We start from the raw sequence: 60,948 nt of genomic DNA, 5'->3' as shown, positions 1-60,948 counted from the left end.
GAATACTTGACATTTCAGCTTTTCATTTTTAATTAATTTGAATTTTTTTAAATCTAAAAACATAATTCCACTTTGACATTATGAGGTGTTGTGTAGGCCAGTGACACAATCTCAATTTAATAAATTTTAAATTCAGGCTGCAACATAACAAAATGTGTAAAAAGGGGTGTGAATACTTTCTGAAGGCACAGTATGTTGGCTAGATTGTGTTTGATACGTTTTCTATTGCGTTACTTCTATCAATAAACCAGATTTAATGTGCATATGTGTACATCAGTGACTACAATGGCCGAATTGTGCTTTTAATTTAAGGGCAAAAACAATTTGGAATAGCTTTTGAAATAGATATTTGGTAAAAAGATATGTACATGATACTTAGGCTACACATATTCAATATATTTACAGGCTTTTTATTTGGCAGGTTCGTTCATATTGGAAGACAGGTTAAACCAGATTGAACGCTGCACTCACCATTGTTTCACTGGTGACCCCACTATTTAGTCTGGTTCAACCATACTAATGGAAATACAGTATGGAAGCTTACAGTCCTGGAGCCAGGCCCCTAAATCTGGGCCGGCAGGCTCTCTTGTGGTGACGACGTCTCAAAAAAAAAAAGTGAAGGTCTGTCCCAAGAGTTAGAAAATGTGTGATAGTAGTACAGCAATGGTAGCTTTCTGTGTTCCATAAGAGACATTCTTAAAGTGTTCAGGACCATCACAGGATTCACGCATTAACCCCACAGAATTTTCCCCCAAACCTTGGCCGCCAAACAACTAAAAATGATCTTATTGGATAAATGTTGCATTACCATACCTGTATGAAATAATTATATTATGTCCAATAATATCTTGAAATGTTCTTAGTGATGTAGAATACACAACCAAATTAGCCAGGTGTGCCAGACATATAACAATGTTAAATTACTGACATAATTGTGGTTAGAATATGCCCAAGAAGCTGTTATGATCAGTAATTGCTATATTTAATCTTCAAACATGGAAAATGGATATGTGAATAGACATGGATGTGAGCTGATGACAATGACATTAACAGAGGACTGGAAACATTTTGCATACATTACAATGTAAAATTCCATAGGAATGCCAATATGTTTTAACCTAATATCTGGATGATGAGAGCAGCAAACCATTACACATAGTTAGTCTAAATCAAGATGTATTCTAATATAATTATATTCCATACAGGTATGGTAATGACAAATGTATCCGATAACACCCAATTGAGTTGTTTGGCGGCCATATTGGAAAAAGGCTTCAGTGGGGTTAATGCTGTAGTGGCCCTGTATCTACAAATATTTTTTAAACCCTGTTCTAGCCGAGCATGTGAAATGTGGTGTTCCTATCACCAAAGTTACAATCCAAAAGCGTAGCTGCCCCATTACATGTAATTTAATGGTTAAGCTTAAAACGTTCTAATGTCAATGGCACAATATGGGCGATTTTTTTTTTTTTTTTTTTTTTACAATAGTTGTAGCTAGCGCATTCAAAGTAGGTTATATTATATATAATTTGAAATGTAATTTCATGACCTGTCATGACTTGTTAAACAAAGTTTAAAATGTATCTGGATTTCCTTTTTAAAGCAATTTATACAGGTCCATCTAATATGTACCGTTGACCTGAACATTGCGAGAATGTATCTGATGGATAGCTGTGAATCTAAGCTTTCTAATGCTATATGATTACAGGGTATACGTGAGCAATAACTTGTTGTATACTGAGATTGTCTGTCATAGGGTAAAATCCCTATGGGAAAAATGAATGGGATGGAGGGATGAATGAAATTGATTGGGATGGAGGGATGAATGAAATTGATAACACAGAAAGCTGTCATTGCTGCACTGCTATCAAACATTTCCAACTCTAAGGACATAGACCTTCACATAATCACTATGAGACATTATTACCCCAAGTGAGCCCGACCGACCCCACTGACTCATGGATTATTACAAACAGGAATGTTTCTTAAGACTCCGGGCGGCTCCTGGTGGATTTAGGGATAAAGGTCTTCTGACCTAAATAGGACTTCCTGGTTAAATAAAGGTTAAGGGTCAAACTGGATGTCCTGCAGTCTGCTGAAGCGATGTCCGTTTAACTGAGATAGAGATGTAAACAAGTCCTTGCTGGTGATGTGATACTCTCGTATGGTCCCGTCGACGTGGACGACCACAGGCCGAGCGTTCAGGATGGTGTCGCCGTCCGGCCATCTCAGCCCCAGGTGATGACGATGGAGCTACAGCCAAACAAACAAACACTGGTTTTACCACTTAAATGTCAAAGCTCCTGACCTGGAGGAAACAAAATAACACACTTTTCATAATTTCATTATGATGTGATGAAAAAAAATCTGAAGACATACCACAGTCCAAGTCTCAATTTAATTGCATAATAGGAGCCTCTGGTGGGTTCTTGAGTGCTTACCTTGACCAGGGTCCCATCATTACAGTGCCAGACGATGCCCTCAACACGGCCCTCCTGGCTGTCCTGGAACCAGGAACACAACTGCTGGAAGTCCACCGGGGGAGGGTTCCTGATGTGTACACTCCCATGGGCAACCAGGACGTGGACAGGCTGCTTTTTACTTCCCAACCCTGTCAGAAACGACACAATATTTAGATGATTTGCTAAAAGGCCAGTTCAGAAGTGCATGTGTACATGTACAGTGGCGGACTTGGACTGTATGTCACATTTACCATATGGGTTCCCATTGACGTTGGTTCCAATAAGCTCCAGGGTTTGCTCCAGGAGATCAGCCAGTGGTACCATGGTGATCTCTAGCAGGTCTTCATTCTCAGCACTGGGCCTCAGAACCAGCGCTACACCAGCATCATAGTCCACAACAGACGAGTGCCAACAGTACTGCTTGTTGTCTTTCTCCACTGGAACCCAACCTGAACATACATTGAGAAAGTACAATCAGTATTTTAGTTCCCATATAAAGGACATACTGTTTGTAAATAGAAAATAGTGAAAAGCGAGTGAGTGACAGGCCTTTTAGTCCAGGACTAGGGTTAATCAGTGTCCGGGAAACCAGCTCGAGGAGTGTGTCCATATATAGTGTGTCCCACCTGGGATGTGTCCGTGGTCATCTGGTACAGGCTGTCCATTGTGGTGCTGAACTCTGTGTGCCGGGACCCAAGACTCTGGAACCGTCTTAAAGTCTTCTTTCACATTCCAGGTGAAACCTTTGCAACTTTTGTGGGAATACTGATGCTTCTTGAACCTCTTGTCTGCCTGCTTGGTGGGCTTCCGATCTAGTCGAGCCCAGAGGTATGATTGCCCTGGAAAAGAAAGAAACCATTTACAATGTAGACATTTCATTGACGGAACTTCATTTTTTCCATAACGAGGGCATAAAGGCCCAGGTGTGTGGACTGCAATGTTAATTTATGTTAATTTATGCAGTGTTCATTTATGCAGTTCAACACTCACCTTTATAAATTGAAACATAGCAGCAGGTGCCATCCAGCTTTTCTGTGGCAAGTGCACAGTCAATATTCGATTCCAGTGCTATAGGGTTCACATGTTTGGTGGCTACAACCTGAAATTGCTGTTAGAAAAAAGATAGCGAAAAGGGACATATCATTACACACGAGATCATTAAGGTGAAGATTTCCTGCATAGTAAGTGCAACTGACTGTCTTTTATAAGCAACTCCCGGTAAATCAAAGTTGCTAGAAATATATATATATCAATCATAACCTAAAAACTATGGTCATATTTTGTTGTATTGTGCCATATCAATTGAAATGTGTTTGTTGTCATAGAATATACATAAAGATATGTGCATCTTATGGTGTTCTCACATATATTCCTCTAACTCTGGGGTAAAAAAAAAAGCAAAATAACTGTTCTCTTTGTATTCACACTTCCCTTGCCTTTGAATGAGGACTCAACTCTTTTGCCAGTTCATTTCACCTATTTTGTGATTTGACTTCTCCTTGCCATCACATTGCTATGTTTAGAAAGTTACCAAGATCTTTTTCTAACATTCCACTCTGGGTGTTTACTTTGTGCAAGACAAGCCATTCTATCAGAATGTGTTTTCAGACAGCTAGATATACTAACTTACATTTTGGAGGCTAATAGATTGCATTTAGTAAAAAGATGAGAATAATTGTAATCAGAAGATACTATTAACATATAAATATAATAGGTAACAGAATAAATAGCAGTTTATTCTGTAACACCGTTTCCCCTGCCATAACCCCTCATATTGGTGCTACAAAAGAGAGAAGATGGTGAAATCACCCTTACAGTGGACACATTTCAAGAGCTCAACTGGGCCGTGTTCAACTGGACAAGGTTGAGATAGAAATGTATGATGTAGCTAGAGCAAACATCTCTTTGGTATATATAATATTAAATCACGTCAGCTTTAGTCATGGCATTTCTATCTGCAACGTTCCACGTTTTCGTACTGAACATGGCTCTGGTTTTCATTCAATGGGGTAACATCAGACTGCATCACTAACCAATAAACTGCTGCTGTGTTGACGTATTAGCTCGTTAGCATTAGCTTAGTATCCACCTAACTATGGTGCAGAGTAAGAATAATAACAAAACGTAGCTATTAGGAAAACAAATACAAAATTAATCTACAAAACCATTCATGTATACAGTAGTATTTAGGATATATTCTAACTGTTAATTTGAGTTATTTTACCTGGCGTACGCTAACTAGTTAGCAACGCACGTTAGCGATCTAACGTTAGCTGCTAACTGCAGTAACTCATACTCACTTGACATTCGCGTTTCCTGGATTGTTCCTCTTTCACCTCAGTCAAAAACACACAAGATATCTTTTGTTGCACAGAACCGAAACGTCGCATTATGGCAGACTGATAGTTCCGTAACGACTTTAATGCGGAATAATTAAGATCAAAGAGAGAAGTTATTTTCTGCCTCGAACTCGTTCATTCCCGGGTATAGTAACTGTTATAACACTAACACTAGATATTATTGGACATGCGCAAAGCGAAAACCGTCAGTACGAACACCGGGTTGTATTTATTATGGATCCCCATTAGCTGCTGCTACTCTTCCTGTGGTCCAGTAAAATTAAGGCAGTTTATACCATTTTAAAAACATTACAATACATTCACAAGGTCTCTTCTCCACCGGTACCACATATCTGTAGTACAAAATCCACGTGTACATGTGTGTATGTTATCGTGTGCGTATGCATGTGTCTGTGCTTATGTTTGTGTTGCTGCTTCACAGTCCCTGCTGTTCCATAAGGTGTATTTGTATCTGTTTTTTTAAATCTAATTTTACTGCTTGCATCAGTTACTTGATGTGGAATAGAGTTCCATCTAGTCATGGCTCTATGTAGTACTGTGTGCCTCCCATAGTCTGTTCTGGACTTGGGGACTGTGAAGAGACCTCTTGTTTTGTGGGGTATGCATGGGTGTCTGAGCTGTGTGCCAGTAGTTCAAACAGACAGCTACAACTCGGTGCATTCAACATGTCAATACCTCTCAAAAATACAAGTAGGGATGAAGTCAATCTCTCCTCCACTTTGAGCCAGGAGAGATTGACATCCATTTTATTAATATTAGCTCTCTGTGTACATCCAAGGGCCAGCCATGCTGCCCTGTTCTGAGCCAATTGCAATTTTCCTTAGTACCTTTTTGTGGCACCTGACCACATGACTGAACAATAGACCAGGTGTGACAAAACTAGTGCCTGTAGGATCTGCCTTGTTGATAGTGTTGTTAAGAAGGTAGAGTAGCACTTTATTATGGACAGACTTCTCCCCATCTTAGCTACTGTTGTATTAATATGTTTTGACCGTGACAGTTTACAATCCAGGGTTACTCCAAGCAGTTTGGTCACTTCAACTTGCTCAATTTCCACATGATTTATTACAATATGTAGTTGAGGTTTATGGTTTAGTGAATGGTTTTTCCCAAATACAATGCTTTTAGTTTTAGAAATATTTAGGCCTAACTTATTCCTTGCCACGCACTCTGAAACTAACTGCAGCTCTTAGTTAAGTGTTGCAGTCATTTCAGTCGCTGTTGTAGCTGACATGTATAGTGTTGAGTCATCCTCATACATAGACACACTGGCTTTACTCATTAAAGAAGCCTCTCCTGCCAGTAGATGGCAGTGAAACGCAACCCTTACAAAAAACGATTGCCCTTTTGAAACTGCAGTAAAAGTGCAGAATCTGCATTCAACTGTGGTATTTTGTACGCAGTAATTGTAGAATAACTGCAGTGTACTTACTTGCAAAATTACTGCAGTATTTTCAGCATACTGCAGTTACAGTATACTGCACTCTAACTGTAGTTATACTGCACTCTGACTGCAATATTTTTTTGTAAGGGAACAGTCTCCACCAACCCAAAACGTATTCTCTAGGCCAGTGGTTCCCAACCTTTTTAGGTTACTGTACCCAGAGGCATCATGCCCATAGGGGGCACAGGGAGACATGCCCCCTTAGATTTGTCCTGTAACAATAATAATTTACAATTATAATTTTTTGGTTTTGTTTCTCTGTAATACTACTAGTCACCTTGCAATTTTATGAAAGCCCATTTAGGTTCCCAATCTCCCAACCTCATAACTAATGTTAGCTACCAAGAAGCCATTTCAAGCTATCAATTAAGTTAGATTCACTAGCTTGTCTAACTATCTTCGCTGGCATGCTGGCATGCCTGATGGCAAGGTTGGTAGACTTTAGAAAAGCATGCAATAACTAAACATACTGAATAAGACTCATATTCCTTTCTGTTACCCAGAATTTAGCAGAGAACCATATGTAGTTTCTTTTAAAAAAGAACCACCAGTCAGGAGGATACAGAAAGCTCAAGATGTATGCTTAGTTATGCAGAAAAATGTAAAGATATATATTTTTTTACATAGAATTAAGCATAATCAGCGCAGGAGCTCACCGGCACCTCAAATGTTCTACTGCTTGAGCTCCTGTTCCTCTTATAGAATATTAGCTCAAAAGTACCTGCAACGAAAATTGGGGCGGCAGGTAGCCTAGTAGTTAGAGTGTTGGGCCAGTAACCAAAAGGTTGCTACATTTACATTTACATTTAAGTCATTTAGCAGACGCTCTTATCCAGAGCGACTTACAAATTGCTAGATTAAATCCCTGAGCTTACAAGGTAAAAATCTGTCATTCTGCCCCTGAACAAGGCCCACTGTTCCTAGGATGTCATTGTAAATAAGAATTTGTTCTTAACTGACTTGCCTAGTTAAATAAAGGTACATAAATAATGAGTACCAGAACCTATTTCAGTCCAAGTCAAGCACTGAGCATAATGATTATGGCTGTAGATTGCAGGAAAAAGTTGTTTCAGGTGTTTGAAAAATCTAAATTTATCTAACTAGGCCCCTGCGAACCAACTCCAGCCCCCCTCACGTACTTTGTGCCCCCTCAGATTTTTGGGGTGCATGATGCCCCTGACTGTACCACCAGCTGCATTTTTTTGACTGTACCACCAGCCCTGAGTTCCTCGGAAGTACCCCCTCATGTGCATTGTACCAGTAAGCCTATGGTCTCTTGAGTCCTCTCAAGAACACACTGTGGATAGGCCAAGTACCCCCAGGGGTCCTAGTACCCTTGGTCGGGAACTACTGGGGATAGGCCAAGTACCCCCAGGGGTCCTAGTACCCTTGGTCGGGAACTACTGGGGATAGGCCAAGTACCCCCAGGGGTCCTAGTACCCTTGGTTGGGAACTACTGGGGATAGGCCAAGTACCCCCAGGGGTCCTAGTACCCTTGGTTGGGAACTACTGGGGATAGGCCAAGTACCCCCAGGGGTCCTAGTACCCTTGGTTGGGAACTACTGGGGATAGGCCAAGTACTCCCAGGGGTCCTAGTACCCTTGGTTGGGAACTACTGGGGATAGGCTAAGTACCCCCAGGAGTCCTGGTTGGAAACCACCGCACTAGACCCTACCCAATAAATCAACATTTTAGTAGCATTCATTTTTTGCTGCAACTCATAAAACAAAATGTGACTTAAAACTGTAAAAAAAAAAATACAAGTTGGACAGACAAATCAAATGAATCAATAAAAAAACTGAAATAAATAGATGACAGTGAATCTAGGCAAAGGAAAATATTTTTGTTTGATTGTTTACAATCATTTATAAAACAAAAAAGACATTGAATTATCAGAAACATCTGAAAAAAACCTCTGCAGAGCTCTATTATTTGTACAGTTCCTAATACTTATTTCTGCTGTTCCTGTTAGTCAACAATATATTTTGCTAATGTCTTTTTAAGCACTGTAAATCCCCCTCAACATGGCTGTATATTGCTACTAAGGGCCATTTGTTGTGGTCTCTGGATTACTGACGATGATGTCACTGGTGGACTTCCTGTCTCCATTCTCCTCTCCTCCTTCTCTCTGTTGTGGGTCCTGCAGATCCATCTCACTGTCTGTGTGTCTCCACATCTCAGTCTCTATGTCATCCTTCAAGTTGTGCTGTCCTCTGCGCCAGAATTGGATTGGGAAAACACCCCTGGTCCTTTGAAGTAAATTTAAAGGAAACATGGAGAGAAGAAGAGCAAATGGTAACATGTTACGCCAACAGTTATAGTGCATTTTTACCACAGACACGTCAAAGGGGGTATAAAGCTGAAGCATCCGTTTAGTATATTTTCCCACCACCAAATTTGGTAGTGAGAAAAAAGTCCAGTCACGGATGGAACTAGGTGAAACTGAGCCGACATTCTGCCAGTTTTCTCATCGATGAAACATCTGATCTCAATACATTTTTCTTTTCCTAAAACTAAACTCTGGTACGAACACAATGCACTACGTTTTATAGAATACATTTTTCTTTTCCCAAAACTAAACTCTGGTACGAACACAATGCACTACGTTTTATAGACTTGACGCTTTGCCAAGGTTTTTTAAAATTGCATTGTTTAGAAGGAGTGCAAGGTTGAAATGAGTTTGTGCACATGCGCACTTCACAGAGGAGAGGTTCACTAACGGAAATATGCAAATACACGCTACAACGAGCCATTAGGATCTCGTGCTTGGCTTTGCCCACCTCTTTGCTTGTTCTGCCTACTATGCTTCATTTGCTTCCACTGTAAACGACACAGATGAACTATTTTGGGTTAGTTATAAATATCTTCACGTATAATCATGTATAAAATCCTAATAATCAACGTATAGTATAATATGTATAACATGCTTATGATCAAAGTAAGTACACAGCAATATAAACATAAGACCCACGTTTTGTAGTAACACACTGCTACTGCCGCAGCCAGCGAGAGTAGAATGATGAGGAGCACCGTAGATATTGCTGAAAGGATAAAGGTGTGTCAAATATATTATAACAATCTAAAATGGAATCTGATCATAAATGTAATTGACAATACAAAAAAAGCAATTTGAGGATGACCACCTACCTCCGACAGGGCTCTCGGTGTGGTTTGTGGAGGTGTTTTGAGAAGGAGAGGAAACGAGGGAGGAAGAGGTGAAAGACAAAAACGAGATGAGAGGTGGAGATGAGGGAGAGAAAGAGCTGGGGAGAGAGCGAGAGGATGTGGGAAGTAAGTGAGAGAGGGAAGTGGGACAAGGGAGGGACGAGGGGGATGGGGAGGGAGGAGGAGAGGTGGAGATGAAGCTGGTTGTTGACTGGACCAGGTAAGTGGTCGTTGTTGTGGTAGTGGGGGCCAATCTTGAGACTTGTGTTGTTGATTTAGGTGCTGGAACTTTAGGTGTTGTCTTGACCCTGATTTTCACAGTTTTGGTGGTAGTTGGTGCTGATGTTGAGACTGTTGTAGTGGTCATAGTTTTTGTTGTGGTCTGGACTTTAGGTGTTGTGATATCCAAAGGATTCTCTAAATCTGCATGGGGTGAGCGAAGGCATCAACAAGTAAATTTTCTAAAGTAAAGCACATTCAAACTATTTTTCAAATGCATTTTTCATTGCTACATGTTTATGATCAATGCTTTGCTTTAGTTAATTTAACATGCATGATAATTAAATATATACAAGTTATATGTACCTGTTAAATTGAAACAAAACACATGAAAGGGTTTGTTTATCGGTGCTCTCCATGTTATTAACCCAATGTTATTCCTGCCACATTTCATGCTCTGCACAATGCGAGGGATAACTGCAATCTGTTCATCTATCCAGCCATATCTGTTTGAAAGACCACACATGAGATATTATTTTGTAGTGGATATTTAACCCTGCTCTGAGATGTTTTATTTGTGCTGTGCTTTTTACAAATGTATTGGTCAAATGTATAATGTCTCTAGGAGATGTACGGTACAGATCTCCAACTTTAACACTACAGGAATTGTTACTTCTTGGAATTTATATAAATAAATGTTTTACTATTTTGGTTAAACATGTAGAACTATCGACGTAATTTAACAAGTCTATTACCTCCATCATCCTGTATATGCACACATACACAATTTGCACTCCCTTAAAAGGGGACGTACCCAGTGGGACATTTCTGCCACCCCCCCACCCTACAGTGTTCAGCATACCCGCATGTCTCCAGTCCATGTTGGTGAGCAGTATGGACCTGTTCCCTGGTCGCTATTGTGATGTTCAGGAAGAGGCACATGGCTCTAGCCTGAGAGGCGTTCAGGGCATATTGATTCCCGTAAGACACCATGGACACTCCAGAGATTCTGCCAACCTCAGGGAAAACTGCACAAGTCAAATCCATCAGACGGAATGTATTGCAATAAGAGTAGACTACACACAATAGTAGTGAAAACTGCAAAAAAAACATTATTACTATTATTTAAATAGATCTATGTGTAATGCATTATAAGACTTGTCATAAGTTGTTGACTTTGAATAACTTAATCACTTAATATGTTTCATCCATTAAAGAAATTCCACATAGAAATACATGACATATTATAAGCACATTAATAAGACATGGGTGCTCATGCATGCTGATAACAAGTAATAAAGCATTATTTCTGATTGCTTCAGGGAAGTGTAATCAAAATGGTTATAAATAAGTATTGCCTGGGCCCATAACAATACAACGAAACTCTAAACATTTGCAGCATCCCTTCTTTCATATTGATACATTTAAAAAAAAAAAAAATCCCATCAAACCAAAAAGGTGCCTTACCTTTAATGAGATTGAATTCAAAAGTCAGTGCATACACAGCCATGGTGAACAGAAGGCAAGAAAAGAGCCAGACCCTTGCCATGGTTTGTCTGGTAACATTTAATATCAGACTCTTAATGGTGCACTATAGTGAAGATGCTACCAGAATAAAGAGAGTGAGCGGGACAACTTTCACCAAACATAATGTCCACTTCCAGGGGTGACGACAGAGGCTTAGTCCAAAATGCCCCCCCCCCCCCCTACATGTATGGGCCCTGGTCAAAAGTAGTGCTCTTTAAAGGGAATAGGGTTCCATTTGGGACATAGTCAGAGAGGACACTGGGAAAGAGGAAACAGGAAGAGGGGCCAAATCTGTTTGGAGCCACCGAATCAAGGGCCACTGGGGGCCACACATATCTTTAAAAACCAAATGGGGGCAGCTCTGGAGCACAGCCTGTTCTGGATTCACCTCTCACACATATATGTTTTTATTATTACATAATAACATATGAATTGTGAAATAACATATTTTATTTATAGAATATATGATATAGCTATATTCTGGGTTCAGGAGGGCGAATGTGAGCATTTGACCCAGGATGAATTCATCATAAGATGTGATGAAATGTCATAACAAACAGCCAATGCATTGTCTACAAATGCACATAATATCATATTTAGCAGTTGATTTAGAACACAGTATCTGCCAGACAGGAAAACAACAATCAAGGACCCATTCCTCATTTCGACAGGACCGGTTTTCAACCACTTGTGTTTTTGTTTCACCAGCACTTAGGTCTAGCAGAGTTATGGTTGGTGTGACAGGCCAATCTATAAGTGGAGGAGGAGGCTCTTCTTCACAACATAGCACTGATTCTCAAGGGGTTTTCCCTCTGCTGCTCTTTGACCTGGTGATTGGACGCTCTTCCCATCTCTTTAGATCAACATGGAACTGTAGGCTACCTGCCAGACACTCACATCAAAGAATACAGGCTACAACGTGTTCACATAACCCAGTGAGGGTTAGTGGGTGCAACCAATTGATTTTTAAAGAGAGGCTTGGCTGAGGAAGATGTGGCTTCGTTGTCGGGTTACTGCTTGAGATCGGAAACTATGTTTTAAGAATGGGACACATTAACGAGTGATGTTCGGAATCAGAATTTTTTTCTCTCACACATAACATGAAAGAATTGCCAATTCCCCTTCCCATAATGACATCAAGAGAGTCATTAAGAAGAGTGGAGGAAAGCCATTGTTGAATGAAAACAACTCATCAAACTACTAAACGATGCCACACTGTTCCTCCATCTTCCTGATAAACAACAGAAACACACACAGAGGAAGTTATTTTTTTTTAAATCCAGTATTTTCTCTGCGTCACAGATTTTATGGTCTCATCTTCTGATCTGTAGATTTCCACGGCAAAACACCACATTTGATTGGTCCCATAGGAAACACAGGAAGCGGGTCGTAATGCAGGCGATATTAGAATTGAGTCTTGGGATGTAATGCACGGTTCATAAACTGAGGATTGGGGGGGGGGGGGGGGGGGGGGGGGGGGGGGATCCTATCCTTTAAAACAGTTGCCACACTGATACAGTTTTGTGTTGAAATCTACAGTGGATCGGTTTATAGCAATGGTTCCCAAACTTTTTTCAATTACTGTACCACCAACTGTATTTTGGCCTGGAGTACCCCTTTGGCTTTGTACCTGACTTGCATATCTTAGACCACCTTTTGCAAAACTTTAAATACGAATGTCATCAGTGAATACAAAATTCACTGTTAAGTGTTTTGTTCACAGAATAGTAAGACATTATTTTCATCAGAAGAGAAATTTGTGCACTTATGTTAACTGTTTCCGGCAGTCAGTAAATACTACTGCACAAAATTATAAATCATCCCATCAGTGTCATACCATGTACAATATAGGAAATATCTAGGCAATGGGACTGTCTAATGTTTATTATTTGTTACAATATCGTGGACATGCATAGATGCAGAGAATGAAGTTGGGTTAGTTCTAAGTAACTTTGGGTTAGTCGGAAGTCATCTCCAACATTGTGACCTTCCATCACAGAGCTTTGGTGTGGATTGAGGCCAATACATTCATATCAGTTGTGTTCCTCCACTGTATTCATCTTTCCTTATTTCTATTGTGGATTGTGTTTCTGTGCACCAATGGTCTAGAAAACTATGAGCAAACCAGCCTATGTATTGAATACATCGATTTGGATTGGGATGATACCGATTAATGAATCCAGCACACAATGTGCTTATTTTTTATTAAAATAATTATCAGGAATAATATTTGTTTTGATGTGTATGAAATCTTTTGGTAAAATATGCATGAAAGGAGAGTAATTCTGCACCTTTGAATATTAATACTTCCAATTTTGATCATAATGATTTAGTGACTGCAAAAGAAAATGTATCTATCTACATGGGAATTTTAAAAGACAGACTAACTTTCTGTTTTGTCTGCTTGGACTCGATAGATTAGTATAATTTCGTTGATCTTTTTTGCAGGCAGTCGTGTTCTTTTGATGAATGTATTTGCAATTTTCACATTATAATATAGTTTTGATTCATCTTTTGAAAATGCATTTACTGTTTTGAAAATTGACATTGTTCCAAAAAAACGCTTGTACGGTGTCACGCCCTGGCCTTAGTATTCTTTGTTTTCTTTATGTTTTTTAGTTAGGTCAGGGTGTGACATGGGGAATGTATGTGTTTTGTAGTGTCTATGGGGTGTTGTATGTGTATGGGGCAGAGTAGAGTATAGTTGTCTAGTTATGTCTATGGCTGCCTAGATTGGTTCTCAATCAGAGACAGCTGTCATTCATTGTCTCTGATTGGGAGCCATATTTAAGGCAGCCATAGGCAGTAGGCTTTTGTGGGTAGTTGTCTATGTCTATGTTGCATGTGTGCACTTAGTTCTGTTTAGCTTCACGTTTGTTTTGTTCATTTTGTAAGTGGTTGTTTTTTCCTTCATTAAAGAAGTATTTTTCACGCGCTGCGCCTTGGTCCTCTCTCTCTCAAGAAGACGATCGTGACATACGGAGTGATAAATGTAAATTGTACGTCATCTGAATATCTCAGTGTTAAAGACCTTGTCAAGTACATCCTGCCTGTTCAAGGTTACTGTAGAATACGGCCCTACACAGGTCTTGTGTCAAGGCCATTCTTCCTGGATACCACGCCAACCCCTAAACAATACATCCAAAGCGCTTCATTCATAGAATAATACAGGAATTTCCCCTATTAAAATTTGTATAGATAATTTTATTTATACAGGGACCTGGTCCAATAGCAGCAGGGGGAACACGTTTCAGACAAAACAACTTACATACACTAACACAACATTAAACAAAACTATAAATACACATACACTACAAAAATTACATATTACGTTAAAAACACAAAAGTCTTGACTAAAAACAGCTGTCCTAAAGACAATTACACTCTTCTATCATATATACATCGATCAAGTGTTTAAACTCCACCAACAAAACTAGATCATCAAATTTTTAAATGTTCAGGAGAGAATTCCAGGACCACGGGGATAAGTAACTAAAACTATTTCTACCATGACCTGTTCTAATTTTTGGTACTGTTAGAAGCAAATGAGAATGGGACCATCATTTATATTTATTTACCGACCTGACTGAAAAAGAACAGATAAAATTGCATTTTACCCAATATGGCCTTATAAATCAGTGTATACCATTGTTTAAGCCTACGCAAGGTCAATGACGACCAACTGATTTTTGCAGTTCGTTCCAGTCATTGGCAGCAGAGAACTGGAAGGAAAGGCAGCCAAAGTAGGAATTGGCTTTGGGGGTGACTAGTGAGATATACCTGCTGGAGCATAAGCTACGGGTGGGTGCTGCTATGGTGACCAGTGAGCTGAGATAAGGCAGGGCTTTACCTAGTAGAGACTTGTAGATGACCTGGAGCCAGTGGGTTTGGTGACGAGTATGAAGCGAGGGCCAGCCAACGAGAGCATACAGGTCGCAGTGGTGGGTAGTATATGGGGCTTTGGTGACAAAACGGATGGCACTGTGATAGACTGCATCCAATTTGTTGAGTAGAGTGTTGGAGGCTATTTTGTAAATGACATCGCCGAAGTCGAGGATCGGTAGGATGGTCAGTTTTACGAGGGTATGTTTGGGTGAAGGATGCTTTGTTGCGAAATAGGAAGCCGATTATAGATTTAATTTTAGATTGGAGATCTGGATTGAGTCTGGAAGGAGAGTTTACAGTCTATCCAGACACCTAGGTATTTGTAGTTGTCCACATATTCTAAGTCAGAACCGTCCAGAGTAGTGATGCTAATCGGGCGGGCAGCGACCGGTTGAAGAGCATGCATTTAGTTTTACTTGCATTTAAGAGCAATTGGAGGCCACGGAAGGAGAGTTGCATGGCATTGAAGCTCGTCTGGAGGTTAGTTAACACAGTGTCCAAAGAAGGGCCAGCAGTATACAGAATGGTGTCGTCTGCGTAGAGGTGGATCAGAGACTCACCAGCAGCGAGAGCGACATCATTGATGTATACAGAGAAGAGAGTCGGCCCGAGAATTGAACCTTGTGGCACCCCCATAGACTGCCAGATGTCCGGACAACAGACCCTCCGATTTGACACACTGAACTATATCAGAGAAGTAGTTGGTGAACCAGGCGAGGCAGTCTTTTGAGAAACCAAGGCTGTTTAGTCTGCAGATAAGAATGTGGTGATTGACAGAGTCGAAAGCCTTGGCAAGGTCGATGAATACGGCTGCACAGTAATGTCTCTTATCGATGGCGGTTATGATATCGTTTAGGACCTTGAGCATGGCTGAGGTACACCCATGACCAGCTCTAAAACCAGATTGCATAGCGGAGAAGGTACGGTGGGATTCGAAATGGTCGGTAATCTGTTTGTTAACTTGGCTTTCGAAGACCTTAGAAAAGGCAGGGTAGGATAGATATAGGTCTGTAGCAGTTTGGGTGTAGAGTACCTCCCCCTTTGAAGAGGGGGATGATCGCGGCAGCTTTCCAATCTTTGGGAATCTCAGACGATACGAGAGGTTGAACAGGCTAGTAATAGGGGTTGCAATAATTTTGGCAGATCATTTTAGAAAGAAAGGGTCCAGATTGTCTAGCCCAGATGATTTGTAGGGGTCCAGATTTTGCAGCTCTTTTAGAACATCTGCTATCTGGATGTGGATGAAGGAAAAATGGTGGAGGCTTGGGCGAGTTGCTGTGGGGGGTGCCGGGCAGTTGAGCGGGGTAGGGGTAAGCCATGTGGAAAGCATGGCCAGCGGTAGAAAAATGCTTATTGAAATTCTCAATTATAGTGGATTTATTGGTGGTGACAGTGTTCCCTAGCCTTAGTGCAGTGGGCAGCTGGGAGGAGGTGCTCTTATTCTCCATGGACTTTACAGTGTCCCAGAACTTTTTTGAGTTTGTGCTACAGGATGCAAATTTATGTTTGCAAATGCTAGCCTTAGCTTTACTAACTGCCTGTGTATATTGGTTCCTAACTTCCCTGAAAAGTTGCATATCACGGGGGCTATTCGATGCTAATGCAGTATGCCACAGGATGTTTTTGTGCTGGTCAAGGGCAGTCAGGTCTAGAGTGAACCAAGGGCTATATCTGTTCCTGTTTTTTTTTTTTATTAAAGTTGCATGCTTATTTAAGATGGTGAAGAAGGCACTTTTAAAGAATTACCAGGCATCCTCTACTGACGGGATGAGGTCAATATCATTCCAGGATACCCCGGCCAGGTCGATTAGAAAGGCCTTCTCGCTGAAGTGCTTTAGGGAGCATTTAACAGTGATGAGTGGAGGTCGTTTGACCGCAGACCCATTATGGATGCAGGCAATGAGGCAGTGATCGCTGAGATCTTGGTTGAAAACAGCAGAGGTGTATTTGGAGGGCGAGTTGGTTAGGATGAAATCTATGAGGGTGCCCGTGTTTACGGATTTGGGGATGTACCTGGTAGGTTCATTGATAATTTGTGTGAGATTGAGGGCATCAAGCTTAGATTGTAGGATGGCCGGGGTGTTAAGCATGTCCCAGTTTAGGTCACCTAGCAGCACGAGCTCTGAAGATAGATGGGGGGCAATCAATTCACATATGGTATCCAGGGCACAGCTGGGGGCAGAGGGTGGTCTATAGCAAGCAGCAACGGTGAGAGACTTGTTTCTGGAAAGGTGGATTTTTTAAATTAGAAGCTCGAATTGTTGGGGTACAGACCTGGATAGTAAGACAGAACTCTGCAGGCTGCAGTAGATTGCAACACCGCCCCCTTTGGCAGTTCTATCTTTGCGGGAAATGTTATAGTTAGGGATGGAAATTTCAGGGTTTTTGGTGGTCTTCCTAAGCCAGGATTCAGACACGGCTAAGACATCCGGGTTGGCAGTGTGTGCTAAAGCAGTGAATAAAGCAAACTTAGGGAGGAGGCTTCTAATGTTAACATGCATGAAACCAAGGCTTTTACGGTTACAGAAATCAACAAATGAGAGCACCTGGGGAATAGGAGTGGAGCTAGGCACTGCAGGTCCTGGATTAACCTCTACATCACCAGAGGAACAGAGGAACAAATAATGTTATCATGATGCCACTTTGATTGAAAGACGTTGTCATGGATGTTGTGTCTGTTCATTCTTTGTAGTGATTCACGTGGAACCAAAGCAGGGTAGTGGGATTTGTTCTGTGTGTAAATAATACATCCAAAGGGGAGAAGGGTTAGTTTCCTGTCCACTTCTGGGGTAAAATGGATCACTGGAGCTCAGTGTTTGTAAAGGATACGACGAGAGCCTATCAGAAAGTGTAGTAGAGGCTAATTGGCCACACTTCCAAAGTCAGGAGTGACCACCAGTCTTTTCCAGTAGTGTCGGTGAAGAATGTAGAAACAAGGGTGGGATATTATGTCACTCTATAAAAAACATATCCAGGCGATCTGGTAAATAGTGTGATAATTGTTTGTCAGTAAAGTCAAAAGTCCCCTGTTCTCACTTTCCTGATATTCATAAATCTAAAGAGAAGTTATATGATAATCTGATCCTCCATAGTGATTCCTTCATAGAGGGTGATATCAACCACCTCTAAGTAGTCTCTAAGTAGCAGTGTAATTAGTCAAGCTAGCAGGCCCCCAACCCCAGCACTTCTACCACACACTCTGTTAAGGTTTCCAAGCACAACCGGTAGAGTACGGTTTCTCTCCAGTCCCTCGTGCTGAACTATCACATTACCCAATGAATATTTCATCCATTCCACCAGTGATAGGATCCTTCACCTCCCAGAGACCAGTGGAGTAAACACAACACTAGACAAGGACTTCATTCCTGAAGTAAGGAGAGTATCTCTTGGTGGGATTTGGCAGTTGGTGAGTTCCATCCATACTCAAAGCCTAGTATACCAAACTTGTAAGGTTGAATCGGACCACATCTCTGGATCTGGATTCAACATGTCTCTGAGAGCCACATCTCACAGCAACCTGCAGTCCCTCTCTTCACCAAAGCCTCTGGCGCTGGACAACGGGATATACAAGTCTTTCTCCCTGAGCAGCAGCAATATGAATGGGAAAGGGGGAGGTGGCGGGAGGATAGTGTTAGGGAAGGAGCAGGTGGAGGAGGTGAAGGGGTTCTCTAGGCCATGCAGGAGGCCTGTGCGGGCCGTCAGACCGGTTAGTGCCCACAGCGTTAACGTCAGCGGATCCTTCCTACAGATCAACCATCTGCAAGGAGAGCTGGTGAGGAAGAGAAAGGTGAGGTCTAGGAGGGAAAGGGGGATACCTCGTCAGCTCTAAAACTGAATGCATTCAACCGAAATGTGACTTCCGCATTTAACCCAACCCCTTATCGGCGCCCGGGAGCAGTTGTTGTTGGGGGTTAACTGCTTTGCTCAAGTGCAGAACGGCAGATTTTTCCACCTTCCGTCTCAGAAATTCAAACCAGCGACATTTTGGTTACTGGCCCAATGCTCTTAACCGCTAGGCTACCTGACGGCAGTGTGTGCATGCATGTGCATGTGCGCACATGTGTTGATTGTATGAAACCCAGAAATGTAGAAGTGAAAATGTGTCTGTCTTGTTTCCATGTTTATGTAAACCTCAGGAATGTGAAGACCTGAAGAAGGAAAATAAGTATCTATCCAATGAGATCCATATGGAGCGGATTATGATGCGGACAGAGAATGAACTCACCATGAGGAACCTGAGAAACCTTAACCAGGAGCTCCAGGCCCAGGTCAAAGAGGTACTGTCCCTCTTCCTCTCCAACACAGCAGAAAAGACAGGCACTATTTAACGGCGATGCAGTAGAAAACACGAGCTAATTCAACACATTGAGCAGTACTCCCAGTTCTCATAGGTCATTTGCCAGTGCCACTATAGCTTTTCAACTCCACTTGAAAATCATCCTTCTTAAACTGGTCTAATCCTGCATCGTCAAATTACAGCTGAGAACAGTAACATTCCTCCTCTGTGTGTAAAACCCATTCGCTCTGGCCTCCGCAGCTGAAGCACAAGGTGTACCTGGCCCAGCAGAGGGCGACGTTGTGCACCCGAGTGGCGGATGAGGCGACCGATGCGCGGGGCGAGGCAGAGAAGCACAGGGCCCTTGCAGAGGCCCGGGCCCACAGCCTCAGGCAGGACAGAGAACTGACAGAGGCAGACAGGAGCCAACTGAGCGAGGACCTGCTGAAGCTAAAAAAACAGGTATCTAAACACATGCACGAACACAGACAGACACACACACGTCAGATGATAATACTTATAGTATCAATTCTCTCAGTTTGCAACTAATTACAGTCCTATAGTAGTGCAACAAGTAATAGTACACACTAACCGTTGGCTCAGTCAGGTTTGCCCTATGTAGAATACAAGAGACCCAGTAGCTTGTGATGATGTCTATGCTGTCTCCAACAGCACCAAGACGCTCAGCTTCTTCTGGCACAAACGGAGAATAACTATTTTGAGACAAGGCTGAAGCTAGACAGGATATCAGGAGAGAAACAGGCTCTGCTGGAAGAGAACAGATGTCTGGAGGGGGACAGGGGTGCTCTGAGGCACAAACTCAGACAAGTGATGGATGAGAACACAAAAGTCAACGAAAAGTAAGGCTACAGAAAATGTGGCATCATGTAGTTCTTATGTTATATATTCTATGTATACGCAGTATAATGCATTCTGTAGGAGAATGACAACTCGATAAGACTGACACGTCCCGCTGAGGCTGAGGATGTCCTAATATGGACACCATAACCGTACATGCCACGCCAGGCTTTAAGGCTCTCCTATAAAGTCGTCGGATAGACCACACAGTTGGTGAATTAGACTATCCACTGTGATGTCTTCTCTGTCTGCAGGGAGGTGAGTTCGAGGCGCAGGGCGTTGGTAGCGGAGGAGCAGAGTGAGAAGGCCAGCCAGGCGAAGCAGGAAGCTAACCAGGAGAGGCGGCTGGTGGAGAAGGAGAGGCAGGAGCGCACGGCCGAGTGTTTCAACTGGAGGGAGAAACATCAGGCTCTGGCAGACATCTTCAAAGCCCAGGAGGACCTCAAGTCTCAGAGGCAGAGCAAAGCAGTGAGTCAGACCCCTTCTGCAGCACCAAATGTATCAGCAATAATCCTACTTTTGTCTTTCAGTGGGCTATAGTCTAATGATTATCTGGGATGTCAATCAGGTCCCATCACAATAACTGAGGTAGTTGAGATGTGATCAGACAGTAGCGCCATCTAGCTGTTGACCAGCTAGCTATTGGTTATTGTCAGGCCTAGGATAAATTCTTACTCACTAGTTGTTAATTTGATTTATGTTGACTGTTCTCTGCCCAGTGTCAAGCTACTATCAAAAGCTTTTTCCTCTGCGTGACGGAAAGTGACCAGAGGGTGAAGATTCTGAAGAATCAAGATGGCACTCCCAGGAACTTCACAGTGAGAGTTTAACCATCATTGCACAGAACATCACTATAGGTCAAGTGAGGATGTTGGTGAAAACTGAAGGCTATTCTATACTCCTCCTTGCCCTGCTGCAATCATCTTCACTCTCTCCCTCTCAGGAAGGGGATCCAATCTTCATCTCCACACCAGAGCCTGGGGCTGAGGATGCTGACAGGAGCTCATCCAGGTAACCAAGGACAGGATGCCTTAACCATTTTTATTTTTCTAGAATCCCAGTGGTTGTTTTTTTCCCAACCCTTGAATAGGTTGTTCCAAGTCAGGTTGCGCTTACATGAAATACAGTCAGAGGTACAGTACCAAACATGTTCACACTTGAGTGACTGCTTCCTTTTCCCAGGAGCATGTTCAGAGTATCTGCCCCGCGAGTGGGGAAGGACCTGGGTCCATCTCACTTTGGTGATTTGTCTCCCGGCATGGGAGGGGAGCACGAGGCCGGGCATCCACGGAGAAGCAGGAAAACGGTGGAATATTTCTGGATCCCAACAGATGAGGAATGACGGCATTACGCAGTGTTCACAGAGGAGTTACAACCCACTTCGGAATAGCCCGTTTTGTTTGTTGATGCTTTTCTATTTACCAAGGGAAAAAGGGAATGTGTCGTTTAAATGTGAAGAGTAGTCAACTTTCATGATGCAAAAGATGAAACTACAATTAAATCATGATCAGCACGGGAAAGTGAACACCATTTATAAAGACATGTGTAATAGTTTGAAATAAAAATAGTGCAAAGGACAAGTTTCAGTGCTCAAGTATTGGACTTTATTGACAGTTATGCAATAGGTGCACAATAGTCATTCCTTGAATACAACATGATCAAAATCTATTGCTTTCTAAATACACATGGCTTGAGAGCACATTTGCTAATCTTGTTGGGCAAAGTTAAAATTGTATTTCTCATGATTTCATTAAGACTTGAGTTACTGGTCTGTTGAGCATTTTTTCCTGTTCTACAAGGGGACAACCGAAGCAAGATTACTTTCTCTAACCTTTATTCACCAATAAAGACAGGATAACATTTATTTGGTTCCAAATTTCTGGTTTGCGAAACAAATCAAATATATCATTCTATTTTCATAAACTCAATATGCTGGGGAGAATATATTCCTGACCCCCAACTTTGACATAAATTGCAGGCAAAAGGGATCGGGAAACAACATTGAGTTATCCAATTCAAGTTAAAAAGTGTGACTTTCTTACGTTCTTAAACACTAGTGAACCGCATAAGGGGAGCTCCATTGGAAGTCCAATCCAAGGTTGTATTGTGGAAGTAGACCAGGATATTCATTTCGAAGACTTCTGCATTTGCTTTCTAGTATAAAGTCTCTCTAAAAAGGATCTTCTGTATCCCAGCACAAAACACAAAGCCCATCTAACTAAGAGGTAGAAACAGACAACTTTTGAAACGTTACGGCAGCACACCAATGATTAACTTACAGTTTATATGATTCCATGTTAACGGAGTCTTGCAGCCACTCAGGTATGACAGAAGGATGTGTGTGTCTTAAGTCTACAGCTTTGCTTGAGAGGAATAGGTTCCCCATATACACAAAATGTAACATGTTCCTCATCAGCGACAGGGCATTGAAGAGCACTTTGGTTTTAAAAAAAATAATGGGAGAATGTATTTCAGATAAGCGTTGGTTGACCAAGCACACAAAATCCATGGTTTTACTAAAGTTGACTCACTGTCTAGATTGGGCATCCTTTGGATGGCCTTAAGGGGAATTACTTGAAGGCTAAAACAGGTGTCAAATACAAGCCTTTTCTTCAAAGGGGATTAGAAATAATACCACGAGGAAATGCAATACTGCTGTCACAATGAGTAAATATGGCAAAACTCCATTGTCACAGTAGGAGAAAAACTACATCTGTACTTTTGTAGGTTGAGTCAGTCCATAGGCTACATTCAACTCCTATTGCAGAAACAGGACCCAAAACAAATCAACCTTTAAGGTGAAATGGAAGGTACTATAAAAACAGAAGCTTCAGTAGCCTATCTAGACCACAGAGACAGACGGTTATCTACTATGCCCTGATAACATGCTTGGCTTTATATTGCAGGACATAAGCAGTCTCTGGCAGTGGTTATGTTCAGTAGTTTAATAATGGGGGGAGGTGATGGTGGTAACATATCTGTACTGAATGTTAAAGTATGTTTCTCTGCTCTATGGTGCCTGACGGTTCTGGTTGGTTTCTCAGTCGGCCTCTTCTTCAGACTCCTCTTCCTCAGCTGTTTCCAACCAGGTTAGCCACTGGTTGACCTAACAGGGAGAAGGTTATACAGGGTCATGTTAAGTTAGTGTAGCAAAATGTTAAGCAAAGGATAACGAAAATCTGTTACTGGACAAGTTCAGGTAGTAGGCTACCTCCCTGTTTCACACCATTTCAACATGCTTTCCACCAACTGAACGCAACCCTGTTGTGGTTGCTAGCATAACGACTTGATTTACTCGCAGAATTAAGGACTGGGTCCACATGGTTTAGTGTATTAGCTACCCATGGGTCAAATGTTAGATTTTTCCCAAAACAAGTACCTGGAATAAAGCTTTTCCTTTTCCAGGGAATTCTTGGGTAATATCTTCTTTCCATGCTAGGAAGGCTTCTTCTTCAATGATCTCCATGTCGTAGAAGTGGACATAGTAGCGCAGCAGCATGCCTGAAACACACAACATTATGACATCTCTACCACAGTATGCCGCAGCAGAGACATAGTTGCACTGAGGTCAAGACAGTAGAATATCCTACTTCCATGTCCAAAAACTAATAAAATCTTGATCACTGACAACTGAAGGAAAACAAACAAGTGAATGGGTTTCCACCACATTGACACCAAATTATTAATTTAAAAAATGGACAGCCTGGTCAGTGGCGTGGGCCAGTAAACCTACCTTTGGGGAAGTGGCTGGCGTTACAGTGTACTTGCAGGGCGTACAGGGCGGAGACCTGCAGCTGAGGCTGGTCATGTAGGAACTTTTGCATGACTGGTTTGAAGGACAGCAGCAGCTGCTTCTCCTGGTCAAGCTGTTCTTTGGAGGGCCCTGCCACCTGCTCTTCTCCACCACTGCCCTCCTCCTCCTCCTCCTCCTCCTCCACCACCTCCTCCACACAACACAGCTCCCCTGAGATGTACTGCAGGAAACTGGGAGGGGAAGTAAGAGCATGTTCAAATAGAAATTGATACCATTTGTGTGTTTTCCACATTCCATACGTGTATGCGTGTCTTGCCCCACCCCAGGGTACATGAAAGTTAAAAATATATATATAAATTGACTGCTTGAAAGGGCAATTCTATATTGTGACAAGTACAGTCCAGACTGTCATATTGGGCTCGAGCCTTGAATGAATACCTTTATTCAACCATAAGCAGTCTAAATACAGCCAAATTAAAAAGCAGTCTCCATCCTGGAGGTTCAGTACCTACCTGGTCATGAGGATGTTGACAAAACCCTTGTCGGTGTGGAGCTTAGGGGAGATGTTGTCTTTGATCCACTTGTAGATGGCCTGGGGAGAGGGGTCAGCCTTGATCTGCAGCAACAGGTCCTTCTCCAGCTTCAACAGGGGGAACAAGAAGCTCAGGCCCTTACCCTCCAGGATCTCCAGCATGCGGTCCTTGTTCTGGTCTATCTCTGGAAAACCACAACGGACAGACAGGTCAGATCAGCCATAGCATCACTGACATGGAAGATGAATGTGCTGCAGTCTAATGCTCACAAGATGTCATCACATGACAAATTAAACATCACAGTGAACTGAAAAACATTTCAGTCAATGAAGCACCTTTAGCGGGAGTATGTAGGAAGGAGGGTTGTCTACCTACCGGGTAGCATCTTCTGCATGTTGACCTTGCTCTGTTGAAAGAGGTCAGTGAGCCACTCCTTGTCCTTGAGTCTGGCAGTCTGCTGCAGGCAGAGCAGGAAGAGGGGGAAGTGGGTTCCGTTCTCCAGTGGTTGGGCCAGCTCCGCCACGCTCACAAGCTCAGATATAACGGCCCGTGCTGCAAACTGGGCCAGGTACGACTTGACCAGGGGAACGTCCACCTCGATCTTAGGACACTGGTCCAGCACGTTGAGGAAAGCCTAAGTAGTGATGGAGGGCGAGAGACCAATAAAGTTAGGCCAAAGACATTGGTGAGAGGAAAACAAAGCTTTATCAAGCACATCAACAGCATGACATTAATTTGACCCACGTCTGCCAAACTAAATCCTAGTGGTGTGTATTTTACATCACTGATCCCATTCCAAAATTAACATGGACAGACAGAATCAGACAATCATGTCCTAGTGAATGTGCTGTAGCATTAGCTGTAACCTACTTGCTAACTGAAGACGCGTACCTGCATGAAGTTCTCCCCGGTGATGAGGCCCTCGGTACGTAGCGTGTGGATGAGGGTGCTGGCGTGCTCCTTGTCGTCGTCAGACCGTTCCAGCGACACCACGATGACCTTACCTAGCAACTCTGCCAGAAAATGCTTGGGAGCCTTCATTTCTCTGATGCCGTTAACAGCTTCATCAATGTGCTTACCGTTCAGGTACTCTGTCACAACTGTCTCCTAAAGGGAAGGATTGAAAGTGAGCTTCGTTAGTGTTGCATCAGTGCCAATAGTAGGTCACAATAAAGCCTCACGATACCAATGACATCTACATTTTAGAAAACAGTACCGTTGCATAAGGTTTAATCCTAAACTCAGCAAAAAAAAAAGAAAAGGCCCCTTTTCAGGACACTGTCTTTCAAATAAAATTTGTAAAAATCAAATTAACTTCATAGATCTTCATTGTAAAGGGGTTAAACACGGTTTCCCATGCTTGTTCAATGAACCATAAGCAATTTATGAACATGCACCTGTGGAACGATCTTTAAGACACCAGCAGCTTACAGACGGTAGGCAATTAAGGTCAGTTATGAAAACTTAGGACACTAGAGGCCTTTCTACTGACTGAAAAACACCAAAAGAAAGATGCCCAGGCTCCCTGCGTAAACGTGCCTTAGGCATGCTGCAATGTCCATACTGTGAAACGTTTAAGACAGCACTACAGGGAGACAGGACAGACAGCTGATCATCCTCGAGAGTGGCAGACCACGTGTAACACCTGCACAGGATCGGTACATCCGAACATCACACCTGCAGGACAGGTACAGGATGGCAACAACTGCCCGAGTTACACCAGGAAAGCACAATCCCTCCATCAGTGTTCAGACTGTCCGCAATAGGCTGAGAGAGGCTGGACTGAGGGCTTGTAGGCCTGTTGTAAGTCAGGTCATCACTGGCAACAACGTCGCCTATGGGCACAAACCCACCGTTGCTGGACCAGACAAGACTGGCAAAAAGTGCTCTTCACTTACGAGTCGCGGTTTTGTCTCACCAGCGGTGATGGCCGGATTCGCGTTTATCGTCGGAGGAATGAGCGTTACACCGTTACACTGGAGCGGGATCGATTTGGAGGTAGAGTCCGTCATAGTCTGGGGCGTTGTGTCACAGCATCATCGAACTGAGCTTGTCATTGCAGGCAATCTCAACGCTGTGCGTTACAGGCAAGATATCCTCCTCCCTCATGTGGTACCCTTCCTGCAGGCTCATCCTGACATGACCCTCCAGCATGACAATGACACCGGCCATACTGCTCGCTATGTGCGTGATTTCCTGCAAGACAGGAATGTCAGTGTTCTGCCATGGCCAACGAAGAGCCCGGATCTCAATCCCATTGAGCACGTCTGGAACCTGTTGGATCGGAGGGATAAGGCCATTCCCCCCAGAAATGTCCAGGATCTTGCAGGTGCCTTGGTGGAAGAGTGGGGTAACATCTCACAGCAAGAACTGGCAAATCTGGTACAGTCCATGAGGAGATGCACTGCAGTACTTCATGCAGCTGGTGGCCACACCAGATACTATTCATTTTGACACCCCTTTGTTCAGGGACACATTATTCCATTTCTGATAGTTACATGTCTGTGAAACTTGTTCAGTTTATATCTCAGTTGTTGAATCTTATATTCATACAAATATTTACACATGTTAAGTTTGCTGAAAATAAACGCAGTTGACGTTTCTTTTTTGCTAAGTTTGTCAGTCACACAGGTACAAAATTGTTGCCTACCGTTATTTTTAGCAGCTCTTCCCTAGCCGGCGGCGGTTTCTTGCTGCTCTTCAGAGGTTTCTCCTGAATGGGAAGAGGGTTGCTTTTGAGGCCGAGCTGTGGAGACTGGGAGAGAAGAGGGAAGCCTAGGTCAACTACATTGGACCATCCAACAGGACAAGCACCCAAAACCCCAGTTGGAATCAGTAGGGGTCAATTCCTTTTCAATTCAAGAAAATTGAAATCAATGTTCAAATGAGGAATTTCAGTTTTTCTTCCTGATTTGAAATGAAATTACCCCAACAGTTTGAAATGCTGGGGTGTTAAAAAGGTGAGGAGGGTTTTTGCTGTGCTCAGTCTTACCTGTCCCATTGGAGGGGTGTTGGTGCTGGGGGGGATCATAGTGGGCATCTGGGGCTGCAATTTGGGAACCTGGTTCTTGTTGAGGAGGAAAGACTGAGCCGGTCTCAGGCTGATCTACAACACAGAAGGTCGATGTGAGGGGAAACAGTAGCAAAATGGTTAGCATGGCATCTTGGAAAGGACGATATTCTGAGATGAGCATAATATCATTCCCTCATGTCTCACAGTCAATGGACCAGAAGAAACGATGTAGCGTAGGAGAGCAGGGAGTAGGACACAAGAGACAGTTTAATTCCGTCGTTTTATAATCTGCTTGCTTGAGTAGACTAAAAACACCATGGAACAAATGTCTTCCCTCACAATAAAGATGTTTAGGGCTGGTTTCATGGACTAAATGTAATCTTAGACTACACTCCCCATGGAAATTCTACATGAAATGCTTTTTAATCCATGACTAGGCTTATTCTCAGTCTTGAACACTGCTGGTTTGCCTCTTGTGCTCTATAGTCAGAGGGGTTTTTCCTCTGACTAGGAATGTGGCCAGACTGGTGGTAGATTATGTACCTCATCGAGGTTGAGTTGTCCCTTCTTGCTGAAGCGTGGAGGCATGTCCTTGTTGGACTGGACCGGCTGGTTCTGGAAATGCAGATTCTGCACCTGGAAAACAGACCAGACAAAGAGCATCAATAGGTGGCACTAGCAAGAAGTGTAACAAGCAGGAAGGAGGGACAGCTCATCTCAGTTGTGTATACATGCCCTGAAAACAATGTTTCATATATGCTGAAAGTTAACTAAACCATCAATCTGGCCAACTCGCTCCTGTTCTTAACTTCTTATGGCTGCAAGGCAAAGTGTTGAGTAGCCAGTGAAATCGTGCCCATTTCAAACGGCCTCCTACTCAAATCTTGCTTGTACAATATGAATATTATTATTCTTTTTGGATAGAAAACACTTTCTAGTTTCTAAAACAATTGGAATTATTTCTCTGAGTGAAACACAAGACCTTCTGCAGCACTTTTCCTGACCAGGAAGTGAAATGTCAGAAATCTATGCTCTTTTCAATCTGATGCCTATACATGGTCTTAACACCTACGAGTCTGCTGACAGTCTATACGCCTTCCTATTGGTGTAAAGAGGATGTCAGAGAAGAATTTTTTTTGCTCCTCTTGGTCTGTGGTGGAAAAAAACCTATTTCTTTGACCTGAGCGCCAACTTCCGGTATTCTGAAGGAAGTGGGATGGACTTCTGTTTTGCCTTCCTAACGAACGGCTAACGTCTCCGGCTCGAATTTTTTTGGATATATGTGACCATATCATCGTAATGTATGTTTTTTCAATATAGTTTAATCAGATTATTGAAACTTTATTCGGGAGTTTTGCCGTGTTCCGTCGTATGACTGTGTTTACGTTGGGCCACGGCTACTGGAAATGGTAAATTAACAGGGATATTTCTCATTCTGAAACGAAACAACGACTCATCTGGACAGAGGACGCCTGTTTCAACATTCTGATGAAAGATCAGCCAAAGTAAGACTCATTTTATGATGTTATTTCATATATCTGTCGTGCATGTGAACGGGTCGTGGGCGCCCAAATGTGTCTCTCTATTGTGGCTACGCTAATATAGCGATACATTTTGTTTTCGCTGTAAAACATTTAATAAATCGGAAATATTGTTTGGAATCACAAGTTGCCTATCTTTCAATTGCTGCAAACTATATATTTTTCGGAAATGTTTTATGATGAGTAATAAGCTATTTGACGTTGGTGTCTGTTGGTGTCTGTAAATATTATGGCTGCTTTCGGTGCACTTTCTGATTTGTAGCTGAAATGTAAAATATGATTTATACCTGAAATATGCACATTTTTCGAAAAAAAATATGCTATACAATAAATATGTTATCAGACTGTCATCTGATGAATTTGTTTCTTGGTTAGTGGCTATTTATATCTTTATTTGGTCGAATTTGTGATAGCACCTGATGGAGTAAGAAACTGATGCAGTTAGAAAAGTGGTGTCATTTGCTAACGTGGTTAGCTAATAGATTTACATATTTTGTCTTCCCTGTAAAACATTTTAAAAATCGGACATGTTGGTTTGATTCACAAGAAGTTTATCTTTCATCTGGTGTCTTGGACTTGTTAATGTGTGAAAGTTAAATATTTTTAAAAACTAGCTTTTGAATGTCGCGCCCTGCACTTTGAGCTGGATGTTGTCATAGTGTGGGCGGTGTCGGGCTTGCAGCCCAAACAGGTTAAAAACATTAAAACGGCATTAAATCAAAGTAGCTGATCAGATCCAATGATTTACTGCTAGTTTAATAATCATCAAGGCTGCAAGATTACCTGGTTGGACTTGATGAAGGGCTTGTTGGCACCCATTTCGAACTGAGACTGTGGTTGGGGGGCGGTGTTGTGGCTGTTGTGTCCGTTGCCGTTGTAAAGCGGATTGGAGCGATGACGTCCCATAGTGGGGGAGAACCGGTCCTGAATGACCCCCGGGCCCGTCCCGATCCCACCGCCTGAGAGTGTAGGAAGTGACAAAATTACATCTGGCTGTCACAGTTTTAAAGTGCTGATAAGCATAAACGAGCCCCGCAAACACTGTCAGACAACTAGTGTTTAATGGAGGAAACCAGGGGCGCGTTCAGCAGGAGAACGTTTTGGAACACTCAGATTGGAATGGGTTATCTAGAACAGGGGTTCTCAAACTTTTTTTGGCTCGGTGACCCCTTTTGTGATCGCATATTCATCAGGGATCAACTCAAATCAGAACACAACTCGAGTGAGAAAAATAGCATACAACTTTTACTACGACATCAGCACTGCATGAAACATTTTAAAGCTAGACTAACCTAAGCCCACACCTACCTGGCATTTGCCCAAACATGTCAGCCAATCCCCCGAGAGTCTCCATTTTCATGCGGTTGGGCATGAAGGGGCCTTCCAAGAAGAAGTCCATCTTCATCCCCTGGGCCATGGTCGCTGGAATGAAAACACCCAAATCCTGTGGAGGGAGAATATAGACACATACCAATGAGCTGGGCTCAAAAAAGCCCAAAACACATCTTATTTGTTGGTTCTTGATGCTGTAGTAATATAGCCATGAGCATTCTCTGCCACTTACCACTCTTAGTAGATGCTTGCTCAGTGCATCTAATGGAAGCATGCGATCATTCAGAAGACAGATTTTCTGTGGTGTATAATACATTGCAAGTTTCTTTTAAAAGAGAGACCCGGTGGGGTTGCCAGGAAGCATCAGTTATAAACAAGCCTAGGGCTGCTGTAGCAACTGTAGTTTGGCCTGAGACCACGGGTAGGGCATCACAGGTTCAAAGACAGTGCACCAACTAAATGCTACTTTACCTTAAGATGTTTGTATACACAAACTTCCTCAATTTGTGTCCCCCCCTTCCCTGAGATTGAACAACAGACTCACAGTCCATAGTGTGGACAATACTGGAACTGACTCACTTTCACTGCCTCCTGGCGGATCTGGTTGATGGTCTTTGGTCCGTTATCGATGAATGCTTTGCGGGGGACCCAGTTGTTGTCCCGCAGCTCCACCGTGTCCTGCAGCAGGAAGCGGATCCTGGCAGGCAACTCCTTGTTGTTCATTAAGGATAGCATACGGCCAAAGTACTGGTCCATTAAAGACTGGGAAGATGAACAGAGGTGTTAGGAGACGGGCACATACACCCTCACAAATCGCATTGGGCCAAAGTACTGATTGATTTAAGACTGGGGGGACAGCTGTGTCATGACAGAGAGAAGACACACAGTTGAAGTGGTAAGTTTACATACACTTAGGTTGGGAGTCATTAAAACTCGTTTTCAACCACTCCACACATTTCTTGTTAACAAACTATAGTTTTGGCAAGTCGGTTAGGACATCTACTTTGAGCATGACACAAGTCATTTTTCCAACAACTTGTTTACAGACAGATTATTTCACTTATAATTCACTGTATCACAATTCCAGTGGGTCAGAAGTTTACACACACGAAGTTGACTGTGCCTTTAAACAGCTTGGAAAATTACAGAAAATGTCATGGCTTTAGAAAATTCTGATAGGCTAATTGACATAATTTGAGTCAATTGGAGGTGTACCTGTGGATGTAAGGCCTACCATCAAACTCAGTGCCTCTTTGCTTGACATCATTGGAAAATAAAAATAAATCAGCCAAGACCTCAGGAAAAAAAATGTGTAGACTTCCACAAGTCTGGTTCATTCTTGGGAGCAATTTCCAAATGCCTGAAGGTACCACGTTCATCTGTACAAACACCATGGGACCACGCAGCCATCATACTGCTCAGGAAGGAAACGCGTTCTGTCTCCTAGAGATGAACGTACTTTGTTGCGAAAAGTGCAAATCAATCCCAGAACAGAAAAGGACCTTGTGAAGATGCTGGAGGAAACGGGTGCAAAAGTATTTATATCCACAGTAAAACGAGTCCTATATCGACATAACCTGAAAGGCCGCTCAGCAAGGAAGAAGCCACTGCTCCAAAACCGCCATAAAAAAGCCAGACTACAGTTTGCAACTGCACATGGGGACGAAGATAGTACATTTTGGAGAAATGTCCTCTGGTCTGATGAAACAAAAATAGAACTGTTTGGCCATAATGATCATCGTTGTGTTGTGAAGAAAAAGGGGAATGCTTGCAAGCCGAAGAACACCATCAACTGTGAAGCACGGGGGTGGCAGCATCATGTTGTGGGGGTGCTTTACTGCACTTCACAAAATAGATGGCATCATGAGGCAGGAAAATTATGTGGATATATTGAACATCTCAAGACATCAGCCAGGACGTTAAAGCTTGGTCGCAAATGGGTCTTCCAAATGGACAATCACCCCAAGCATACTTCCAAAGTTGTGGCAAAATGGCTTAAGGACAACAAAGTCAAGGTATTGGAATGGTCATCACAAAGCCCTGACCTCAATCCCATAGAAAATGTGTGGGCAGAACTGAAAAAGCATGTGCGAGCAAGGAGGCCTACAAACCTGACTCAGTTACAACAGCTATGTCAGGAGGAATGGGCCAAAATTCACCAAACTTGTTGTGGGAAGCTTGTGGAAGGCTACCTGAAACATTTGGCCCAAGTTAAACAATTTACAGGCAATGCTACCAAATACTAATTGAGTGTGTAAACTCCTGACCCACTGGGAATGTGATGAAAGAAATAAAAGCAGAAATAAATACTTCTCTACTATTATTCTGACGTTTCACATTCTTAAATTAAAGTGGTGATCCTAACAGCCCTAAAACAGGGCATTTTTACTAGGATTAAATGTCAGGAATTGTAAAAAACGGAGTTTAAATGTATTTGGCTAAGGTGTATGTAAACTTCCGACTTCAACTGTACATGACAGAGACATACTGCTTGGCTATGTGCCAAGTGGAGCAGCAGGGACCACAGCCAGACTGATAGGGGAAAAGAGAGCGTACCTTAGCTTTGTCATGGTCGAGTCTAGGGCCCACTGTTCTCATTATCTGACAGAGACACTCCACATCCTCCCCCATATCCTTGAGCTGGACTCTCTTCTTCTTTTCCAAAAGCTGGGGAGAGGAAGATGACGGTGTTATACAAGTGGCATATTAGGGACCCGTGCCAGTAAAACATGTAACTAAGATTGTCAAGCATAGCAGAAATCAAATGTATTCAAGGACAAAGTTGTATCAGAAGTTGTCAATCAATGATAAAAAGGTCTGCAAAACAAAAAATCCAAAAGAACTAGTGAACGTACTGTTTTGATGCACTTATGAAGGATAGATTCATGGATGAGGTCGAGTTTGCCAAGTTCCGAGATGAATTTAATGTTTCCAAGCATCTTGATCTTGGCAATGGCACGCTGCTCCTCCTCCTCAGAAGTAAGAGGGTTGTCATGTTTGTCATAGACTAGGGGAAGAAAAAACTGAGTTAGTACAAGTACAATGGTGAGTCAATGGGTGGTCTGGTGGTTGGACATTTTCCAAAGGAGCCGTGTAGGGAAGTAGTAGTACTCACTTTCAACATTTCTGCTGCGGTTTTCAAATTCATCTTGAAGCTTGGAAATTAGAAGTCTTCTGAAGGTCTGCAAAATCAGGACAACATTTGAAATTGAACATCAGGACCAGTGACATTCTATACAGCCACTTGGACATTAGGAAAATAAATATTGCATTTTCTCGACGCTAATGCACAGCACAGTTTTAAGTTGATTAGAAGACAGAACCATGCAGAATAAAAGCTATCCAAATTTGATGCTTACAGTGCTCTGCTTTTGGGATGTTTGGATTTCGGATGAAGGGCCATCAAAGTTTGGTGCGTCCTCTGCCAAACGCAGACATAGCTGAGCATAGAGCGAGCTATACTTGGGCTCTTCTAGGGCTTTGTCTACAATCTGGACAGGAGGGAGGAGAGAAAAAGAAGGCCATTTAAAAAAACAAGTATGAGTCATACATGGAGGATGCCAAGGAATTATGGAATACATTTGCAAAGAGCAGACAGTTAAGGGGAAACAGAGCCTTACTTACCAGCAAGATGATTGCTTTAAGGACGAGTTTTGTATCTACGCCCACGTTGAGTAGCTCAAGGCATAGCTTGTCAAACTTCTCAGGCGTGAGCTTGTTGAGTATGCTACAGTGGAGAAGAGCGGGGAAAGGAAAGAACAGGAAAATGTCAAGTCAGGGGTACATGCCTAATCAAGAGGGGTTGAGAAAGCAACAAGCTTGGCTTGTTAGCCAAATAAAAGAGTTGCAGTTCTCTGCTGTAGTAAACATCACCTGATAGAGAAGCATGTGCTCATGTAGGCACCAAGCATGATAAAACCAAATCACACAACTGAGAACATCTTGTCAGTGAGGCGATTACACTTAAACCAATTGGTGGCCAAATTGCATTTCTTGACACAGACTTACCCCCTCACTTTCCTGAAGATTGCATCGTGTCGCTCTTTTTCATTGCTGGAGTTGGCATCTCGTCTAGTGCTTCGTGAAGGAACCCATTTCGGAGCGCTGTGCCCTGGGGGTTTCCCCAGGAACTCGCTGGAGTAAGAGAAAGGAGACTGTTAAGCTACGGCTCCAAGTGATCACACTGGCCACCAGTACATAAAGGTGACAGAAAACACAGAGGATGACGATGATGCTCTTTAATGATAAACAACTCCACTCAAACACATAGGCCTCTAGTTGACATACAAAAAAGTTTATAGGGCTCCCGAGTGGTGCAGCGGTCTACGGCACTGCATCTCAATACTAGAGGCGTCACTACAGACACCCTGGTCCAAATCCAGGCTGTATCACAACCGGCCGTGATTGGGAGTCCCACAATTGACCCAGCATCGTCCGGGTTTGGCCGGTATAGGCCGCCATTTCAAATAAGAATTTGTTCTTAAGTTAAATAAAAGGTATTTTAAAAAATAAATAAAAAAACGTTTTAAAGGCCTTCTAGCTAACCACTAACCTAACCTATATAATAATAATAATAACTAATAATAATAATAAAATAACTAATAGCTAACCTGGGGTGACACGTAGCCTAGTGGTTAGAGCGTTGGACTAGTAACCAATAGGTTGCAAGATCGAATCCCCGAGCTGACAAGGTAAAAATCTGTCAGTCTGCCCCTGAACAAGGCAGTTAACAGACTGTTCCTAGGCCGTCATTGTAAATAAGAATTTGTTCTTAACTGACTTGCCTAGTTAAATAAAGTTAAAATATTTTAAATAAAAACCGGGGAAAATGGCAGGGGCCAGAGTTTATTATTTGAGGACCCTAAGGGACAGTTTCTGGGGATCATGCCTGTGTGGGCCTGTGTGGTAGGCCTACCTGTTGCCGACAGTCTTGGGATTGTGCTGAGGTGCACCCCTAACACCTCCTCCTCCCGAAGAAGCACTGTTAGGATAAAAAGAGAACATTATTCATTATGCAAGACCATTGCACAGGAATTGTCAATGTTTTACTAATTGAAAAAGTTGCTAGCAGCTTCACACACCCATCTATATTCCAATAATGTCCTGTAAGTGGAAGCTAAAAAGTGCTTGTGATTTAAGCACCATACAGTTGGTTCCCCAAGATTTGTCAATACATTGTTACCCAGAGCCTTATATATATTAATTAAAAAACAAATATATATACACACACATACATACACACGGCTCCGTTGTCACCTATTCATTTAGGTCTTTAGCCTACTTCAAGCTTAAGTTACCACTGTTACTGTCAAGGAGAATCTGGAAACACATAGGCCTATGTCAGCCATAAAGATATGACAAATCACAATGGATTGACATAGGACCGTGTTATCATCACCATAGTAATATCACCACTGTGGATCGGAACACTTATTTACATTCAACATTTTGAGCATAAAGAGTAACCCACTTTTCCTTGATTTTGCTTTGTTGAAGCCATTCTTGTTGCATAATATCCACGGTCTTAATCTTCATGGAAAGCAAGTACATTAATTATCACATTAGGCAGATCACATTATTGGGATAACATAGCCTACCCCTGGATGGGTAAGCCAGTGAGGCCAAATAAACAAGTCATAACGATTCATTGCAATATTGACTGTGAAACAATGGTGGAAATAGGGAGAAATTCAGTCTTGCCATCCCTGGTTCCACCGTAAACCAAAAAGGGGTGTGGTGCAGATTTCAATATCAGTACATCCGAAATGGTAGTGGCGTTTTAGTGACCCTGAAATCTTTATGAATAAACATTGCTAATTACAATTGCCAACATACAGAGGACACAAAACATTTGTCACTGTCAATTGTTTGGGAGCAGGAGCTGGCTGGTACGACATTGTGCACATTCAGAGTAGGAATAATAATCTTATCACAGTCAGTGCTATACTATTTTATACAGTGTCAGTTTGACACATTGTTGAGTCATGGCTTTGAATGTGGTTTGACAGCATCCTGACCCTAAAGCCTTTGGATGACATCAATGTCAAGTGACATGTTTGGAAGATCTGTGGGGCAGAGACTATACTGTTGGATTGCTGTACTATCGTGTAATAGTTAAGAGCCAGGGACCTGCAAAAACATCTGCTAAAGATGTGTTCCTGACCAATAAAATTTGATTTGAGAGCAGCGGCTTACTGATCCATTGGGGTGGGTAGTTTCTGATCATCAACGGGCAGTACTCAATAATGTACTAGCCATGTACTTCCATACAGCTAAAGGGTGGGTTATGAGGAACAAATGCCACAGCACAGAGAGCAGATGCTGCTGATGAAACCCTATTGTGTGAGTAGCTATTTGGAAGTGTCCATTCATTTTCTAAAAGGGATTCCTACCAAGGGAAGACCATACCTGAAACGAGAAGCACCCCCTTCTGCAATCACACTCTCCACTTTGGCGGCTTGACAACGATGAATCTTTAAAATAATAATAGGGAGGGGTGGCGAAAACGGTGCTGTAGGAGAGAAAGATATGCATCATACACTAACGTTAATATCATGAGTTGCATACTCTACCAAAAATTACAAGGGCTGTTCACTAATTAGCCTGCAGGTAAAGATGTCTTCGACGGCAGTCTTTGTCAAGCGCAACAAAGCAAAGGCTAGCTGGCTAATTAGCTAACGTTAGCTACGCCAGCACTCCCTGTCAAGGCAAGTTTCTCCAGTTACCGTTAAAACCTGCTACTTTTAGCAATTTGTTCAAGACACACATTTGTTCATTGTGGAATAGTGAATGTGTACATAATCTTAGTAAAGTGAGATCAGAAATGTGTGATATTAACTAACGTTAGATTGCGCTAGCACTAATCATAGAAAAAAAAGTATGACTAGAACGGGCTTGGAACGTTGAATGGGGACGACGGTTCTATTTATTCTTATTTCTATGGCTCTACCGTTAACTAACTAGCATGCTAGCCCCCATGGCTTGAACGTAACTAGCTAGTTAGCTAGCTAAAAGGAAGTATAATGTTCTGTATAGTGTGTTGAACTGTTGGTCATGTGTCAGACAGTGTATAACAAATATGTTTGTAATGTTTCAACATTTGTCTATAATTAGCCGGTAACCGCATGGCAGCATTAAAACATGACCATGTTATTCCATCACGACGCCATTTTATGCAGTAATCAGCTGGCGAGGCTATCTAGCTAGCATAGGGTAGCCATTTTAGAAAAACTGGTGCAAATGGGTAAGGAAATTTGAATCTTACCTTTACTAAAAGAACTTCAGTGTTGTATTTTGGGTGGGCACAAAAGAAGAAATGTAAAAGAAAAAAAAAAGGTAATTTGAAAGCGTGAGACAGCCAATGATATCATGTACGACAGAGTAGCTATCTGAACGTACACTTTTCCTTCGTGCTAGAGAAGACTAAAGACTAAGTCTATCTACGACGTCATTCATGAACTCGATCTGTAGGGGCCGAAATGTCACAATATGCATTGTTCACGCAATTCGTTGCTATGTCTCTTTTAGCGAATCACAACTAAGACATATTTTGAAGGCAGTGCCTACATTTACAATTACCCAATGAGAGTGGCTATTAGCTAAGGGTAACCGCCCCTTGTAGTTGATTGACGTGCATTTCACTCAGCCGCAGTGCAGGGAAAGGATTTTGACGTTTATGAAATATACAAGAAACAGCAGCAGTTCAAACCTTCCTAGGGGCAAGGATGAGTAAAATGCACACTGCAATTTTTTGTGCATGCTGAAGGTGGATAGGATACTCGTGAACGCACATTTCGAGTAGCAGAAGTGTTCGTTTAGTTTAGCCTAAAACTAGAAATGAGCCTAATTTGTAGAATAAGAAGTTGTCTGTATCCCTGTCAGCATCACTAGTGGAGGGTGGGGCCGAGATAGGCTAGTTGACCTATCTCTGGCTCGGCTCCAAATGACAAATTCAACTGTTACTGTGCTATATTATCAAAATGCATTGAAACCAATGTCTGATAGGCCCACATCTATTCAGTGGAGCAGAAGAATATCATGGTGCTACCTAGTCACCTGTATTCTAGGATTGAGCACTTGAGCAGGGCTCTCCAACCCTGTTCCTGAAGAGTTATAATCCTGTAGGTTTTTGCCCCAACCCTAATCTAGAATTGGTTTGTGTAACATGGGATATGTTGGAATTAGAAAAGCGGTACAGTAAGCAGAATGTTTGAGGATGGGTCTTGGCAGTAGGCCTACTACAGCAGTGGTTTTAGCCAATATCTCAGGTTGCATAAGTGCATGAAATTAATTCGGAGTATATGCAAATGTAGGCGGAGAGCATAGGTGTAGTAGAGTGAGTGGATCAGGAAATAGCAGGGGGCACCACTCAAAATGTACAGCAGCTCCTCATCAGTGGTGGAAAAGTACCCAAATGTCATATTTGCGTAAAAGTAAAGGTACCTTAATAGAAAATGACTCAAGTGAAAAACACCCAGTAAAGTACTACTTGACTAAAAGTCTAAAAGTATTAGGTTTAAAATATACTTAAATATCAAAAGTAAATGTAATTGCAAAAATAAAAAGTATCAAAAGTGAAAGTATAAATCCTTTCAAATTCCTTACATTGAGCAAACCAGATGGCCTTATTTTTACGGATAGCCAGGGGCAAACTCCAACACTCAGACATAATTTACAAACTAAGATCAGAGGCAGTAGGGATGACCAGGGATGTTCTCTTGATAAGTGTGTGAATCAGGTCATTTTTCTGTACTACTAAGCATTCAAAAGTACTTTTGGGTATCAGGGAAAATGTATGGGGTAAAAAGTACATTATTATCTTTAGGAATGTAGTAAAGTTAAAGTTGTTAAAATATGAATAGTAAAGCAAAGTACACATAACCCCCAAAAAACGAATTAAATAGTACTTTAAAGTATTTTTACTTTACACCACTGCTCCTGAGGGATGAAAAGAGTTCACAAACTCTTACATGGAGTTGCTCTCTCTCTCTGTATGCGTATCATGCGTGCATACCCATAGCCATGGAAAGTAGTTTTGCTGTGGGCGTATAATGTGGCGATGCAGATTATTTTTTATTTTTTTTACATCCGTCTATTAATACAAGACTAGTAAAGCCCCAGTGTACTACTTTTGTGAAAACATTTTTTTTTCAGGGGGTGCTTCAACTCCCCTACTTGCGGCTTTTTACATCCATCTACCTGTACAGAGAGTATCTCCTCCCTCAGTCCTCCATTAGAATTCCAGCTCTGTCTGAAGCTCCCCTGAATCCCATTACCTTCTCCATCCCACCACTGACTTAAACCCTCAAGACAAAACAAGTGATTGTCTGTCGTACCCTTGACAGCGGTTCTCCCCCCCCCCCTTCCAGGTGTAGTCTCTCGCTCTCTCTCCAGGTGAAGTAGTCTCTCTCTCCAGGTGAAGTAGTCTCTTTCTCTCTCCAGGTGAAGTAGTCTCTCTCTCTCCAGGTGAAGTAGTTTCTCTCTCTCTCTGTGAAGTAATCTCTCTCTCTCTCCAGGTGAGGTAGTCTCCCTCCCTCTCTTTCTCTCTCGCTCTCTTTCCAGGTGAAGTAGCTCTTTCTCTCCAGGTGAAGTAGTTTCTATCTCTCTCTGTGAAGTAGTCTCTCTCTCTCCAGGTGAGGTAGTCTCCCTCTCTCTTTCTCGCTCTCTCTCTCTCCAGGTGAAGTAGCTCTTTCTCTCCAGGTGAAGTAGTCTCTCTCTCTCCAGGTGAAGTAGTCTCTCTCTCTCCCCAGGTGAAGTAGTCTCTCTCTCTCCCCAGGTGAAGTAGTCTCTCTCTCTCTCCCCAGGTGAAGTAGTCTCTCTCTCTCTCCCCAGGTGAAGTAGTCTCTCTCTCTCCTCAGGTGAAGTAGTCTCTCTCTCTCTCCCCAGGTGAAGTAGTCTCTCTCTCTCTCTCTCTCTCTCTCTCCAGGTGAAGTAGTCTCTCTCCCCAGGTGAAGTAGTCTCTCTCTCTCTCCCCAGGTGAAGTAGTCTCTCTCCCCAGGTGAAGTAGTCTCTCTCTCCCCCCAGGTGAAGTAGTCTCTCTCTCTCTCCCCAGGTGAAGTAGTCTCTCTCTCTGTCTCTCCCTAGGTGAAGTAGTCTCTCTCCCCAGGTGAAGTAGTCCCTCTCTCTCTCCCCAGGTGAAGTAGTCAATTCAATTCAATTTGCTTTATTGGCATGACGTAACAATGTACATATTGCCAAAGCTTATTTTGGACATTTACAATATGAAAAAAAATGGGGGAAAAAGAGAATCAAAATTGTCAACGGGACAACAGTAACAACAATAACCAAGGTGAAAATAACCATACATTGAACAATAACCATAAGCATACAGTAGAGTACATGTGCAGGTTGATTGGTCTGTTAGACACTGTCCCTTAACTTATGGCAGGCAGAAATGTAGTGCGCTGCCAACCCACAGCTCTCTGCGTCCTCCCCCAACAGGACGGGTAGCTTACTCTCATCAGAGAGGTCTTTGAAACCTTTAATAAGGGTTTCAAATTTGGGGAAATGACACTCTCTAATTGTTTTATATTTTTCACATTTTGTCAGGAAATGCAGCTCCGTCTCAGGTTCTGCTGTTGTGCAGTGGTTGCACAGCCTTCGTCTACAGGGAGCCAGGTTTTCCTGTGTCTACCCTTCTCAATGGCAAGGCTGTGCTCACTGAGCCTGTACTTTGTCAAGGTTTTTCTAAGGTTTTGATCAGTAACCATGGTCAAATAGTTAGCCACAGTGTACTGTTGATTTAGGGCCAGATAGCACTGCATTTTGCTTTGTGTTTGTGCTTGTGTTTCCCAATAAGCAATGTAGTTTTGTTTTGACTGTGTTGTAACTTGGTTTATTCTGATTGATTAGATGTTCTGGTCCTGAGGCTTCTGGTCCTGAGGTGTGTTAGTAGAACAGGTTTGTGAACTCAGCCCCAGGACCAGCTGGATGAGGGGACTCTTTTCTTTGCTCAGCTCTTGGCATTGCAGGGCTTGGTAATGATATGAGAGGGGGTCACTGTATTTTAGATGTTTCCAAAACATAATTGCCCTTTTTTTAGTTTTTATTATTAGTGGATATTGGCCTAATTCTGCCCTGCATGCATTGTTTGTAGTTTTCCTCTGGACATGTAGGAGAATCTTACAGAACTCTGCATGCATGGTTTCAATGGGGTGTTTGTCCCATTTGATGAAATCTTGTTTTGCATGTGGACCCCACACCTCGCTGCCATAAAGTGCAATTGGTTCAATGACATATTCAATTAGTTTTAGCCAAATTTTAATAGGTATTTCAATTTGAATTAGCTTTCTAATGGCGTAGAGTGCCCTGCGTGCTTTCTCTCTGTTCATTTACTACCTCATTAAGGTGTCCAGTTGAGCTTATTTTTAAACCTAAGTAATTGTATTGTGTGCAGTACTCTATATATTTTATACCAATTGAGAACTTTGGTCTAATTCCCTGAGATCTGGATCTTCTCTTGAAAATCATTATTTTAGTCTTTTTGGGGTTTACTGCCAGGGCCCAGGTCTGGCAGTACTGCTCTAGCAGGTCCAGGCTCTGTTGTAGGCCATGTGCTGTGGGTGACAGTCTCTCTCATTCTCTCCAGGTGAAGTAGTCGCTCTCTCTCCAGGTGAAGTAGTCTTTCTCTCTCTCTCTCCCCTCCAGGTGAAGTAGTCGCTCTCTCTCCAGGTGAAGTAGTCTTTCTCTCTCTCTCCCCCCTCCAGGTGAAGTAGTCACTCTCTCTCCAGGTGAAGTAGTCTCTCCCCCGTCCATGTGAAGTAGTCTCTCCCCCCTCCACGGGAAGTATTCACTCTCGCTCTCTCCAGATGAAGTATCTCTCTCGCTCTCTCTCTCTCTCTCCAGGTGAAGTAGTCTCTCTGTCTCCAGGTGAAGTAGTCTCTCTGTCTCCAGGTAAAGTAGTCTCTCTCTCTCCCCAGGTGAAGTCGTCTCTCTCATTCTCTCCAGGTGAAGTAGTCTCTCTCTCTCTCTCTCTCTCTCCCCCCTCTCCAGGTGAAGTAGTCTCTCTCTCTCTCTCCCCCCTCTCCAGGTGAAGTAGTCTCTCTCTCTCTCTCTCCCCCCTCTCCAGGTGAAGTAGTCTCTCTCTCTCTCTCCCCCCTCTCCAGGTGAAGTAGTCCCCCTCTCTCTCTCTCTCTCTCTCTCTCTCTCCCCCCTCTCCAGGTGAAGTAGTCTCTCTCTCTCTCTCTCCCCCCTCTCCAGGTGAAGTAGTCCCTCTCTCTCTCTCTCCCCCCTCTAGGTGAAGTAGTCTCTCTCTCTCTCGCTCTCCCCCCCCTCCAGGTGAAGTAGTCTATCTCTCTCTCCCCCCTCTCCAGGTGAAGTAGTCTCTCTCTCTCTCTCTCTCTCTCTCCCCCCCTCCAGATGAAGTAGTCTCTCTCTCTCTCTCTCTCTCTCCCCTCCAGGTGAAGTAGTCTCTCTCTCTCTCTCTCTCTCTCTCTCTCTCTCTCTCTCTCTCTCTCTCTCTCCCCTCCCGGTGAAGTAGTCTCTCTCTCTCTCTCTCTCTCTCCCCCCTCTCCAGGTGAAGTAGTCTCTCTCTCTCTCTCTCTCTCTCTCTCTCTCTCTCTCTCTCTCTCCCCCCTCCAGGTGAAGTAGTCTCTCTCTCTCTCTCTCTCCCCCCTCTCCAGGTGAAGTAGTCTCTCTCTCTCTCTCTCTCTCTCTCCCCCTCTCCAGGTGAAGTAGTCTCTCTCTCTCTCTCTCTCTCTCCCCCTCTCCAGGTGAAGTAGTCTCTCTCTCTCTCTCTCTCTCTCTCTCTCTCTCTCTCTCTCTCTCTCTCTCTCTCTCTCTCTCTCTCTCTCTCTCTCTCTCTCTCTCTCTCCCCCTCTCCAGGTGAAGTAGTCTCTCTCTCTCTCTCTCTCTCTCCCCCTCTCCAGGTGAAGTAGTCTCTCTCTCTCTCTCTCTCTCTCCCCCTCTCCAGGTGAAGTAGTCTCTCTCTCTCTCGCTCTCTCTCTCTCCCCCTCTCCAGGTGAAGTAGTCTCTCTCCCCTCCAGGTGAAGTATTTGCTCTCTATCTCCAAATGAAGCTCTCAATTCAATTCAAGGGGCTTTATTGGCAAGGGAAACATATGTTTACATTGACAAACTCTACTGTCTCTCACTCTCTCAGTGAAGTAGTCCCTCTCCTTCTCCCCAGGTGAAGTAGTATCTCTCTCTCTCTCCAGGTGAAGTAGTCTATCTCTCTACAGGTGAAGTAGTATCTCTCTCTCTCTCCAGGTGAAGTAGTCTATCTCTCTCCAGGTGAAGTAGTCTCTCTGTCTCCAGGTGAAGTAGTCTCTCTGTCTCCAGGTGAAGTAGTCTCTCTCTGTCTACAGGTGAAGTAGTCTCCAGGTGAAGTAGTCTATCTCTCTCCAGGTGAAGTAGTCTATCTCTCTCCAGGTGAAGTAGTCTCTCTCTCTCCAGGTAAAGTAGTCTCTCTCTCTCCAGGTGAAGTAGTCTATCTCTCTCCAGGTGAAGTAGTCTATCTCTCTCCAGGTGAAGTAGTCTATCTCTCTCCAGGTGAAGTAGTCTATCTCTCTCCAGGTGAAGTAGTCTCTCTCTCTCCAGGTAAAGTAGTCTCTCTCTCTCCAGGTGAGTAGTCTATCTCTCTACAGGTGAAGTAGTCTATCTCTCTCCAGGTGAAGTAGTCTATCTCTCTCCAGGTGAAGTAGTCTATCTCTGTCTCCAGGTGAAGTAGTCTATCTCTCTACAGGTGAAGTAGTCTATCTCTCTCCAGGTGAAGTAGTCTATCTCTCTCCAGGTGAAGTAGTCTCTCTCTCTCTCTCCAGGTGAAGTAGTCTATCTCTCTCCAGGTGAAGTAGTCTATCTCCCTCCAGGTGAAGTAGTCTATCTCTCTCCAGGTGAAGTAGTATCTCTCTCTCTCTCCAGGTGAAGTAGTCTATCTCTCTCCAGGTGAAGTAGTCTATCTCTCTCCAGGTGAAGTAGTCTCTCTCTCTCCAGGTAAAGTAGTCTATCTCTCTCCAGGTAAAGTAGTCTATCTCTCTCCAGGTGAAGTAGTCTATCTCTCTCCAGGTGAAGTAGTCTATCTCTCTCCAGGTGAAGTAGTCTATCTCTCTCCAGGTGAAGTAGTCTATCTCTCTCCAGGTGAAGTAGTCTATCTCTCTCCAGGTGAAGTAGTCTATCTCTCTCCAGGTGAAGTAGTCTATCTCTCTCCAGGTAAAGTAGTCTCTCTGTCTCCAGGTGAAGTAGTCTATCTCTCTCCAGGTGAAGTAGTCTATCTCTCTCCAGGTGAAGTAGTCTATCTCTCTCCAGGTGAAGTAGTCTCTCTCTCTCCAGGTAAAGTAGTCTATCTCTCTTCAGGTGAAGTAGTCTCTCTGTCTCCAGGTGAAGTAGTCTCTCTGTCTCCAGGTGAAGTAGTCTATCTCTCTCCAGGTGAAGTAGTCTATCTCTCTCCAGGTGAAGTAGTCTCTCTGTCTCCAGGTGAAGTAGTCTCTCTCTCTCTCTCTCCCCCCTCTCCAGGTGAAGTAGTCTCTCTCTGTCTCCCCCCTCTCCAGGTGAAGTAGTCTCTCTCTCTCTCTCTCTCTCTCTCTCTCTCTCTCTCTCTCTCTCTCTCTCTCTCTCTCTCTCTCCCCCTCTCCAGGTGAAGTAGTCTCTCCCCCCTCCAGGTGAAGTATTTGCTCTCTATCTCCAAATGAAGCTCTCAATTCAATTCAAGGGGCTTTATTGGCAAGGGAAACATATGTTTACATTGACAAACTCTACTGTCTCTCACTCTCTCAGTGAAGTAGTCCCTCTCCTTCTCCCCAGGTGAAGTAGTATCTCTCTCTCTCTCCAGGTGAAGTAGTCTATCTCTCTACAGGTGAAGTAGTATCTCTCTCTCTCTCCAGGTGAAGTAGTCTCTCTCTCTCCAGGTGAAGTAGTCCCTCTGTCTCCAGGTGAAGTAGTCTCTCTGTCTCCAGGTGAAGTAGTCTCTCTGTCTCCAGGTGAAGTAGTCTCTCTGTCTCCAGGTGAAGTAGTCTCTCTCTCTCTCTCTCCCCCCTCTCCAGGTGAAGTAGTCCCTCTCTCTCTCTCTCCCCCCTCTAGGTGAAGTAGTCTCTCTCTCTCTCGCTCTCCCCCCCCTCCAGGTGAAGTAGTCTCTCTCTCTCTCTCTCTCTCTCTCTCTCTCTCTCTCTCTCTCTCTCTCTCTCTCTCTCTCTCCCCCCCTCCAGATGAAGTAGTCTCTCTCTCTCTCTCTCTCTCTCTCCCCTCCAGGTGAAGTAGTCTCTCTCTCTCTCTCTCTCTCTCTCTCTCTCTCTCTCTCTCTCCCCTCCCGGTGAAGTAGTCTCTCTCTCTCTCTCTCTCTCCCCCCTCTCCAGGTGAAGTAGTCTCTCTCTCTCTCTCTCTCTCTCTCTCTCTCTCCCCCCTCCAGGTGAAGTAGTCTCTCTCTCTCTCTCTCCCCCCTCTCCAGGTGAAGTAGTCCCTCTCTCTCTCTCTCCCCCCTCTAGGTGAAGTAGTCTCTCTCTCTCTCGCTCCCCCCCCCCCCCCTCCAGGTGAAGTAGTCTATCTCTCTCTCCCCCCTCTCCAGGTGAAGTAGTCTCTCTCTCTCTCTCTCTCTCTCTCTCCCCCCCTCCAGATGAAGTAGTCTCTCTCTCTCTCTCTCTCTCTCTCCCCTCCAGGTGAAGTAGTCTCTCTCTCTCTCTCTCTCTCTCTCTCTCTCTCTCTCTCCCCTCCCGGTGAAGTAGTCTCTCTCTCTCTCTCTCTCTCCCCCCTCTCCAGGTGAAGTAGTCTCTCTCTCTCTCTCTCTCTCTCTCTCTCTCTCTCTCTCTCTCTCCCCCCTCCAGGTGAAGTAGTCTCTCTCTCTCTCTCTCTCCCCCCTCTCCAGGTGAAGTAGTCTCTCTCTCTCTCTCTCTCTCTCTCTCTCTCTCTCTCCCCCTCTCCAGGTGAAGTAGTCTCTCTCTCTCTCTCTCTCTCTCCCCCTCTCCAGGTGAAGTAGTCTCTCTCTCTCTCTCTCTCTCTCCCCCTCTCCAGGTGAAGTAGTCTCTCTCTCTCTCGCTCTCTCTCTCTCCCCCTCTCCAGGTGAAGTAGTCTCTCTCCCCTCCAGGTGAAGTATTTGCTCTCTATCTCCAAATGAAGCTCTCAATTCAATTCAAGGGGCTTTATTGGCAAGGGAAACATATGTTTACATTGACAAACTCTACTGTCTCTCACTCTCTCAGTGAAGTAGTCCCTCTCCTTCTCCCCAGGTGAAGTAGTATCTCTCTCTCTCTCCAGGTGAAGTAGTCTATCTCTCTACAGGTGAAGTAGTATCTCTCTCTCTCTCCAGGTGAAGTAGTCTATCTCTCTCCAGGTGAAGTAGTCTCTCTGTCTCCAGGTGAAGTAGTCTCTCTGTCTCCAGGTGAAGTAGTCTCTCTCTGTCTACAGGTGAAGTAGTCTCCAGGTGAAGTAGTCTATCTCTCTCCAGGTGAAGTAGTCTATCTCTCTCCAGGTGAAGTAGTCTCTCTCTCCAGGTAAAGTAGTCTCTCTCTCTCCAGGTGAAGTAGTCTATCTCTCTCCAGGTGAAGTAGTCTATCTCTCTCCAGGTGAAGTAGTCTATCTCTCTCCAGGTGAAGTAGTCTATCTCTCTCCAGGTGAAGTAGTCTCTCTCTCTCCAGGTAAAGTAGTCTCTCTCTCTCCAGGTGAGTAGTCTATCTCTCTACAGGTGAAGTAGTCTATCTCTCTCCAGGTGAAGTAGTCTATCTCTCTCCAGGTGAAGTAGTCTATCTCTCTCCAGGTGAAGTAGTCTATCTCTGTCTCCAGGTGAAGTAGTCTATCTCTCTACAGGTGAAGTAGTCTATCTCTCTCCAGGTGAAGTAGTCTCTCTCTCTCTCTCCAGGTGAAGTAGTCTATCTCTCTCCAGGTGAAGTAGTCTATCTCTCTCCAGGTGAAGTAGTCTATCTCTCTCCAGGTGAAGTAGTATCTCTCTCTCTCTCCAGGTGAAGTAGTCTATCTCTCTCCAGGTGAAGTAGTCTCTCTCTCTCCAGGTAAAGTAGTCTCTCTCTCTCCAGGTAAAGTAGTCTATCTCTCTCCAGGTGAAGTAGTCTATCTCTCTCCAGGTGAAGTAGTCTATCTCTCTCCAGGTGAAGTAGTCTATCTCTCTCCAGGTAAAGTAGTCTCTCTGTCTCCAGGTGAAGTAGTCTATCTCTCTCCAGGTGAAGTAGTCTATCTCTCTCCAGGTGAAGTAGTCTATCTCTCTCCAGGTGAAGTAGTCTCTCTCTCTCCAGGTAAAGTAGTCTATCTCTCTCCAGGTGAAGTAGTCTCTCTGTCTCCAGGTGAAGTAGTCTCTCTGTCTCCAGGTGAAGTAGTCTATCTCTCTCCAGGTGAAGTAGTCTATCTCTCTCCAGGTGAAGTAGTCTCTCTGTCTCCAGGTGAAGTAGTCTCTCTCTCTCTCTCTCCCCCCTCTCCAGGTGAAGTAGTCTCTCTCTGTCTCCCCCCTCTCCAGGTGAAGTAGTCTCTCTCTCTCTCTCTCTCTCTCTCTCTCTCTCTCTCTCTCTCTCTCTCTCTCTCTCTCTCTCTCTCTCTCTCTCTCTCTCTCTCTCCCCCTCTCCAGGTGAAGTAGTCTCTCCCCCCTCCAGGTGAAGTATTTGCTCTCTATCTCCAAATGAAGCTCTCAATTCAATTCAAGGGGCTTTATTGGCAAGGGAAACATATGTTTACATTGACAAACTCTACTGTCTCTCACTGTCTCAGTGAAGTAGTCCCTCTCCTTCTCCCCAGGTGAAGTAGTATCTCTCTCTCTCTCCAGGTGAAGTAGTCTATCTCTCTACAGGTGAAGTAGTATCTCTCTCTCTCTCCAGGTGAAGTAGTCTCTCTCTCTCCAGGTGAAGTAGTCCCTCTGTCTCCAGGTGAAGTAGTCTCTCTGTCTCCAGGTGAAGTAGTCTCTCTGTCTCCAGGTGAAGTAGTCTCTCTGTCTCCAGGTGAAGTAGTCTATGTCTCTCCAGGTGAAGTAGTCTATCTCTCTCCAGGTGAAGTAGTCTATCTCTCTCCAGGTGAAGTAGTCTCTCTGTCTCCAGGTGAAGTAGTCTCTCTGTCTCCAGGTGAAGTAGTCTCTCTCTCTCCAGGTGAAGTAGTCTATCTCTCTCCAGGTGAAGTAGTCTATCTCTCTACAGGTGAAGTAGTCTATCTCTTTCCAGGTGAAGTAGTCTATCTCTCTCCGGGTGAAGTAGTCTATCTCTCTACAGGTGAAGTAGTCCCTCTGTCTCCAGGTGAAGTAGTCTATCTCTCTCCAGGTGAAGTAGTCTATCTCTCTCCAGGTGAAGTAGTCTATCTCTCTCCAGGTGAAGTAGTCTATCTCTCTCCAGGTGAAGTAGTCTTTCTCTCTCCAGGTGAAGTAGTCTATGTCTCTCCAGGTGAAGTAGTCTATCTCTCTACAGGTGAAGTAGTCTATCTCTCTACAGGTGAAGTAGTCTATCTCTCTCCAGGTGAAGTAGTCTCTCTCCAGGTAAAGTAGTCTATCTCTCTCCAGGTGAAGTAGTCTATCTCTCTCCAGGTGAAGTAGTCTATCTCTCTCCAGGTGAAGTAGTCTATCTCTCTCCAGGTAAAGTAGTCTCTCTCTCTCCAGGTGAAGTAGTCTATCTCTCTCCAGGTGAAGTAGTCGCTCTGTCTCCAGGTGAAGTAGTCGCTCTGTCTCCAGGTGAAGTAGTCTCTCTCTCTCCAGGTGAAGTAGTCTATCTCTCTCCAGGTGAAGTAGTCGCTCTGTCTCCAGGTGAAGTAGTCTATCTCTCTCCAGGTTAAGTAGTCTATCTCTCTCCAGGTGAAGTAGTCTCTCTCTCTCCAGGTGAAGTAGTCTATCTCTCTCCAGGTGAAGTAGTCTATCTCTCTCCAGGTGAAGTAGTCTATCTCTCCAGGTGAAGTAGTCTATCTCTCTCCAGGTAAAGTAGTCTCTCTCTCTCCAGGTGAAGTAGTCTATCTCTCTCCAGGTGAAGTAGTCTCTCTCTCTCCAGGTGAAGTAGTCTATCTCTCTACAGGTGAAGTAGTCTCTCTCTCTCCAAGTGAAGTAGTCTATCTCTCTCCAGGTGAAGTAGTCTATCTCTCTCCAGGTGAAGTAGTCTCTCTCTCTCCAAGTGAAGTAGTCTATCTCTCTCCAGGTGAAGTAGTATCTCTCTCTCCAGATGAAGTAGTCTCTCTCTCTCCAGGTGAAGTAGTCTCTCTGTCTCCAGGTGAAGTAGTCTCTCTGTCTCCAGGTGAAGTAGTCTCTCTGTCTCCAGGTGAAGTAGTCTCTCTGTCTCCAGGTGAAGTAGTCTCTCTGTCTCCAGGTGAAGTAGTCTATCTCTCTCCAGGTGAAGTAGTCTCTCTCTCTCTCTCTCTCCAGGTGAAGTAGTCTTTCTCTCTCCAGGTGAAGTAGTCTATCTCTCTCCAGGTGAAGTAGTCTATCTCTCTCCAGGTGAGTAGTCTATCTCTCTACAGGTGAAGTATTCTATCTCTCTACAGGTGAAGTAGTCTATCTCTCTCCAGGTGAAGTAGTCTCTCTCTCTCCAGGTGAAGTAGTCCCTCTGTCTCCAGGTGAAGTAGTCCCTCTGTCTCCAGGTGAAGTAGTCTCTCTGTCTCCAGGTGAAGTAGTCTCTCTGTCTCCAGGTGAAGTAGTCTATGTCTCTCCAGGTGAAGTAGTCTATCTCTCTCCAGGTGAAGTAGTCTATCTCTCTCCAGGTGAAGTAGTCTATCTCTCTCCAGGTAAAGTAGTCTCTCTCTCTCCAGGTGAAGTAGTCTATCTCTCTCCAGGTGAAGTAGTCTATCTCTCTCCAGGTGAAGTAGTCTATCTCTCTCCAGGTGAAGTAGTCTATCTCTCTCCAGGTAAAGTAGTCTCTCTCTCTCCAGGTGAAGTAGTCTATCTCTCTCCAGGTGAAGTAGTCTATCTCTCTCCAGGTGAAGTAGTCTATCTCTCTCCAGGTGAAGTAGTCCTATCTCTCTACAGGTGAAGTAGTCTGTCTCTCTCCAGGTGAAGTAGTCTCTCTCTCTCCAAGTGAAGTAGTCTATCTCTCTCCAGGTGAAGTAGTATCTCTCTCTCCAGGTGAAGTAGTCTCTCTCTCTCCAGGTGAAGTAGTCTCTCTCTCTCCAGGTGAAGTAGTCTCTCTGTCTCCAGGTGAAGTAGTCTCTCTGTCTCCAGGTGAAGTAGTCTCTCTGTCTCCAGGTGAAGTAGTCTATCTCTCTCCAGGTGAAGTAGTCTCTCTCTCTCTCTCTCCAGGTGAAGTAGTCTTTCTCTCTCCAGGTGAAGTAGTCTCTCTCTCTCCAGGTGAAGTAGTCTCTCTGTCTCCAGGTGAAGTAGTCGCTCTGTCTCCAGGTGTAGTAGTCTCTCTCTCTCCAGGTGAAGTAGTCTATCTCTCTCCAGGTGAAGTAGTCTATCTCTCTCCAGGTGAGTAGTCTATCTCTCTACAGGTGAAGTATTCTATCTCTCTACAGGTGAAGTAGTCTATCTCTCTCCAGGTGAAGTAGTCTCTCTGTCTCCAGGTGAAGTAGTCTCTCTGTCTCCAGGTGAAGTAGTCTATCTCTCTACAGGTGAAGTAGTCTATCTCTCTCCAGGTGAAGTAGTCTCTCTCTCTCCAAGTGAAGTAGTCTATCTCTCTCCAGGTGAAGTAGTATCTCTGTCTCCAGGTGAAGTAGTCTCTCTGTCTCCAGGTGAAGTAGTGTCTCTGTCTCCAGGTGAAGTAGTCTCTCTGTCTCCAGGTGAAGTAGTCTCTCTGTCTCCAGGTGAAGTAGTCTATCTCTCTCCAGGTGAAGTAGTCTATCTCTCTACAGGTGAGGTAGTCTCCAGGTGAAGTAGTCTATCTCTCTACAGGTGAAGTAGTCTATCGCTCTACAGGTGAAGTAGTCTCTCTCTCTCCAGGTGAAGTAGTCTCTCTCTCTCCAGGTGAAGTAGTCTCTCTGTCTCCAGGTGAAGTTGTCTATCTCTCTCCAGGTGAAGTAGTCTCTCTCTCTCTCTCTCTCTCCAGGTGAAGTAGTCTATCTCTCTCCAGGTGAAGTAGTCTATCTCTCTCCAGGTGAAGTAGTCTATCTCTCTCCAGGTGAAGTAGTCTATCTCTCTCCAGGTGAAGTAGTCTATCTCTCTCCAGGTGAAGTAGTCTCTCTCTCTCCAGGTAAAGTAGTCTCTCTCTCTCCAGGTGAAGTAGTCTCTCTCTCTCCAGGTGAAGTAGTCTCTCTGTCTCCAGGTGAAGTAGTCTCTCTGTCTCCAGGTGAAGTAGTCTCTCTGTCTCCAGGTGAAGTAGAAGTAGTCTCTTTGTCTCCAGGTGAAGTAGTCTATCTCTCTCCAGGTGAAGTAGTCTCTCTCTCTCTCTCGCTCTCTCTCCAGGTGAAGTAGTCTCTCTCTCTCCAGGTGAAGTAGTCTTTCTGTCTCCAGGTGAAGTAGTCTCTCTGTCTCCAGGTGAAGTAGTCTCTCTGTCTCCAGGTGAAGTAGTCTCTCTCTCTCTCCAGGTGAAGTAGTCTCTCTCTCTCTCCAGGTGAAGTAGTCTCTCTCTGTCTCCAGGTGAAGTAGTCTCTCTCTGTCTCCAGGTGAAGTAGTCTCTCTCTGTCTCCAGGTGAAGTAGTCTCTCTCTCTCTCTCCAGGTAAAGTAGTCTCTCTGTCTCCAGGTGAAGTAGTCTCTCTCTCTCTCCAGGTGAAGTAGTCTCTCTGTCTCCAGGTGAAGTAGTCTCTCTCTCAAATTTCATATTCAAGCTGCTTTATTGGCATGAAAAACATTGCGTCAATATTGCCAAAGCAATAACGTATACAATATACATTGTAATAAAATAATGAATAACAATATAAAATGGTAGTAAATAGTAATACAAATAAAGAATTAGCTAAAGAAAATAACAACAATAAAATGGTAACAGTCAATAGTAGAAATATAATAAATTAAAAGGCTAAACATAGTTATAGTTTTATTTTCTAACTGTCATCCTCACCATTACATCAGTACTACAACTACCATCATTATTACTACTACTACCACCATCATCAAACTGCTATTATTGCCATCACCCCTACTACCCCTACCACTACTATTTGTAATATTAATATTAGTAATAACAATAACAGTAATAATAAGTAAGTAACTGTTTACTATGCAGATGTTATTATTCAGTGTCCCTCAGGTTATGGCAGGCAAATACATATTTGGCTGCAAGAGGAGCCGTTGCTGCTTCGCCCATGAGTATTTTTAGTTTTTCCTCTGGGTTTAATAAGTTAATCTGTCTCTGTCTGTGTGTGTGAAGTAGTGCACTAGCTGAGCAGCACAGACAGAGCATTGATATCAGCAGCCTGATGGGGAGTAGAAACCTCTGTGTTTTATGAGGAGAACGAACGGCCCTGAACCCAATTATCTTTCTTTGTTAAGTAAAACTCTACTGGCCCTCATCTCAACATGCAGCCCCCCCTCTGATGTTTTTACACTACAAAGTGATAACAGATTTAATTAGCTGAGGACCTTGCTTCAGGGAGACTCATGAATCTATATTGATATTTCTGCAGAACGTGGAGATAGGGCCTCGTCCTCATGATGAGCTACGGAGACGCTACTGGAGAAAAAAAGAAAGGGGGATGAAGTGATGATTTGCAACTTTAACTCTCCTGTTGACTTTTTCCCCTGAGGGTAATATTTTTATCGCTCTATGAGGATGAGCAGCATGGCTGAATTATGCAGAGCATGGCAGCAGCAATCAATGCTGTCTCACTGTGAGTAGCTTGGATTAAAAGAGGCCTGCTGTCAGGAGAGCAGCATTTCTCCTAATGATGAGGATCAGTAATCACAGTTATTGATTTTGTTAGACAAGCTCAGTCTTGAGATATCATTATTTACAGCGATATTCAATGCGTAATCACACGTGCACACTTACTGCACACACTTGCAGGTGTACACACACTCACACACGTAGCATTTAAAGCAATTGTTCAACAATACAGCCGTTGGCCTCTGAGTGGGGCTGATGATTCAAGAATGGGATCAGTGAACATTACATCTTTATGACACACCTGCCCAAAAGAGACTGAATTGAGTGCTTATTCCAAACTACTGTGTCATTTAAATGGTGATCAGATTGAGGGATCAAAATCAATTCAAGACAATGTTATGAAGTCCCTCTGGGGCAATTCAGAGGGCATTGTCAGACCACAAACACAATGACATATATTCTCAATATAATATCTGCAACCTACATTCGAACTGTACAGGTGTAAAATAAAGGTTAAATTAAAAAAAATACAAAAATAGGGGAGAAACAATACGGACACTTCTGGTGCATAAATTTACTCTCTCTGTAAATAGGCTTTAAAGGACAGGTTCACTTTTTTCACTTAATCTGTATTTTGAATGTAAATGGCATGTTATAGAAGTGTCCAGAAACTTTTTTTGTGATTTCAGAAACGTATTGGTTTTTAGAAACTTACCCCACCAGCGATAGACTTCCTCATGCTCGTTCTGCAGTTGCAGTGCTACAGATAAAACATTAATAAAGTCTCCAAAAACATCCTGTTAGAAACAAAAAAATGATGCTCATGAAGTAGCTAGATTTGCTTGCTAGCTAGCCAACAATTTGCCTAAAATCAGACTGTGATACCTCTGATTACACAGTCTGTGATACAGTAAATGCCATGTATTTGTTTGGAACATTTCCTCTCGCGAGCTCTAAAAGCCAGAATGTTGAATTTACTCTACTGGTTCGGTTATCTGTGTGGTTCGTCCTGTTTGAGAAAAGATATCCACAGGACATTATTATTAAAGTGACTTTTCAAAACACTGGTACTGCCGTTGAGAATTCTATCACCTGGCACATGCGCAAAACTATGTACACACCTGCAAGACCTTGGTTAGTATGCATTCATCACGTGCATGTACTTCTGTCAATTTTTGCTTCATGAATTAATCCAAAATGTATATGTCACCCTCTCAGAGTATTTTTGTCTTCTCTCATTGATTGAAAAGGTGGGTGTCCACCCCAAAGTGCTGCACATCATGTGCAAGACTCAGAAATCAAGCGTCGCTTTTAATGATACTCACCTATCTTGATCAATGAGAGAAGACAAAGATAATCGAAGATGGCGGCATATACAGTAGCAGTCGAAAGTTTGGACACACCTACTCATTCAAGGGTTTTTATTTATTTTTACTATTTTCTACATTGTAAATTAATAGTGAAGACATCAAAACTATGAAATAACACCTATAGAATCATGTAGTAACCAAAAAAGTGTTAAACAAATCAAAGTATATTTTAGATTTGGATTCTTCAAAGTAGCCACCCTTTGCCTAGATGACAGCTTTGCACACTCTTGGCATTCTCTCAACCAGCTTCACCTGGAATGCTTTTCAGTCTTAAAGGAGATCCCACATATTCTGAGCAGTTGTTGGCTGCTTTTCCTTCACTCTGCGTTCCAACTCATCCCACACATCTAAATTGGGTTGAGGCCAGGTCATTTGATGCAGCACTCCATCACTTTCCTTCTTGGTCAAATAGCCCTTACACAGCCTGGAGGTGTGTTGGGTCATTGTCCTGTTGAAGAACAAATGATAGTCCCACTAAGCACAAACCAGATGGGATGGCGTATCGCTGCAGAATGCTGTGGTAGCCATGCTGGTTATGTATGCCTTGAATTCTAAATAAATCACATACAGTGTCATCAGCAAAGCACCATCACACCCCCTCCATGCTTCATGGTGGGAACCACACATGCAGAGATCATCCGTTCACCTACTCTGCGTCTCACAAAGACACGGCGGTTGGAACAAAAAATCTCAAATTTGGACTCATCAGACCAGAGGACAGATTTCCACCGGTCTTCTTCTTATTGGTGTCCTTTTAGTAGTGATTTCTTTGCAGCAATTCGACCAAGAAAGCCTGATTCACGCAGACTCCTCTGAACAGTTGATGTTGAGATGTGTCTGTGAAGCATTTTTTGGGGCTGCAATCTGATGTGCAGTTAACTCTAATGAACTTATCCTCTGCAGCAGAGGTAACTCTGGGTCTTCCTTTCCTGTGGCAGTCCTCATGAGAGCCAGTTTCATCATAGTGCTTGATGCCTTCTTGAAATTTTTCGTATCGACTGACCTTCATGTCTTAACGTAACGATGGACTGTCATTTCTCTTTGCTTATTTGAGCTGTTTTTGCCATAATATGGACTTTGTCTTTTACCAAATAGGGCTATCTTCTGTATACCACCCCTACCTTGTCACAACACAACTGATTGGCTCAAACGCATTAAGAAGGAAATCAATTCCACAATTAACACGCACACCTGTTAATTGAAATGCATTCCAGGTGACTACCTCATGAAGCTGGTTGAGAGAATGCCAAGAGTGTGCAAAGCAAAGGGTGGATACTTTGAAGAATTTAAGATCTAAAATATATTTAGATTTGTTTAATACTTTTTTGGTTACTACATGATTCCATATGTGTTATTTCATAGTTTGATGTCTTCAATATTATTCCACAATGTAGAACCTAGTAAAAATAAGGAAAAACCCTTGAATGAGTAGGTGTGTCCAAACTTTTGAGTGGTACTGTACATTGTTGGATTGCTCATGGAGGAAAAACATATTTCATTTCTAAATTCCATCGTTCCACCTGCAACTAGCCATGGGAGTTTGGAAGGAATCAGTGACTTCCGAATCGAGAACAAAGAAAGTATCACCAAGTAAAGGTTCTGATTATGGATAAACAGAAGCATCTTATCAATGGCTATCACAAGCTAATTCAATTAATTAGCTAATGATGATAATTGTTTGATTTGATATAGACTAGCCAACAGTGTGTGGTACAAAATTATCATAACTAACCCCTTTCAACTGTGGTGTAGTCTTACTAATCGCTTGAGATCTAACAATGCTGTCATCCCTTATGAAAAAATATTGCAGTCAGATTGCAGTATATCTGCAGTATGCTTCAAATACTGCATCCAAAATAAAAACATTTTACTGCAGTAAGTTTGCAGTGTAACTGCAGTTACAGTGCATCATAACTGCAGTTATTCTGCAATTACTGCATCCAAAATACCACAGTCGACTGCAGTTACTGCACTTTTACAGCAGTTTCAAAACTTTAATCCTTTTTTGTAAGGGATGTTTTGAAGTAGGTACGGAAAATCTCTTCAAAAGAAAACGGACAACAATCTTGTTAATATGTCAAACTATTTACAAAATGAAGGTAGTGTGATTCTCAGCAAGTTGTACCAGCACTGAATGTTGAGATTAGGTGAAACAGAAATTATTAAGTCTATGATTGAGTCAGTGTTTTTCCCCCTAACAACTGAGCCACACTTGAATGCCTCCTAATGGTCTCTTCTCACAGCCGTTGTAGGTTGTGAGATGAAATATGCTTAGAACTCTTTTATTCATTACTCCTCAGGTTCATTGTCCTATGTCTCCGTGTCTCCATGTCCCTCTCTCTGGAGTAGTGTGGAATATCTTTATTAGTCTGTTGTTGTCTCTCCTATTCCCACCAGCCAGTTTACTCATTTTACCTGGCAGCCTAGACGTCCTCTATCTGTTCGACAGGGTCATTCACTCTGCCAATAATACACAACCATCCTACCTATTTCCTCCTCTGGACACCACAGAAACCTGAACTTAATACAAAGGTGAAGAAAACAGCCAGAGAGGCTCCTCCAGAGAAGTGTCTGACACGTCTCGCACTCCCAGTCATTCTGATGTAATTCAGTAGAGATATATCTTCGGTATATCGCAATATGGATTTTTTTTCAATACTGGGTCATAGTAATGGGGATTGGAATGGGTTGTGGTTCAAAACTTCAATATTGTCACGTTCCTGACCTGTTTTCTGTTGTTTTGTATGTGTGTGATGGTCAGGGCGTGAGTTTTGGGTGGGCAGTCTATGTTTTCCGTTTCTATGTTGGTTTTGGGTTGCCTGGTATGGCTCTTGATTAGAGGCAGGTGTTTTGCGTTTTCCTCTAATTGAGAGTCATATGAAGGTAGGTTGTTCTCACTGTTTGTTTGTGGGTGATTGTCGCTGTGTCTGTGTTTGTTGCACCACACGGTACTGTCTCGTCTCGTTCTTTCGGTCGTTCCTGTTCATATGTTCTTCGTTTCATGTAAGTTCGTAGTTTAGGTCTGTCTTCATCGTTTGTTATTTTGTAGGTTATCTAGTTTGGTTTGTTATAGTGTTTTCGTGTTTTTCCCGTCTTGTTTAATAAAGTCATTATGTATTCATCACCTGCTGCGCCTTGGTCTACTCACTCACCGAAAGAGAGCCGTTACAGAATCACCCACCAAACCCAGATCAAGCAGCGGGTTAACGGACAGCAACGACAGCAGCAGTGGGAAAAGGAGGATTGGACATGGGAAGAGATCCTGGACGGTAAAGGACCCTGGGCAGAGCCAGTGGAGTGCCGCCGCCCCAAAGCGGAGCTGGAGGCAGCGAAAGCGGAGAGGCGACGTTATGAGGAGGCAGCACGGAAGCAAGGCTGGAAGCCCGCAAGTACTACCCTAAAAATTTTTTTGGGGGGGCTCTCGGGGAATATAGTTGGGTCAGTCAGGGGACTTGAGCCAACTCCTCCTGCTTTACATAAGGAGCCGGTGAGGGCGGATTTGGAGGTGAGTAACGCAGAGACAGTAAAGGAGCTCATGGAGAAATTGAAGGAGAAAGATATGAAGGATGTACTGGTTTGGTGCATGAGGCACGGCATCCGTCCGAATGAACGTATTGATGAGTTGATGTCACCGGGTACCGCTCTCCATACTCGTCCTGAGGTGCGTGCTAGCCGTCTGGTTAAAACAGTGCCTACACCACGCACCAAGCCTCCTGTGCGTCTCCAGAGTCCTGTGCGTCCTGTTACTGCTCCCCGCTCTAGCCCTGAGATACGTGTTCCCAGCCTAATACCACCAGTTCCGGCACCACGCACTAAGCCATCTGTGCGTCTCCAGAGCCCTGTACGCACTGTTCCTTCTCCCCGCACTCGCCCTGAGGTGCGTGCCCTCAGCCCGGTACCTCCAGTTCCGGTACCACGCACCAGGCCTATAGTGCGCTTCGAGAGGTCAGTGTGCCCTGTCCCTGCTCCCCGCACTAGCCTTGAAGTGCGTGCCGTCATCCCGGTACCTCCAGTTCCGGCACCACGCACCAGGCCTACTGTGCGCCTCAGCAGGGCAGAGTCGGCCGTCTGCCCAACGCCTTCTGCACTGCCTGTCTGCCCAGCGCCGTCTGAGCCATCTGTCTGCCCAGCGCCGTCTGAGCCATCTGTCTGCCCAGCGCCGTCTGAGCCATCTGTCTGCCCAGCGCCGTCTGAGCCATCTGTCTGCCCAGCGCCGTCTGAGCCATCTGTCTGCCCAGCGCCGTCTGAGCCATCTGTCTGCCCAGCGCCGTCTGAGCCATCTGTCTGCCCAGCGCCGTCTGAGCCATCTGTCTGCCCAGCGCCGTCTGAGCCATCTGTCTGCCCAGCGCCGTCTGAGCCATCTGTCTGCCCAGCGCCGTCTGAGCCATCTGTCTGCCCAGCGCCGTCTGAGCCATCTGTCTGCCCAGCGCCGTCTGAGCCATCTGTCTGCCCAGCGCCGTCTGAGCCATCTGTCTGCCCCGAGCCGTTAGAGCCGCCCGTCTGTCCCGAGCCGTTAGAGCCGCCCGTCAGTCAGGAGCCGCTAGAGCCGTCCGTCAGTCAGGAGCCGCCAGAGCCGCCAGCCAGTCAGGAGCCGCCAGAGCCGCCAGCCAGTCAGGAGCCGCCAGAGCCGCCAGCCAGTCAGGAGCCGCCAGCCAGTCAGGAGCCGCCAGAGCCGCCAGCCAGTCAGGAGCTGCCAGAGCCGCCAGCCAGTCAGGAGCTGCCAGAGCCGCCAGCCAGTCAGGAGCTGCCAGAGACGCCAGCCAGTCAGGAGCTGCCAGAGACGCCAGCCAGTCAGGAGCTGCCAGAGACGCCAGCCAGTCAGGACCTGCCGGAGTCCCTCAGCCCGGACCTGCCGGAGTCCCTCAGCCCGGACCTGCCGGAGTCCCTCAGCCCGGACCTGCCGGAGCCCCTCAGCCCGGACCTGCCGGAGCCCCTCAGCCCGGACCTGCCGGAGCCCCTCAGCCCGGACCTGCCGGAGCCCCTCAGCCCGGACCTGCCGGAGCCCCTCAGCCCGGACCTGCCGGAGTCCCTCAGCCCGGACCTGCCGGAGTCCCTCAGCCCGGACCTGCCGGAGTCCCTCAGCCCGGACCTGCCGGAGTCCCTCAGCCCGGACCTGCCGTGCCGGAGTCCCTCAGCCCGGACCTGCCGTGCCGGAGTCCCTCAGCCCGGACCTGCCGTGCCGGAGTCCCTACGCCCGGACCTGCCGTGCCGGAGTCCCTACGCCCGGACCTGCCGTGCCGGAGTCCCTACGCCCGGACCTGCCGTGCCGGAGTCCCTACGCCCGGACCTGCCGTGCCGGAGTCCCTACGCCCGGACCTGCCGTGCCGGAGTCCCTACGCCCGGACCTGCCGTGCCGGAGTCCCTACGCCCGGACCTGCCGTGCCGGAGTCCCTACGCCCGGACCTGCCGTGCCGGAGTCCCTACGCCCGGACCTGCCGTGCCGGAGTCCCTACGCCCGGACCTGCCGTGCCGGAGTCCCTACGCCCGGACCTGCCGTGCCGGAGTCCCTACGCCCGGACCTGCCGTGCCGGAGTCCCTACGCCCGGACCTGCCGTGCCGGAGTCCCTACGCCCGGACCTGCCGTGCCGGAGTCCCTACGCCCGGACCTGCCGTGCCGGAGTCCCTACGCCCGGACCTGCCGTGCCGGAGTCCCTACGCCCGGACCTGCCGTGCCGGAGTCCCTACGCCCGGACCTGCCGTGCCGGAGTCCCTACGCCCGGACCTGCCGTGCCGGAGTCCCTACGCCCGGACCTGCCGTGCCGGAGTCCCTACGCCCGGACCTGCCGTGCCGGAGTCCCTACGCCCGGACCTGCCGGAGTCCCTACGCCCGGACCTGCCGGAGTCCCTACGCCCAGGACCTGCCGGAGTCCCTACGCCCAGGACCTGCCAGAGTCCCTACGCCCAGGACCTGCCAGAGTCCCTACGCCCAGGACCTGCCAGAGTCCCTACGCCCAGGACCTGCCAGAGCCCCTCAGCCAGGACCTGCCGGAGCCCCTCAGCCAGGACCTGCCGGAGCCCCTCAGCCAGGACCTGCCGGAGCCCCTCAGCCAGGACCTGCCGGAGCCCCTCAGCCAGGACCTGCCGGAGCCCCTCAGCCAGGACCTGCCGGAGTCCCTCAGCCAGGACCTGCCGCCCCTTATCCCGGTGCTGCCCCTTATCCCGGTGCTGGCCCTTATCCCGGTGCTGGCCCTTATCCCGGTGCTGGCCCTTATCCCGGTGCTGCCCCTTCATTTAGGTGGTTTTAGTTGGAGGGTGGTCATTGGGAGGGGGATACAGAAGCGGGGAGTGACTATGGTGGGGTGGGGACAGCGTCCGGAGCCTGAGCCACCACCGTGGTCAGATGCCCACCCAGACCCTCCCCTGGACTTTGTGCTGGTGCGCCCGGCGTTCGCACCTTGAGGGGGGGGTTCTGTCACGTTCCTGACCTGTTTTGTATGTGTGTGATGGTCAGGGCGTGAGTTTTGGGTGGGCAGTCTATGTTTTCCGTTTCTATGTTGGTTTTGGGTTGCCTGGTATGGCTCTTGATTAGAGGCAGGTGTTTTGCGTTTTCCTCTAATTGAGAGTCATATGAAGGTAGGTTGTTCTCACTGTTTGTTTGTGGGTGATTGTCGCTGTGTCTGTGT

The 60,948-nt window shown here is 44.5% G+C and overlaps 3 protein-coding genes across 4 annotated transcripts; all 3 read right to left on the bottom strand.

Annotated features, from left to right (window-relative positions):
• Positions 1–394: 394 nt before the first annotated feature.
• On the bottom strand, positions 395–4,966 carry c21h12orf29 (chromosome 21 C12orf29 homolog). Of its 2 annotated transcripts, none has more exons than XM_039017672.1 (6): positions 4,763–4,966; positions 3,453–3,570; positions 3,089–3,301; positions 2,714–2,911; positions 2,442–2,611; positions 395–2,253 (listed from the first exon to the last, which is right to left on the bottom strand). In XM_039017672.1, exons 1-6 carry the CDS (start codon positions 4,850–4,852, stop codon positions 2,065–2,067), a joined length of 978 nt encoding a protein of 325 aa, XP_038873600.1. In that variant the 5' UTR covers positions 4,853–4,966; the 3' UTR covers positions 395–2,064. The 2 variants fall into 2 exon arrangements, with proteins under 2 accessions (XP_038873600.1, XP_038873601.1); XM_039017673.1 differs by having other exon boundaries at positions 2,135–2,308.
• A 2,974-nt stretch (positions 4,967–7,940) lies between these two features.
• lyve1b (lymphatic vessel endothelial hyaluronic receptor 1b) lies at positions 7,941–11,286 on the bottom strand. Its single transcript, XM_039018187.1, has 6 exons — positions 11,118–11,286; positions 10,513–10,678; positions 10,017–10,156; positions 9,414–9,854; positions 9,238–9,307; positions 7,941–8,515 (listed from the first exon to the last, which is right to left on the bottom strand). Exons 1-6 carry the CDS (start codon positions 11,197–11,199, stop codon positions 8,308–8,310), a joined length of 1,107 nt encoding a protein of 368 aa, XP_038874115.1. The 5' UTR covers positions 11,200–11,286; the 3' UTR covers positions 7,941–8,307.
• Positions 11,287–21,777: 10,491 nt separating this feature from the next.
• Positions 21,778–37,818, bottom strand: LOC120066355 (eukaryotic translation initiation factor 4 gamma 2-like). The gene is made up of 22 exons (XM_039017671.1): positions 37,634–37,818; positions 36,778–36,880; positions 35,840–35,898; positions 35,285–35,350; positions 34,378–34,503; positions 33,994–34,096; positions 33,729–33,860; positions 33,485–33,551; positions 33,225–33,376; positions 32,926–33,036; positions 30,949–31,131; positions 30,346–30,481; positions 29,821–29,996; positions 28,040–28,132; positions 27,476–27,589; positions 27,134–27,238; positions 25,375–25,590; positions 24,859–25,117; positions 24,463–24,667; positions 23,930–24,180; positions 23,576–23,697; positions 21,778–23,302 (listed from the first exon to the last, which is right to left on the bottom strand). Exons 3-22 carry the CDS (start codon positions 35,878–35,880, stop codon positions 23,237–23,239), a joined length of 2,724 nt encoding a protein of 907 aa, XP_038873599.1. The 5' UTR covers positions 35,881–35,898; positions 36,778–36,880; positions 37,634–37,818; the 3' UTR covers positions 21,778–23,236.
• Between the last annotated feature and the right edge of the window lie 23,130 nt (positions 37,819–60,948).

Source organism: Salvelinus namaycush, chromosome 21, assembly GCF_016432855.1.
Source record: "Salvelinus namaycush isolate Seneca chromosome 21, SaNama_1.0, whole genome shotgun sequence".
Classification (NCBI taxonomy): Eukaryota; Metazoa; Chordata; class Actinopteri; order Salmoniformes; family Salmonidae; genus Salvelinus; species Salvelinus namaycush.
This window is presented reverse-complemented; position numbering and strand designations above follow the sequence as displayed.

What these genes read in the sequence shown, in the direction of transcription:
- c21h12orf29 (XM_039017672.1), bottom strand. Translation starts at nt 4,852, where the DNA reads ATGCGACGTTTCGGTTCTGTGCAACAAAAGATATCTTGTGTGTTTTTG. An exon ending in CTATGTTTCAATTTATAAAG is followed by an intron (nt 3,302 to 3,452) that starts GTGAGTGTTGAA and finishes TTTCTTTTCCAG; the next exon opens with GGCAATCATACCTCTGGGCT. An exon ending in TGACCACGGACACATCCCAG is followed by an intron (nt 2,912 to 3,088) that starts GTGGGACACACT and finishes ATGTATGTTCAG; the next exon opens with GTTGGGTTCCAGTGGAGAAA.
- lyve1b (XM_039018187.1), bottom strand. Translation starts at nt 11,199, where the DNA reads ATGGCAAGGGTCTGGCTCTTTTCTTGCCTTCTGTTCACCATGGCTGTG. An exon ending in TGAATTCAATCTCATTAAAG is followed by an intron (nt 10,679 to 11,117) that starts GTAAGGCACCTT and finishes TGACTTGTGCAG; the next exon opens with TTTTCCCTGAGGTTGGCAGA. An exon ending in CATGGACTGGAGACATGCGG is followed by an intron (nt 10,157 to 10,512) that starts GTATGCTGAACA and finishes TCTTTCAAACAG; the next exon opens with ATATGGCTGGATAGATGAAC.
- LOC120066355 (XM_039017671.1), bottom strand. Translation starts at nt 35,880, where the DNA reads ATGCAACAAGAATGGCTTCAACAAAGCAAAATCAAGGAAAA. An exon ending in ACACCCCTCCAATGGGACAG is followed by an intron (nt 27,239 to 27,475) that starts GTAAGACTGAGC and finishes CTTCTCTCCCAG; the next exon opens with TCTCCACAGCTCGGCCTCAA. An exon ending in CCGGGGAGAACTTCATGCAG is followed by an intron (nt 25,118 to 25,374) that starts GTACGCGTCTTC and finishes ATCACTACTTAG; the next exon opens with GCTTTCCTCAACGTGCTGGA.